This window comes from Lycium barbarum, chromosome 7 (assembly GCF_019175385.1).
Source record: "Lycium barbarum isolate Lr01 chromosome 7, ASM1917538v2, whole genome shotgun sequence".
Taxonomy (NCBI): domain Eukaryota; kingdom Viridiplantae; phylum Streptophyta; class Magnoliopsida; order Solanales; family Solanaceae; genus Lycium; species Lycium barbarum.
In genome coordinates this window covers 129,015,489-129,087,577 of record NC_083343.1, presented here as the reverse complement: position 1 = coordinate 129,087,577, position 72,089 = coordinate 129,015,489, and the positions used below count along the sequence as shown (strand labels likewise).

Here is a 72,089-nt window from a genome sequence, read left to right as displayed (position 1 = left end):
TGGATGGAAATGCCCAAATCAGATGAAATTAACCATTTAACTTAAAAAAAACTATGCCCCATAATTTTAACCCGACCCGATAATTAAACAAAGGATATATTTTAAACTATTTTCGATATTATATTTGGCCATTTACCGAAAATTGTATGTCCTCGATGGAGCTTAGTAGTTTTCAGGAGCGCAAGACAATACATTGTCCTCGCTTTTCTTTCAATTGACCCATCAAGACAACCAGACTGAGACATATTGTTTAACAAGTTAGTTTAGGTCCTTTGCATCATATCACTAGGTCTCACTGTTTTACCATGTGGTTTTTCAAATTACGAGAATAGCAGAGGCGGATTTTGGGATTATAACATTATTGGTTAAGTTTCGGATTCTATCACACCCCATTAAATTTCCTGAGTTCAAACTATATTATTTGTATCTATTTAATGAATTTTTAACACATATACAAGGTCCAAACTTAAGATTACTAAGTTTGGATGAACTCATAAGTTATACACTAGGTCTGCCCATGGAGGATAGAAATGATGAAATTGTATAGTTTCCATAATATGCATAACATTTATCCGCATCAAATAGAATAACGACGTAATTACAATACTAGGAAGTAAAGCATCATTTGTTAAATAACTAATTTGGTTAGTCCACAACAAGGTTATCGAACCAAATGTAGACTGTAGTTGGTTAGACATAATGAAGATTTCTTCTTTGTTCTTCCCAATTCACCATCAAGTCTATTCATCATGGAATCATTAAAATGTGGTTCAATATCTAAGACAACTATTTGCTGATTCTCTTACTTCCTAGTCTAAAATGGAACTGAAGCTAATACACGCCATGACACCATCCAACTTTGAGGATCGGTGTCTTCCTACCGGGAAGTTGAGAAAAAAGAACTTCAAAAACTAGTCCTCACAATTCATTATGCTTGTCATGCCACTTCAAAAATCCTTCGTCAAGAGCCTGTCACATCTATGGGTGCCGGCAACATTCAATTGCTTCTGGAACTGTTAGCTTAGGCAAAATTTGTGGGTCGGGTCGGGTTAAATTATGGGGCATGATTTTTTAAGTTAAATGGTTAATTTCATTTGATTTGGGCATTTCCATCCATGTAGGGGTATATTTAACAACTTTGACTAGCAGATGGGTGTATTTAGGTACTTTGGCTAACGGAGGATATATTTAACCAATAAAGTAAAGTAGAGGGGTATATTTGACCGTTTTCCCTTAATATAATTCCTTGTTTACCCAAAAAAAAAAAAAAGGACAAATGCAAATTGCTGGCAAATATAATAATTGTTAGCTTCATAGTTCCTGCCTTCGTGGAAGTCACTATTATGACTCTAAGAACATGTTTTTTTAGTCACTTATCATGATTGCTTAATGATCCTTGATCGCTTTTTATAATCATAAAACTTTCATACGGATTCCAAAATCAGCGTATATATAAAAGAAATAGTACTTACTAAATAATAGTCAAACATCCTGAAGAAACCACCTAAATGGCTGAAAGGATCTTTTCATATAATAAACAATAGTATAATTATTTCTGACCTCCTAACACATGTTCAATATTAAAATGTTGTTTCTATCGAGTACTAAAAAGGAACTAGCTATCTAAATACTATATATACTTGCCTAGAGAAGTGCATTAATTCACACAATACCTCAAGGGCTTTCTGATTGTCTGGCCATTCCTTCTCTTCTTCATAAATATTCTTAGTGTACAATATTAAAGTTATTATATAATGGGTATCTCATCAGCTCGTATTGTTGGATTAGTTCTCTTAATTGTTCTAGTAAGTGGCATCATGGTTTCTGCTGACGTGTTAGGGCGGCGCATGCTCAGTGCAGGCGGCTCAGGTGGCGGCAGTAGCGGTTTATTTGGCGGAGGAATGGGTATGGGTGGAAGTCTTGGTGATGCAAGTGGTGGTACTGGAATTGGTGGAGGATTACTTGGTGGTGAAGGTCTTGGCTCTGGTGGTGGTGGACACTAAATTAATTAAATTAACTTAATTACAATTACAAGGTTGTTAAGTTGTTTAATAAGTGAAGATTTTATTTGGTAATTGATGGTGTGTGAAATTGTTTTTAGTGTGGTAATACTTTTGGATTGGCTCTAAGTCTTTCGCATGTCGTATCATTTTTATATGTATTTGTTTGATTTCTTCTTTCCAAATTTTTGTGTTGCAATTGTATCCGGAACTTAATGATGATGATAATAGAATGTGAGTTACTTTAAATTAGTTATAAATTAAAGATGGAAATGAGGCTAAACTGGAGTTTGAAGTTCCCAACAAACACTTAGTTGATAAGTTATCAATTTTAGCAGATGTAATTGGTTACTTTTGTTAATTTGTTAAACGTTGAAATGTATAATGAGAAGGCCAGTCCAGCACGGGTTTAAGCAAGCCTCGGAGTGATTTGCACAAATAAAACTTGTAGTTGCGACCATTAAGTTTTGAACCCTTAAAGAAAAGTTTTGAAAAAATAGATTTGTTGCCGGCATTTCATAGCAAAATCCTGACGAATCGCTAGGATTTCAAATTGGCTAAACTTGTCTTGTCACGATAATCGTTAGGATTTCAGGCTAAATCCTGACAAAGTGTCAGAATTTAGCCACAAATTCTAGCGAAATTTCAAATTAATAGCAAAACTTGCCTTGTTAATAATCCTGATGGGTCACTAGAATTTGTGATCAAATCCTGACAATTGTCAGAACTCAGAATTATGACATAAGCTGAAAAATCATAGAGTTGCCTATAAAATCTTAACGGGTCATCATAACATGTTGAAAACACACTTTTACTTCAAAACTGGCAAAATCAACTCCAATTTACAACCTTCTAAATATCAAAATAATTTTCAAATGGTTAGATTAACTTAAAGCTTTAAACTCAATACACTTACTTTGTCTTTTCCAAAAAAGAAAATTCAAAATCAACAAAATTTAACAATAGTGTTCTTCAATTTTTCTCCAACCAAATTAAGTTAGATCATTAAAGATAGACAATATAAGCTCAATAAAACACTACCTACTTAATTCGAACTATTAATAAATAATGGGTCGTCACATAAACAAATGAAGAAAATAAGATAGAAAGGACAAGGAGCGAGAAAGCGGAAGAAAGAATGAAATTAATACTACTATTTTGCACCTTTATTTAATTGGTTAAAAATTAAACAATAAACACTAATCTTTAAGGCGCAAACCAATCCAAAACTCCGTCTTGCCAATTTTTTTAAATTTTTTAACTGAGCGGGGGTTCGAACCCGAAACCCATGAATTTTTAAGCGAAGGGCAGAAATTAAAGACCAACAATTTGCGAGGAAAAATTAAAGACCGGTGCCTTTGAAGGGCATTCCGCACAAAAAAAGTGCTAAACGATGAGTCATAGCCCAACTAACCCAACTCTTACCAAGTTTTAATTTCTTGTTTGTTTTCATATAATTTGTTTAATTACCAAATAGAATTAACAAAGCTGTTTTTTTTTTATCTTTTTATTATGGCAATCTATAACCTATCAAACTTTTTTGTTCCCAGGTATGTGTGTTATTTCCCTAAATCCCAAGTATGTGTTTTATTTCCCTAAATCAAGATCTATGCTTATGGTAACAAAACACTTATCACTTCACCACAATCTTTAACCTTTGATGGTCTATCATTATCAGAATATTTTGTAAACCCGCCGCTAACTATGGTGGCTTTTATATTGTTCCTAAGTATGTGTGTTTAACCTTAAAATGGAGAACAATTAAATTTATGTGTGATGCCAAAGATATGTGGCTTAATTCAATTCGAGATTAGATTACACGATAAACGAATAAGTAAATAAAATATGCAGATCTGACCAAATGTGAAATGATGACTGGCCTCGGGTATCGGGAACCGAGGTCGAACCCTTCTGACCGAGTGTTTACACAATGAATAAAAAAAGGCAACCTTAGAAAAGATAAATGAACTCAAACGATACTATTGCTTTTTTAGTATAGGAATGCTCTTTTTTTCTCTGTCGCAGAACCCCCTCAATGAATGAGGGCCTCCTTTTTATATAATAGAGGAGTCCTAACCCTAGTACAATTCTAAGTAAGGAAAAGAAATCTGTTGACAGCTGTTGCCGAGATTGGTGCCGAAATATCCAGCTGAGGGCGAATATTCCGATCTTCTCCTCATGGTGGTAACCGCCTCTTCTACCTACTTTAATGCCTCGTTACAGATCGAGCTTGAAGCCTTATCCCCGATAAGCCGATCATATCCTGGCCGAGCCTCACCTTGACATCGGGAAATCGAGTATGTCCATATCTTCGGTTTTACCCGTATACAGATAGTCCCCCCATTTCCCGAGGTGAAATTTTGACTGCGGGAAATGGATAAAAATAAAGCTGAGCAGCTACATACATCTACCTAGGACAAGACTTTCTAGTCAACACTTCACTTTGCCCGATGCTAGGTCATTATTACTTAGGCCTCCTTGTATCAGAGTCCTTGATACGCTACAGGACACCTTGATTTCCTTTCGATATATATATATATATATATATATATATAGCCCGTGTATTCTTCCTTTCTCATGCATCTGTGCTTCTTCAAATCTAGACTTTGCTTCTCCTCAAAAAACCTTACTGTGATTTTCGTATTGAGCACATAGCCCTCCTCGGACTTTGAACCTTCTTCCATCAGGGTGTGATCATCCATTGTTAGGGTAAACCTGTCACGAATATGGCTTACGTTCCATTATTGACCCAAGGTGAAGATCAATCTTCGTTCTTGTCACCAACGGGGGCCACCGGTTCTGATAAGGAGCTAGAATCTCTCGCTGCTGATATCCTCCCATCGGGTTTTAACTATACGAACGACTGCAAAATTTCTTACCATTTTGATTCGGTGGAGAATTTCGAATCCTGTATCGATGATGGCACCATTATCGTAGTCAGGGAAGATTGTAACTTAGGCGCAGATGTTGACGTTTGCCCTGTTGGGAATGGTGTGAAAATAAATCATCATATTGTCGGCTACTCGTTGTCATACACTTACCCTTTCGCCATTGGGTTTACTCTCCCTGTTCCTCGATTGATCGAGGACTTTTGTCGTCGGTATCAGATATGTGTCGGACAGATCGCCCCACAGATTTGGAGACTTGTGTACTGTATTGAGAAGTTGGCTAATATAGCCGAGGTGGCCTTCACCCTTGACCATTTACTTCATATATACGTACCTCGGGTGATCCGAGGGGGAATTGTTCATCTGTTTCCTCGAGGAAATCGAAGCCTGATTGACCTCGAAGATGATTATGACCGAGGGTGGCTTCATCAGTTCGTGATGATACGCACAACTCAATTTCATCGTCCATTGTCTACCGATTTTCCTGAGGTGTGGAACCTTCACCAAATCCAGTTGAACCTGAGCTCGATACAGGTATCTTTGAATGGGTGGTTGCCCTTCTCCGAACTTCTCGTAGCATAGGCCGTTCTTGAAGGAGACTGGCACCTGAAGGGTGGAAAGGCAAAAGCCATGGTAATTTTTTAATCCGATCACTTCGACCCTTATTTCTCTATATTATGTCTCAACCCAATGTATCTGATTTTCAGGACTTCCGATGAGAAGAGCTTCTAAGGGAAAGAGCGTAGCCGAGGATGTCGTTCGGGCAAGAAGAACATCTGCCCCGCCGAGGGTACCTGGACGCAGAGAGACTGGAAGCTTCCCAGTTAGACATTCGGGGCTTGGCTCTCGGGTTCGCACCCGTCATATCATGGAGACCCGTCTGGAAATGCCTTTTGGCGAAAACCTGCCGACAATAGTACTTGATGAAGAAGACTTACTGGCGCCAAATATCCACAGTTCGTCTGTTTTCGGCACAGGTCATGGGGATACCTAGTCGGTATCACGTACCGTCGTAGCATTCCAAAGAATAGACCGGAGTTCTCAACCTTCGGCTTACTACGTAGGTTAAGGGTGTTGCTGTTTTACTTTTCTTTTTCAGTTTACGGCCGCAGAGAAGGACCTTTTCTGTTTTTTCTGATAGACCAATGTATCCGAAATAGTCGGGATTTTGTGAAGTGGAACAACTTTAATAGAAATTTGCGGATTCTTATCGGACTTTATTGAACACTCCATTTGAGTTGTTTGAACCTGTACTCTTGTATATGTCTTTGCGATATTTGCTCAGTTGTCATTTGTTCTATAGCTCACCAAAATTCGAAATGCTTCGCTACCGGTCGCCATGTTTGAACATTTTACTTTTTGTACTCAACTGTAACTGGTTCGGGACTGCATCCTTTGTAATCGATATGGCAGCTTTACTTGATCATAGCAGTATCGGTGTGAAAGCCCGGCCTAGGTCTCATCGGGAGGCCAGTTTCCTCATGTATGCCCCGATGATCGAGAGGGGCGATCCAGTTCCTTCTCGTGCATGCTTCCCATGGGTAGATAAGATCAAGGTCACATTCGTCACATCATTCTGACATTGGCACGTGTCGAGACCCGGTTGGTTCCGAAGACGGTTACGGAATGCGAACCGTCTCGGGCCCACACTATAAAAACAAGCTTCTCCTTTCACTTTTCACCTTTCTGATTTTTACCGAAGGAATATTACCTTCGTGTGCTTTGGATACGCTAACCTTCATATCTTCAAATCTTCATATCTCCATATCTCCTTATCAGTTCTTTAGCCAATCTTCAAACCTTCATACAAGCCTTTATACCTTCATATTTCCGTAATGGCGAGCAAATCCTCCAAAGCTAAAATTGGCGAGACCTCCTCGGTTCCAAAATCGGAGCCTGTACTAACGGATTTCATTCCATAAGATTATACGACTATCCAGGATTTCAAGGTCGAGAAGCCTTCTTAATAAAGGAATCGAGGTGTCGATATATCGGACTATTTGTGCCCGATACCCCCTATTATATCCCGTATTTTTTTTTACGTCGGATTATTTGTAAGCTGAGGTGGGGCCCACACATCGAGATTTTTTTTGGACATCTGAAAAGTCATATGAATCACATATGTGAAGTTAAACACAACTCAAGAAGGACCCTTGGGCCAAATCAAAGTGGAAGTCCTCCAAACGAATATTTTTAAGAAAACGTTTTCGGGTGATCTGACTTTTAGGGGCAAAAACGGTATTATAGGTTTGGAATTTGGAAAAATACCAAGAAATAGAAGTTGTAGATAATTGAATTAGCTTTCCAACCATAGGTCGTGGGTTCTCAGGTGACGTCGGTACAAGGAGATATGGACGTTTTAAGTTCGAAAGGTCAGTGGGCTAGGCCTAACTCGGGATCAACCGAGTTGGCCCAAAAAAATAAAAAAACGAATTTAGGCCCAAAAGTGAGGGTGGCCGGCCATACCTGGCCCAACCCATGTCACTTAATTAATTTTTCATGTGATAAATAAGACTAGAAGGGATCATTAGTCTTAGAAACTTCAAGAAAATTTGAGAAAGAGAAAAACAACAAAAAGAAGAACAAAAGCTTAAAGGCCATACGGCCATAGCTTGCAAATTTTTGCCCTTTGAAATCTTTCTCCAAAAATTATTTTCTTGTGGTATTCCTACTAATTAAAGGGTCCTTTACAACTTGGTGTAATTCTTTTGGAAGAAAGAGCACTCGTTTCTTCAAGTTGACAACTTGGTCAAGTGAAAAAGATTGTAGAAAAAGGTAAGAATTAATCCCTTTTTATTATGTTATGAATGTTGGTTTATGTTGTAGTATGTAGAAATGAGTAGAATTTATGGAAATATGGAAGTTTACAAAGAGGGTGTGCATATATGTAAGTGGACATATATGTATATTGTTGTATAAATAGTATGAGTTGAATTTTATGTTGTATTCTAGTTGTGGTTATGGTGAAATTTATATTGGAAATGGAAGAAAATGGTTCAAGTTGGCATGGAAAATTATTGGAAATAGTTATAGGAAATTATGTGATTTTAATGAAGTTTTTATGTAATTATAGAAGTGGAGTTTTAAATGTGAATTATTATGTTAGTTGGTGAATTTGGAAGGATAATAGTCCATATTGGCATGAAAGATTGGTTGTTAAGTGGTTATGAGAAGTTTTGTGATTTTATGGTAGATTTATGTAATTATGAAAATGAAATTATTAAGGTGCAAATTATGATTATGGTTGATGAAATTGGAAGATGGAAATATGTTATGAATATGTAGATTGAAGATTTGAAGTTTTGGATGGATTATGGTTTTGGTGGAAAGTTTGTATATTTTGTATATCTTATGAATATTTGGTAGAAATGATATGAAATGCTTCCGAATTATATTGTAATGATCTTGATTAGTAATGAATGTAAAAACATTGAGATTGGTTTGGAAATGTGAAGTTGGAATGAAAGCTATTGCATTATGTTGGAAAGAAGACTAGTTGTGTTATATTGTGTTTTGTAGTCATGGTTGTTGTCATTGTGTTGATAGTTTGGCCGGGTTGAATTCCCGGATTGTTGTTGATAAAAAATTGGTTAAGTTGAATTTTGGGGATGGTGTATTTATAGGGGAGATGCTGCCCAAATTTTTGTAGACAAGTATTGGTTAAGATTGAAATCTTAAAGCCTTACAATTAACATTTGGTAATTGTGACCAAATTGTAGATTTTGGCGAACTTGAAACTTGATTTTGGAGACGTGTATGAATCGGAAAAGGTATGTAAGGATTCACCCTTCCTTCTATGGCATGTCTTAAACGTAATAAGTTGGATACGAGCCTCGGGGACAACTCTATTCTCCGAAATCCGCACCCAAAGTTTCCCCTTTTTCATTCAGTAGAATTGAATTAAATATTGTATGAAATGTTGAAAAATTGCCTAAACATCTAGAACTTGCACAAATAGGACCCGACTACCTTAAACTCACAAGTGACGTCATGAAATGTAACGTATGTAAATCGTGTACGCCACCTCATTTGACCCGAGGTGGGCCCGTTATTCCCGGATTTTCTTAATTGTTTCGTTTATCGAACGATAAGTATTGTAACTATTCTAATGAGAATATTTTTGTGATGATTATGACGAACATGATTTCATAGTTGAAAATCTCGAATTATGGACTCGATATGAACATGAGAAAATAGAGTTAGTTCCTAATCCTCAATCTTATTTCTTTGAACATGATTCTACTTTCTAAAGACTTCAAGAATACAAGTTGACACCTTATGAGGTTTGTGATCTTATTATATGTCTTCTCTTAATACTACTCTTTATTTATAGTCTCGCCTTATATTACTAGTTCCTCCAAGGCGAGACAAAGTGACCATGGTTATTCCATAAGATAATCGGGGACTACCGACCTTATGTCACTCCGATACGGACATGATTTCCTTTGGGCTCTAATGCATGCTGCTTATATGTTATAAGTATATGCACATGTATATGGGGAAGATTGGGAAAGAGAAGGCGCTATAGACGCATAGCCACCTGATCAGTTGGAGTATGGTACATGATATCGTCCCGGACGCGGGATATATGGTTAAATGGATCGGAGCCGACGCCTCGGCAATATGATATGTTCTATGTTATATATATATGAAAAGAAATGTTTTCCAAGAAAGCAAAGTATTATATGTATATGGATCGGGCTGCACGTGCCGCAGCAATACGTTATAGTATATGCACATATGGATCGGGCTGCACGTTCCGCAGCGCTAAGCATGCATGGTATCCGCCAACGTGCACTTATATGTACAGGTTATGTTTCTACTTCATGACATGCGCTATATCTCTTTTATGTTATTATTCATGCCTTACATACTCGGTACATTACTCGTACTGACGTCCCTTCTTGTGGACGCTGCGTTTCATGCCGCGCAGGTCAACAGGTAGACAGATTTGACTCTTAGAAGCTCCATCAGCAGTACTGTGGCAGCGCTCCAGTTGTTCCGGAGCCTCAGTTTCTTGGTACTACTTTTGTGTACATATTCGGGCACGGTAGAACCGGCCCTTCTTGTATATGTAGATGTACTTTGTTTAGAGGCTCGTAGACAGATATGTACAGTCAGATGTTTTGTACTTTTGTGGTCCTCGTCGTTGTATAATGTGCTAGCAAAGTTTATAAGTCCATGTCTACAATTATGCCATTAATGTTAGCGTTAAGCAACAGAAAAAAAAAGATACGGTATAGTCTATACGGCCCACCTAGTAGTAAAAGTACGATACGAGATAAGGGGTGCTCGGTACAAGTATCGGGTACTCGTCACGGCCCCTAGTCGGGTCGTGACACCCCCGAGTAAACACGAACAGGTCAAGGAAGACTGTGGGTGGAAGGGTATGGAGGTCATTATTCCTGAGCAGAATGAAGCTGTAACAACCTACGTGGAAGGGTATTTAAGCGTTTATATCTATCCTTTCACATTTAGCACACTCGATCCCGTGGTAGTGGATTTTTGCAAACGGTATGATATTTTCCTCGGCTAAATTTATCCGTCATTTCGGAGGATCGTTGTGTTTCTCCGTTACTTCACTACAAACGTAAATATTCCCTTCATAGTGCACCATCTACTCCGGCTGTACAGTTCCCGTGTCTTCCGAGGGGGTATGATTAAACTCTCCAAACGAGCCAACAAGGCACCCTTCTTCGGTCTTGATGAAGATAGAAATCGCAGCTGGCAGGGTAGATTTGTCCGAATCAGAACGAAGGATCTGATTCCTGCTGAAAAAAGTTGCCATTTCCTGAGAAATGGAACCCAGCGGTGGCAGCGGTGCAGCATTAAACTCTGCGGCGGCAGCGGTGCAGCATCAACACGCCCTCAAATTCCAACTCCCGTCCACCATTAAACTGCTCTTTTGATCGAATTGCTCTATGTTTTTCGTTAATAATTGTTGAATCTCTTCTCTCATTGATAACGACGCTATTCTACCGCCCCTCCGGCATGAATCCAACGCATACTCCACCTCCGATGAGAGTTGTGGAGCTTCATGCTCACCAAGTGTTTGATAAAACGTTTCAGTATATTTCAGTGTATTGTTTCAGTATATTTCGTTGTATTTCTAATTTATGAAACAGTTTCTGATATATTTCATTGTATTCCATTGTATATACGCATACTACAATTTTATATTTCTTAAACAATCAACCATATTTCATTGTATTCCAGTGTATATTTTTCTGTATTTGGAAGTATTTCTAAAAGTTTGGAATGGAGTAATTTGGAGAGAGAAACGTGGGTTATTATGGAAATTCAACAGTTATGCGTGATACATGGTTGATTTAATTTGGGGATAAGGCATCATTACCCCCCTCACCTAGTAGCGTTTTTGCTACGACACACCTTACATAATTTTTGGTCCTATCACCCCCCTAAACTATTTAAAACCGTAATATTTTACCCCCTAAATGTTGATGTCCACTCTCATATGGGAGAGTGACATACACTCTCCTTTCCACATGTGCATTTATTTATTTTCTTTTTTAAAAAAAAAAAAATCAGCTTACGTGTCAATTTTCAAGAATAAAAAAATAAAAAACTGATTTTTCTTTTAAAAAAATTATTTTTAAAACCCATTTTTTTTTAAAAAATTGAAAATTTGATTTTTTTTAAAACCCATATGTTTTTTAAAAAAAAAAAAAAACTGAAAACATGATTTTTTTTTTAAATATGGAAAAATGGACTTGTTAAAAATATGGAAAAATTGTTTTTCTTGTCAAAATTTGAAAAAAAAAACTGATTTTTTATAAAATTTTGAAAAAATTAATTATTTTTTTAAAATGTGAAAAACTAGATTTATATTTTTAAGAAAATATAGATTTTTAAGAAAAAAATTAAGTTTTCCCGTTTTTTATGTTTCTCACTCTCTCAAAGAGAGTGAAACACACTCTTCTTGCCACGTCAACCTTAAGGGGGTAAAATATTATTGTTTTAAATAGTTTATGGGGGTGATAGCACCAAAAATTAGGTAAGGTGTGTCATAGCAAAAACGCTACTAGGTGAGGGGGGTAATGATGCCTTATCCCATTTAATTTGACTTACCATTTAAAATGAAAGAAAAGAATTTATTTCATAAATACAGCCTATTTTTACTCTGCCAGATTTTGTATTTCAGTGTATTTCAAAAATGCGAACTCTGCCGGATTTTGTATTTTCGTGTATTTCCCTGTATTTCAAAAACGCGAAATAGAACCGAATACAACAAAAACTAGCTACGATACATAGAAAAAGTAGGTATAAATTGTTAGAAGCTATTAAAAGGTAGCTGTTTATGTAAGTTTCACATTTTAAATAGGTTGAATTTCTTTAAGCGCAACCCAATGGGCAATTTGCACGATTGTCTTTATTCAAGGGTGGTGACCATAGTAAAAGTCATAGCAAATCCAGTAGCTGCTTGTACTAAAAAACAAGTGAGTGTAATTCCCCCTAAACAATAAAATATATTGACGTGGGGAGGAACGTATTTACTAGTTATATCATCCGCAATTGCTTGAAATCAATTCTGGCTTCAAAAGGGACATTTTTTTTTATGAATAAATGGAAATTTTACCTTGTCAATTTTTGGCAATGTCGGTTGTGAACTTCTTTTCGTGGAGAAGAAGCAATGACAGTATCTGGGGAATAAGCATCGGCTAACTCTGTGCCAACAGCCGCGGCAATACAGAGGATGCAAGCGTTATCCGGAATGATAGGGCGTTCGTTCTTTAATTTTTACCCTACACCTAAAATACCCCGAGGTTGTACGTTCGAACCCCTGCTTAGTAAAAAAAAAATTGCAAGGCAAAGTTTCATAGCAATGCTAGATCTATTTGGGAAGAAGTTAGGCCTAACTTTTGTAAAATTACAAGAGTAAAATAAAAAAAAATTGACTTGCAAACCTCTGTTTGCCTTAAGGCAGAGGTTTCCGAAAAAGTTAGGCCTAACTTTTGTAGAATTACAAGAGTAAAATAAAAAAAATTGACTTGCAAACCTTTGTTTGCCTTAAGGCAGAGGTTTCCTGAAGCCTTTCCGTCCGAAATTGTTTTGTTTACTGAGCAGGGATTTAAACCCAGAACCTTGGGGTATTTTCGCCACCTTTTTAAGCAAAGGCCAAAATTAAAGACTAACAGTTTGAGGGGAAAAACTTAAAGACCAATGCCTTTGAAGGACAATCCGTGCAAAAAAATGCAACGCAACCCAAATACTTGATTCGTTACATAATTGCACGGTTTGGCCTTCAAATGGGCTAGTCTTTAATTTTTGTCCTTCAAATAAGCCGATCTTTAATTTTACCCCTTAAAATCGAACTTATATCTAGCGGGATATAAGTTATTTAAAGACGCAAGGCATAATGTATGTGATATTATGATGCGAAAATATAAATTTGTGCCTCCCGCAAAAGCTATTTGTCTTGAAGAATAAAAATTAAAGACCAACACAAAATAGGGCTAAAAGTGCAAATGACCCGATTGGTGAAAGGGCAATTCACATAATTGCCCTTCTTTTAGGGTGGTCTTTAAATTTTACCCCTCATATTTGTGTTCTTTAAAATTTTGCCCCTCAGATTTGTGGTCTTTAAGTTTTGTCCTTCGCTTGGAAAGGTGAAGTTCTGGGTTCGAACCCCCGCTCAGGCATAAAATAAAAAAATAATTTCGCAAGGCAGGGCTGGGGGACTGTATGCCAGATCCGGCATACAGTCCTTAAGGGAAAACTTAGATTATGCTGGTGGGGGCAGACTTTGCCTTGAGGCATACATTTTATTTTATTTTACTTTTCAAGGCAAACTTTTAGTTATGCCTTAAGGAAAAGTTCCGTCTTATGGGGCATATTTTTAGTTATGTCTTAACTAAAAGTGTACCCAATAAGACATAACTAAAAGTATGCCCCATAAGGCGGAACTTTCCTTAAGGCATAACTAAAAGTTTGCCTTATAAGGCAAAGTCTACTCTTTAAGGAAAAGTTCTGTCTTATAGGGCATACTTTTGGTTATGCCTTAACTAAGTAGGCGTTTGGCCATAAGAATTATTCACTTTATTCCGGAATTTTTTCACTTTTCAGCATTTGGCCATAAAAATTCCAAATACAACTTGAAGTTGTATTCCGGAATACCAAAAACTCCAAAAACTTGGTTTTAAAAAAAATTCACTTTTTTCACTTTTTTACAATTACATTTCACCAAAAACTACAATTTCAAAAACTATGGCCAACACAGCTCCAACTCCAACTCCAACTCCAAAATTCCAAAAAAAGTGATTTTTTTTTGTTTCTATGGACAAACGGGGCCTAAAAGTCTACCCCATAAGGCATAACTAAACTATGCCTTAAGGAAAAGTTTGCCTTATGGGGCAGACTTTTAGTTATGCCACCTCCGGCATAATCTTAGTTTTTCCTGAAGGATTGTATGCCGGATCCGACATACACACCCTTCAGCCCTGCTTTGCGAATTAGTTATGCCTCCTCCAGCATAATCTTAGTTTTTACTTAAGGATTGTATGCCGGATCCGGCATACACATCCTCCAGCCCTGCCTTGCGAAATTATTTTTTTATTTTATGCCTGAGTGGGGGTTCGAACCCAGAACCTCAGGTATTCGCCCACCTTTCCAAGCGAAGGGCAAAGCTTAAAGACCACAAATACGAAGGGAAAAATTTTAAGACTACAAATATCAGGGGCAAAATTTAAAGACCACCCCAAAAGAAGGGCAATCCGTGCAAAACAATGTTGGTGAAACTGGTCTTACAAACTAAGCCCATTTTGACGAGTCTATTCATTTGATTGTGCGGATTGCCCTTCAAAAGCAATGGTCTTTAAGTTTGCCCCTTAAATTGGTGGTCATTAAGTTTTGCCCTTCGCTAGAAGCCCCTCGGTTCCGGGTTCGAACCCTCCTCAGTCAAAAAAATTAAAAAAAAAAATGCAAAATGCACTCCATTATTTCGGAGCTCGAATCCAATGGCACGCGGGATACACTCCATTATTTTTGGAAGGAGGGTGTCTGATCTTTACGGAACAACCATGTAAACACAAAATGCAAATAAACTTCTGGCAAATATACTCATTAAGAACCATTAAGAACTATAGACTGTAGTTCATGGATAGCCACTATGAGTTCAAAACATTTTCTATTTACAGTCGTGCATTGCTTAAATATCCTAATGATTATCACATATCCTTTCTAATCATTAACTAATAGATTAATGAATCATAATCTATAGGGGCGGAGCTACAGGGATGCAGGGGGTTCGGCTGAACCCAATAACTTTTACGTGGACCCTATATTTGTACTAGAAAATCCAACACATATATATAAATATTTAAATACGCACCCTCATAAAAACGAAGGCGGGTGGTTCAGTGGTTATTGGCTTATTGCGCGGCTAGCAAAGCCTTTTGATATCTTGAGATCTGGGTTTGAAACCCACCAACTTCATCTGTTTTTTTTTTTTTTTGTTAAATTCCTTTCTTGCTAATGCTATCTCTTCTTTTTTTTTTAAAAAAAAAAGCTCACTCATGCTGTCATGCATTAGTGTTTCCCTAGGCTAAACCAACTGGTAAGCTTTTTTTCTTATTCCTATACGTAGTTTTTTTTATTATTTAAAAAAAAACACAAAATTGATAATTGAAAATCAAAAAGCACGTTGACTGTAAAACAAAAAACATCCTATTGTTGGACTGTTGGTTTTTTCATAGACCTCAAAGTGTTAAACCCAAAAACTGACTTTCCAAGAAGTTAGGGTTCTAAACTTTTGTGATCATCATCGCCACTGCCCATCACCTGCCGCCCACCACCCGCTGCTTGCCGGTCGCCGGAGCTTGGTGTACGAACCTCCGCCCCTTGTATCAGTCGCACGTACTCTTTGTCTCTTCCTTCTTTTTTTTATTTGTTTGCCTATGATGTGAAAAATTATTCAAAAATTATTTTTTAATCTTTAATTCTAGGGTTGTCCCACCATATTGACCTTTTATATTTATCTGATTGTTGTTTTGCTTCCCAAAATTTCAAGGCCAAAATCCCCAACAAGCCGACAAATATGTGGTCCCTTTCTTATTTTTAATGATTTATATAGTGCAATTTTCTTCTTTAAATATGATACCATACAAACTTAGGATATTTTTTTGAAAATAAATTACTCTTGTTAGCTATCTTTGATCGTTTTCAAAAGATAACAACTCGTCGAGTGTAATGATAATGCTTATAAACATATAGTGTTTTAGTATGTTGCTTTTTTAAATACCCGTATTTGTTCGTCAGTTTGACGGTCGTTGGACATTAGCTTGAGATCGTTGTTTTGTCTTAAAATGTCGAACCGTCAAACTTCAAATCCTGTCTCCGCCTCTGATAATCTAATAAAGAAAAAAAATAACGGGATATTTGCCTAAGATTATGGATGTAATCTTATCATCCACAATGATACAAATATATTTCATACCTCCTAACACATGCTCAGTATTAAAATGCTGTTATTAGTCGACTACTGAACAAAAAAAAATGAACAAATTAACACTATATATACTTGCTTAGAGAAGTACATTATCATATCTTAAGGGGTCTTGACTATTTGATCTTTTTTTTCCCCTTCTCTTCTTCATAAATATTCTTAACATTTTATTTAAAGTTGTAATATAACGGGAATCTCAGCTCGCATTGTTGGAATACTTCTCTTAATTGTTCTAGTTAGTGGCATCATGGTTTCTGCTGATGTGTTAGGGCGGCGCATGCTCGGTGCAGGTGGCTCAGGTGGCGGCGGTGGCGGTTTATGGGTGGAAGTGTTGGCAGAGGCGGAGCCAGGATTCGAAGCTTGTGGGTTCGGGGTTCTAATTCTTTAAAGTTACTGGGTTCTTAATTAATAATTTGTACATATTTGACAAAAATTTTAATACAAATATATGGTTCGGACAAAAGCTACTGAGTTCGGCTGAACCCCCACCCGAAGGGCTGGCTCCGCCCCTGAGTGTTGGTGATGCAAGTGGTGGTACTGGAATTGGTGGTGGTTTGCTTGGTGGGGAAGGTATGGGTGCTGCTGGGGGGGGGGGGGGGGGGACACTAAATAAATTAATTTACCTTATCCTTGCAAAAGAAATTAAACTTATGCTTCTGTTATTATTTTTATTTTATTCTTTGGAGATTGTAGTGTTTGGTGTGTTTCTTTTTGGATTCGCTCTTTCTTTCGTGGATTTTGATTCATCCAAGAAGAGTTTTCTTGCTTTATTCAAGTCTTTCACATATTGTAGCATTTATATGTATTTGTGTGGTTTATTTTTGTCCAAATTTTCGGAGGTACAATTGTGTTCGGAGATTAATGACAATAGTGGAGTGTGAATTACTTTTATATTTGTTTTGATTTCAAGGTTATTTCCATACGTGTTTAGTATGTCTTTCATCTCCATAATTAAAGCCAATGGTACTACATGCATGAAAGGATCCATCAAAATTTGGAAGGGCTACTTCATAGCACGTTATTTTAGTACTCTTGTAAACAACATTAAAAATTAGTTATAATGACCAGAGTTAAGCTTTATGCACTGAGGGATCTAGTAGCTCAGTTGGTTGACTACATGAACTCTCATCTTGTTGGTGAGGGTTCGAATCCCCACATTATAATTCCCCTCCTCTATCCCCTATGTAATAAAAACAATTTTAAAAAAAAGCTTTATGCACTGTGTAGAAAATATTTATAAAATCAAATCATTTAATAAAAAATTGCAAATAACTTTATTTAATAGAATTGATCATCAACCTAGAAAGATTGACAACTCATATTTTAAACAGCGGAAAAGGTCCGGATCTTCCCTTCTACTAGTTAAAAGGTGGTCTCACATATGCCCTTAACGTTATTTTTTGGGTTACTCATGCCCTTGATTTAACGGAAACCCAACAAAAATATTGGAGGGCAGATTTGTGTTTCGCATAGTATAGGGGCATATTTGATCCACCGAAATTCCTAAATATTATGGCAAAAAACAAAACTATGGCACAAAATATCATTGTATTCCAAAACATAAAAACATTTGCAATTGCAATCCATGCATGCACCATTACGTTACATCTAAATTATACAACTAAAAGATTAAATGCAACTACAACCATCTTTTAAAGATTGGTTTCACAAACAAGAGCACCATTTTGCCTTTTCAAAAGATTTGTTTTACTAATGATGATATCATTTTTATTTTTCAATTTGTTGATGACCTGGATATTTTTCGTCTTCCCAGTCCTAGTATCCACACAACAGTGCATGTAACAACTGCCACACAAAATATAAGCATAAAAAAATTCATTACAGATTTGCCATAAAAAAAAAATCACATGGAAAAAGAACTTACATTAGATTTATGACATCTGAAAAAACGTTTCCCGCAGTGCTGAAACTTTGATAAAAATAATAGAGAGAACATTACATTTTAAGCATTTATACGGTCTTATGTAAAATTCAATGTGGTTTGTCCCTTTCGCGAATTCCATGCATAACAGAAATTTCATGAATCTGTAATGACTTGTGATTTTTTGAGATCTCTAATAACTTGCATTAGACTTGTGATTTTTTTTTTTTTGTGACAGATCTGTAAAGAATCTTTTTTTTTTAAATATTTTGTGCGGCAGTTGTTGTATGCATTATCATTTAGATGTTGGGACTGGAAAGACGAAAAATATCCAGAAAAACTATCCAGATCATCAACAAAATGGAAAAATAAAAATGTTATTATCATTAATAAAACAAATATTTAAAAAAGGGAAAATGGAGCTCTTGTTTGTGAAAACAATCTTTAAAAGATGGTTGTAATTGCATTTGATCTTTTAGTTGTATAATTTAGATATAATGTAATGGTAGATGCATGAATTGTAATTGCAAATGTTTTTTTATGTTTTGGAATGCAATGATAGTTTGTGTCATATTTTTGTTGGGTTTCCGTTAATCAAGGGCATGAGTAACCCAAAAAATAACATTAAGGGCATAAGTGAGACCATCTTTTTACGACGGACATATCCGTGCAATTTCGTATAGTAGAAGGACAAGACCTTTTCCGTTTAAACATGATGTGTGATATAGGGGTAGGCATGGTACAGTATTTGAAACTTCGGTACGGTAATTTTGGTTTCTAAAAATACTATACCATTACTGTACCAAATTAATTCAGTATGGTTCGGTATTTTAAAGTCCGGTTTCGGTATTTTACGGTACGGTAAATCGGTACCATAGTTTGTCCGACTTCGACTTACATATACTCTATACTCCTATCGTGGACAATTATGACTTCCGCTACTTAAGAAACGCCTCAATTATTATATACTAAACACCTTACACATGTAAAAATATTCAAAAGAAAGTAAAAGCAATCACCTTCGTAAATCAATTACACAAAAAGACATTTAAATCAAGATAGACTAGTCAAAATTCTAATATTTAAACAATTAGTTTTCTAGTAATCCTAGTTTATATATATGTTAGTATTATAATACTAAGATATATGAGTTGTATATGTAATTATATACTTCAGTATGGTATTCGGTATTTTCTTTATGAATACCGAATACCGTACCGAATACCAAACTTTTTAAAAAAATGCATACCAAATACCATAATACCGAAACTGCGATATAAAAAATTTCGATTTCGGTATGGTAATCGATATCTACCATACCATGCCCACCCCTAATGTGACAGAGATATTTACGCAGCGATACCCATCGGGGTCTATTCTACCGAATTTGGCCGAACTTCATTATCTTTACCGATTTTAGCCCAAATTGCCCTAATCTTTCTTCGCTCCACAGTCACCTCTCTCTTCAGCCTCTTTTCTCGTTCCTTCATTGTGAAAATTGAGCGTTCTTATTTTGTTACATACGCATATTATATGCTCTCAAATGGAACTGTAAGGTTCTAGGTTTATTGGTACTGTACGTCATCTGAATGATTTGACCCTTTTATGTGGACTTGTAGCCTAAGATATCAAGTCTCAACAACTTAAATTAGAATTGCTTATTGTCAAGCTTTGGGGTGTCTTTTAGATGGTTACTCATCAAAGATTTCCTAGCTTGTTTGTGAATTTTAGTGTCAATTAGTAATATTGGATACGAAGGTATGCTTTTTTTCCTTTTTTTAATCCAAAGTGAAGTGCATTCGGTAGCTTATCTTAATGTTGAACACCAATTGCAATCACGCAGAGGCAGCGAAATACCGTGAACACTAGATTAACCTAAATAAAAGGGCCAATACTTGGTTAAACCAGGCTGCATCAGAAACAAAACAAACTTCGTAGGAAAGAAACCAAATTCCATTTTTTCTGTGAGGATAATGACTCCTTAATTAAAAAAGACAAATTGGAGAGCATCAGAAATTCAATTGTTTACACCTAAAGAACAAAGAAAATAAGTGTGTTTACACCTCAAAATTTTGTGTAGACGGTTTTATTGAAGCGACCGATGGTGTATCTGTTGTGATTCTGCCTGATCCCATGTTTCCTTGAGTAGTGATTCTCGTTGTGCTATTGTGAGAATGAAACAATGGATGGTGGTGTACAGATGAAGATATGGTGGTTTTTTTAGAGGAATTTTTGCAGATGAAGATATAGTGGTTTTTTAGAGAAATTTTTGAGTCCTCAAGGGAATACATTGTTTATACATTGTTATATAAAATATATACATTGTTTATACATTATATATAGTGTATAAAAATGTATATATAATGTATAATAATGTACAAAAGAAGTTGAACAACTTATACATAGCTATACAGAACAAATACATTATCTATACACTAATGATATAGTGGGCTACAATGACTGTAAACTGGATGTGTGAGCTGTGTATCTATGAGTTACTTCCCAGTATATATATCTTGATGCCTTAAAATTTGACCTTCCGATTTGCATTCTATGAGCAATTCACCCATAGATCAACTTTTCAAAAAACTTAATGTGGCAAAAGACAGTTTTTATGAGTACCATTTAATTACTTTAATGTGTTAACAAATAGTTTTGTGATTTTTCTGTTATAGCTAGTGGATCAAGTTTATTGCACATGAGATTAACCCTCCTTATTTTTTTCCACTTTCCATCCGATGTCGGGTATTTGATTAAATTTAAGGCCCCACTAATATAGAGTCTTGTGTATTCAATTCGGGACCTCTAATTAATGATGATACTTACAACCCACTATAATCCTCCTCACTTTAGACACACACAGAAAAAAAAATGAAGGAAAAGGATAAACGAAAAGAAAGAAAAAAAAAATCAATGTGGTAGGGAGAAATGAGATGGGCAAAAACAAAAAACAGATAAGTATTACTCCACTAAGATATACTATAAGAGTAATAATTATATTACAGTAATGGCTATGCATATGTGAATCAAAGAATTTTTGCTACCTGTACCTTTCTATATTATTGATAGAGAGGAATAGGGAGAGTACAAACTGTTGGCAGGAAATTGTTTGGTTGATCCATTAATGAATTCAGAAGACCCAATAAATGAGAGCTAGGTCGTCGAATGACAAAAGCAACCCATTAATTAAGAATGAATGGCCTACACGGGTAAAGGTTATCAAGTGGATGGACTAGTGGTCTAACATCTTAGATGAATGTTACAAATATCGTGATAATGTATAGTATTACATTAGCTACTAACACCTGTTAAATCATTATGGCAAGGAAAAGTTTAATTCAAAAGGAGAAAGAAGAGGCAAAAATTGGAACAGAAAAATATATTCAATTCGTTGATCCTTATATTGTACTACATTGTTTTGATGAATATAATTCTTATATAGATTATATCGATTCTCGTATCACAACGCCACATACTAGCTGTATCTAAAGGATAAGCTACAATATTACAAATAAAAATTTGAGCTTGGATAAAGTTATTATTATATAAAATCTAAAAAGGTAGGGTAAAATTTAAAATAAAATTATTCAACAATAATGGCAAGATGAGAAAATAATAAGGTAACAAATACGATCACGCCAAATAGGTCGTTCCATATATAAAATTTCCATATATAAAATTACACTTTTTATCGCTATATAACCACAAATTTAACAATATGATACAACAATATTTAAGTAACAATCAATAGAAACATTCTATTTAAAGTAAAAATATATACGATATAATAAAACAGATAACAATCATCTAAACAAGTTGTCGGGTCAATAAAGTGAGTGAAAGTTATAGAAGATGTTTAAATCTTAATCGAGACAAAAATTATGAGTGATTTCTTTTTATCGAATACTAATGCACATGGCCAATGAATAACAGTTAAGTAGTAAAATAATTGAGGTATGTGCAAACTAACTCCAACATATAAAAATGATCGCTAATTAATCTACGCGGGGAATCAACTAAACACCATTAATGCGGATAGATCACGAATTAAATGAGACACCTTTAAAGTCAAATTTCACAGAACCAAAGCAGTAATGACAATGTACTGTCTTTGTGACTTTTGTTATAAGTCTGTGTCCCTGTATTGGAGGAGGCAGTTGGAAGAATTAAATCCATTGCCCAATGATAAAGTAACATGCATTTAATTAAAAAGAAGATGACAGTTGAGTTTTAACTGGACCAACTATGTGATTTAGGGGTAAGGATTAGTAATTTTTGCTACTATATAAGTGGCTCATATAATATTCATTCTTGCATGTCTAGGGTTTCAAAGTTGAAGTAATATAATTATGGGATTATCAGCTCGTTCTCTTGGGTATTTTCTTTTACTTGTGTTGTTTGTTGATTGTGTAGTGTTTGCTGATGTTAATGGAGTTGGAGATGAGAAATTCCTTTTTGGACATGGACATCCAAAGTTCAAGAAGCATTTTGGACACGGTGGTGGTATAGGTGGTGGCTTCGGAGGTGGAGGCGGTCTTGGTGGTGGTGGTGGATTAGGAGGAGGTGGTGGTGCCGGTGGGGGTCTAGGTGGAGGAGGTGGTCTTGGTGGAGGTGCTGGTGGTGGCGGTGGATTAGGAGGAGGTGGTGGTATAGGTAAAGGAGGTGGACTTGGTGGTGGTATAGGTAAAGGTGGTGGACTTGGTGGTGGTGCCGGTGGTGGAGGTGGATTAGGAGGTGGTGGTGGACTAGGTCATGGTGGAGGTTTGGGAGGTGGTGCAGGTGGTGGATTAGGTCATGGTGGAGGTCTAGGAGGTGGTGGTGGAGCCGGAGGAGGACTAGGTAGAGGTGGTGGAGCTGGCGGTGGAGCTGGTGGTGGTGCTGGAGGAGGTCTTGGTGGAGGTGGTGGACTTGGAGGTGGTGGTGGAGCCGGTGGTGGAGGAGGAATAGGTGGAGGTGCAGGTGGTGGTGCTGGAGGTGGTTTTGGTGGAGGTGCAGGTGGAGGTGCAGGTGGAGGTGCCGGAGGTGGTGCAGGTGGAGGTGGAGGCTTTGGTGGCGGTGGAGGTGTAGGAGGTGGAGCCGGAGGAGGCTTTGGTGGTGGTGCAGGTAAAGGCGGAGGCGTTGGCGGAGGTGTAGGAGGTGGAGGTGGCGGGGGCTTTGGTGGTGGAGGAGGCATTGGTGGCGGTCATTAATTGATCAATACATAGTGATCTTCCATTATCTTGCACGAACTAAGGAAGTGATCAATGTGTTGTTATATATGTACTTTAGTAGTTCTATTTTTGTGAGACTTCGTAAAAATGGAGTACGTAAGAGTATAGCATTTATATCCATTACATTTAAGTGAATTTGTTCCTTAAAGCTTCTTTACATCTTGCATGTAAAGCTTGGGGGACTATTGTATTATCCAACCATATTATGAATAAAATATGTATTTTCCCAAGTGTGTTGAATTAAATGCTTTTGCGACCTGCTTATAATCTTTCCTCTAATTGTCATCTTTTTTATTCTGTTATTTTTATCATTCATTTCATATTCATATTTATCGAGTTGGATAACGCTGTTATGATTGCTTGACGTTGAACCTCTTAATTGTCACATTTTCACATCAGTTGGAATACATTTAGAGTTGTGTAGTGAAAAAGAGTCAATAATTATATTTTCCAATGGAGCATTGACATTTGAAGACATTTGCTTCATCGACAAATATTGTATGATGCGATTGCGCCCTTTATTCGAATAATTTAACAAAGCTGATTCAATTTTATGTTGAATGCACCGTATTAATTTTGTGAATTCTCAATGCTGAAATGGTGAAGCCTGAATGATAAATATGATCCACGATAATGTTCAGAATTCGAAGTCATTCAATACTAAATTATTATGCATGAGAGTTTGCATATTTCATGCTACTCTATTAGATTATTTGTAATCTGAATTTTCTTGCCTTGCTGTCAACACCAGTCACAATGTGGTTGATCACTTGGAAAATTAATATGATCATCTAGTAGCAGAGACAATAAAGAAATAGATTTTGCGTCTAGATCAACTCCAACTCATTAGGCGAGAATTATTCAGTATCATCTAATTAATAAGACCAAGCACACCATCACTCATGATGTGGGAACTCAACACCCTCCCACATGTGCTGAACATTTGGAGTGTGACCAATATAAGATAGAGGCGTGATATCAGATAATCATGAATTAGATAAGTCTGATTTTGATATACCATGATAAAGAATGAACTTGGAGTTTAATTCATCCCCAAAACCAATTTATAAGCTGAGAATTATCAAGTTCAATGAACCAAATAATCTATTACTCACCGGTGTAGGAACTCAAGAAACCCCCACCCCCACCACCCAAACCCCCCCTTCCCCTTCATAAGCAGGATTGAACATATGAAACATGGACAACACCTGACATAGGGTAATCATAAATAGGGAAGAATACGGTTCTGGTATCACAAATTTGAGACTGACTTAACTCCAAAAATTAATAAGGATCGAAAATGAGAATTATCCAAGAATATATAAAGATACTAAAAATCACCCACTCTAATACGACAACTTAACAATTACAAGGAATATGATGAAAAGCATATTCAGCAGTTTTAAAATAAGATAAATTTAGCCTCAATGTCCTGGCAAGAAATATTGCGAGTGGAAATTATTTTGTAAAATGCATCATGTTACCGATAAGGGTAGTGACGAGATTGATATAATTCTTCTATTCTTAATCTAAGTTCTCAAGCTCGAACTCTGAGTATGAAAATATCATGTTAGAGAGCGTTTCTCCTATAAATGGGAATACACAACGCCAACTAAAATTAATTGGGATCCCAATGTAAATACCGAACACCGGATACCAACACAAGATAGAAGCCAGAATAAAAAGAAGATGCATCATATTAATTCATTCAAATTTCATGTTAAACATCAATGCCGGTTGTAATGTGAAACTCCCAAGTCATGACTTTGACTCCTCAAAGCTAAATGCTAGCATAAGATTACCAATTAAATGAAGTCAATTTTTTCCAAAGCTAATACTCTAATTTGAGTCCCAACATCTCCCCCCCCCCCCCCCCCCCCCCCCCAACCCAACGACCTAAAGAAAATAGAGGGGTGTGAGGTCAAGATGGAAAGAGGAAGATGAATGCTAATATGAATTATATTTAGGAAACTTAAATAAATATACCCTTTGGCCAACTAGTTTATCAACTTGGCAAAGTTTACACTATCTATATACTTCAAATGTATATGTTATGTATATGTATGTATATTATATGTAAAGCATGTGTGTATTTAGTATAGTATACACTACCTATATATTGTGTACATATTTTGTAAACTAAATGGCCGAATGATATTCCTCCATATTTGATTTGATGCTGTGTTTTCCAGGCCAGATTTTGGCAGCATCTATTTGTCTTGTAAATAACTAGGTAAAATGCTCTGAGAAGTGAATTGAAGTTTGATAACGATAGCTCATCCACTATGGGAGCTCAAACCGACTGTAGCAAATAGTTGAAGAAAAACGCTTAATATAGTCATCTTTTTTTAGCTAGATAATATTGTTCGTTTTGAGCTTAGATTTGCACGTCTTTAAAATACGTCAGTTGAATTTAAGGCTTCTTTCATTATATATCAAGCATCAGTTGTATACAAGATTACTAGTGACAACTATTGGCTTAAACTTTCTTTGCAATAAAATTATTATACAAGATACGCATCAAATATCTATGTGAAATCTTTTTAATTTGTTAGATGTTATTAAAATTGTTACTCATGTTTCAAATAGAATGACATAATTTTATTCTTAATGAAAGTTCTTACAATCACACAAATATTATGACATATTTAAAGCTATAAATTTCAAAAGTTTTACAACCATACAAAAGCCATTACATGTTTAGATTATAAACTCTTTCAAAAGAATTTCTTTTTAAATTTCATACTAAATCAAATTATGGAGCATAAATTAAAACAGATGGTGTTATATTTCTCATTTTATTCTTAATGGAAGTTCTTACAATCACACAAATATTATGATATATTTAAAGTTATAAATTTCAAAAGTTTTACAACCATACAAAAGCTATTACATGTTACACACTAAATCAAATTATGTCACATAAATGAAAACAAATGGAGTAATAATTTTGCAGTTTGAACTCATAATGAATTGCTTTGGCACTTCTACAATTATCGAATAGTATCAATTCAAACTTTTTGTCCGTCTGATAACAATTTTTTTTTCCCGTTATTTGGCCCACCTCTTTGACAAGACAAATGCAAAAATCCATGAATTATTATTTTCAAGAATAAAAACAGGAACTAAAAGTTAAGACACATCAGTTTTTGCAAAGAGATCTGACACCACAGCTCTATATAGATGGCTCAACTTTTTCATATCTGAATCATTGCCTTTGGTTGCTTCATGAATTTTTCATATCACATGACATAAAATTCCATTTAAATATCCATATTTTTATTTTAAATAATAAAATTAAATGTAAAAAACATAGACTTGAATTCATAACACAGTACTTTTTGTCCTTAGTTATTGGTAAATTCTGATTTTTGATCATTGTAATATATTACTCATTATATTTTAACCTTCGATTAATTGAGGTTTGTTTTTTTATCCTTTTATGTAGAAAATATGTTATATTTAGGCTAGTTTGAGAATATGGAGCAATATTAATGTAAGCTTAACTTATCATATTGTAATTAAATGATGAAGTGGTTGATAATTCTGAAGAATTATCATCATTCACAAGTAAAGGAACCAAAATGGCACATTACAAGTAATTGATGTAGTCAAATATCGTAAAGATCAAAATTAGAATTTATCAAAAATTGAGTCATCAAAGGTGTTATTATCCCAAATAAAAAGAAAAAAAAATGATTTTGTGTGTGCGTGTAAAAGCTAAGAAAGGGGGAAAAACACTAAGAAAGGAGATGGACCTAGCAACTAATCTGAAGCTTAGATAAAGATTTCATCAACATTTTGTTCATGAGTCATTAACAATTAATATATTATCATTGATAGAGGACTATTAATCAAGACAAACGGCAACAAGATTGTGTCACTGAATCTTGCAATTTCGTGTACAATAAACTAAACCATGGATATGCATCTTGTATTAAGCATTGGCAGATGAACCATATAATAAAAATTCAAAATTCATGTATATATCCATAATTAAACAACTAAAACAAAGAAGAAAACAGAGCGTATATTATATTCTTCATATACATTATAAGCAGAAAAAACAGAAATGTTCAACAACAGTAGCAAGTAAACAAAACCTTTTTCTATAGCATGCTTATAAACAAGAGATGAAAATCCGGTAGAGAGCGTTTCCTCTATATATTAGTGAGCCCTATGTGGCCCAAATCTAGATTAATCAGGCCGGATGCAAATAAAAAGGTAAACAAGTGGGAAAACTAACTCTAGTGGCTTCAATATGACACTTTGAATGGATTCATCTGTTGGACTCTGGATTTGGACCACTAGGAACACTATGAGCAGCCACCTGAAATTGCTCGGTCGCATTACGGGTGGTTGTAGTGGCAGTGGCGGCAGTGGTGGTGGTAGTGGCACTAGTTGATTGTTTGGGATGAACTTGCATGGTGGAATTTTTGCTTGTTGGAGAGTAAACTTGGAGGGCTCTTAAATTTAATCCTAAAGAATGAGTATTCATGAGTAGTAGTAGGAAGAGAAAAAGAAGATGAACTTGTGATTGTGTGTTTGTTTTTGCCATGTAAAAAGTTGAAAATAACGAAAGAAAAATTAAACCACCCCCCAATAATGCTAGGGAGATCAATATCCATGAACCAAGTGGAACTTCCAAGTTGGGAAGTATAAGGGAGCTAGGAAAAAATTAAGAAGAAGTTTAGGTTTATAGAACAAGGAAAAATATTACTAGTACTATAGTAATGCTTTGCAAAGCTTTCTCATATATAGTATGGGAAATGAGAGAAGCATGAACTTAATCCTTTTTAAATTTTTTACTCGAGTTCTCACCTAGTGTCCGATATCTATATTGGAGTCCCATTTAATTTGAATTCGAGTCATGTAAGGCTCATTAAAAGAGAAGTCACTCCCTATTATGATTTTTTCATTCCCAAGGCTTTAACTCTAGATATCTAGTTAAAGTTGAATGAATCCTAAACTATTTATCCCACCACAACATTTGATGGTATTCCTTTTTAAGTTTTTATGTCGCCCCTCGTGTATTTTAAATTTGCAAAGTCCGTCCTTTTTGTGATTGAACTAATACACATTAAGGTTATACTCATATATGCCCATGGCTAATGTCATAGACCAATTCCCCATGTCATAACTCATAACCAATTAAAAAGAAAGAAAAAAAAAAACAAATCGAACGTGTGTATGTTAGGAAAGGATAATACTTACAAAATTTTGAAAGTTGAAATAATACAAAGTTAAATTAAATAACTAAATGCGCACCCTTCTATTGCATTGCATGTATTTAGGTTTTTGAAATGATTTTTCTTTTTCTTATTTCATGCTCCCTCTGCCCCAATTTAAGTGTTTTACTTTTCCTTTTTTGTTTGTCTAAAAAAAGAGTCACTTTCTATATTAAGTAAGTTTTGACAAATTTTAGACCACAAAATTTAAAAAAGTACACATATCTTTGATTTAATATCACAAGACTAAAAAATTTCCCTTTATTTATAAACTCTTTTCCCAGTCAAAACTAAAACACTTAAAATTGGGACGGAGGAAGTAATATTAGGGGTCGTTTGGTACGCGGACTAAGTTATCCCGGTATTACAGTCCTGGGATTATATTTATCCCACCTGAGAGGTGGGATAAAATAATACCAACCTTAATGGGATGAGATGGGTTATCCTAGACTAACTTTGGGATAAACTTTATATCTTGTTTGGTTGAAGGTATAAATTTATACCTTCAACCAAACAAGATATAAAGTTTATCCCGGGATATTTGACCTTATCCCGCGTACAAAACAAGACAATAGTTTTACCTGAGGCAGCCAAACATCAAAGGGGTGGTGGCGCAGTTGGCTAGCGCGTAGGTCTCATAGCTTCTGAGTAATCCTGAGGTCGAGAGTTCGAGCCTCTCTCACCCCAACACCATTTTTCTTCCTTTTTTTTTTTTTTTCTAAGAATTAGATTGGGTGTTGCCCGTTTGGATTGGCTTACAGCTTAAAGTTGTTTGCAGCTTATAAGTTGAAAAAAATAAGTTGGGGTAGTCCAACTTATTTTTTTTGGCTTATAAGCTGTTTTCAGCTTATAAGCTGCTTTAGATAAACTAAGTCAAATAGGTCCAATTATTTTTTTGAGCTTATTTTAAGCATAAAATGACTTTAAGCTGGCCAGCCAAACACTCAAAAAAGCTGAAAACAGCTTATAAGCCAACTTATAAGCCAATCCAAACGGGCTCTAATTCTCGTTTTTGGTCGAAATTTTCAAATATTTAGCGCCAAAACTCGAAAACAAACAGACCCCAAATCGTACTTACCAACAAAAAATACTAGTCCTATGTGGAGAAGATGAAAAAGCAACCTGAAATAACGCAATTTGGACAGCGTTCAATTGCTTCAACTTTCCTCTTTCGTTCTCCAAATCAGTAAGAAGCTTAAAGAATTTCATACTTTTCTTGTTAAAGCCCTCAAATTTTAACTTATGGTCTCATTTGTGAACTGGGGTTTGGTTGAATAAACTTCACTTTTCTTGTTAAAGTTCTCTCTTTATATATATATAAAAAATAAAAAAAAACTTAGGGGGTGTCGTTTTTGATCTGGGGTTTGGTATTTAGGTGGCTTAAATTTGTAGTTTATGAGTAAACTTCATTTTCTTGTTGAAGTTCTCACTCGTTAGCTTAATTGGTCTCATTTTGGACCTGGGGTTTCATTTTTAGGTGAAAAAATGTCATTTTTGTTGTTGAAGTTCTCACTTGTTAACTTAATTGGTCTCATTTTGGACCTGGGGTTTTGTTTTTAGGTGAAAAAAGGTCATTTTTGTTGTTAAAGTTCTCACTTTTTAACTTACTTGGTCTCATTTGTGATGTGGGGTTTCATTATTAGGTGGCTTAAATTTAACATCTATGAACAAAATTCACTTTTCTTGTTGAAGTTCTCACTTTTTAGCTTAATTGGTCTCATTTGTGATCTGGGGTTACTTTTTTAGGTGACTTATATTTAACATCTATGAATGAGCTTCATTTTCTTGTTGAAGTTCTCACTTGTTAGCTTAATTGGTCTCATTTTGGACCTGGGGTTTTGTTTTTAGGTGAAAAAAAATGTAATTTTTGCTGTTAAAGTTCTCATTTTTTAGCTTACTGGGGTTTCACTAAAGGTGGCTTAAATTTATCTTCCATGAATAAGCTTCACTTTTCTTGTTAAAGTTCTCACTTTTTAACTTAATTGAGTCTCATTGGGGTTCTGGGGTGTCACTTTTGGTGATTAATTTTGAGGTTTAAAAATAAACATCATTTTCTTGTTAATGTCTCCATTTATTAGCTTTCTGGGTGTAATTCTGGATCTGTTGTTCATTTTTTTGTGATTTGTTATTATTTAAGGTCTACTGGTTGCGAGAAGAAAGTGGAAAGCAAAGCTCGTAATCAAAAGGGTTCAACCATATCTCTATCTGACTTCCTCAGCAAAAAATTGCACCAAAGTCCTGTTTTGCCTGGAGTAGTTCCAGTAAGAAAGCTTAGTTATTTTTGTTTCTATTTCCAGTAAGAAAACTAGTAGTCGTCGTTTGGCTCATTCGTTTATTGCCCTTTAATTTCTGCTTATATTTGTTGGGTCTTGTACTTCGATTATCTTATTTATCTATGGTAGCTACTGCTCCTTTCTTTCCAGACTGTTTTACCAAGACTTTCTCGCTTTTGTTATTTCTCATTTTCATATTGCTTTGATATACTTGTCCTTATCTGAGCTTTTTGTCTTGTTCTCTCTTGAGCCGAGGGTCTTTCGGAAACAGCCTCCCTACCTTTCAAGGTGGGGTTAAGGTCTGTGTACACTCTACCCTCCCCAAACCCCACATTGTGGGATTACACTGGATATGTTGTTGTTGTTGTTGTTTTCATGGAAATGCTAGAAACTAAAAAAGGGGAATTTAAGGTTTAGAAATACATTTTTTTTGTAACTATTAACCATATTTGAAGAACAGAAATATGTGTTTCCTGTTTGTTGCCGTTACTTCAAGATTTCACATTGTAACTGTAGTTTAGAACTTATAGGCAACATATAAGCAGGTGCATTCACAAATTCTGGCTCGGAAGTGTATATATATGTCTAGAGAAATTTAATGAAAGTTTATAGAGGATTTATGTAGTGGCCCCAATTACACAATCTCTTCGTTCTATGAATCCTTGTTGATTCTGACCTTCGTTCACGGAAGTGCACTCAATGCCTTCAAATGATGACCTTCCGTAACACATGAAGATTTGTAAGAAAATAATTGGAACAGGTGATGAATGCTAGTGGTTTCGACTAATGCCAAACATTAGAGAGGATCTACTTAAACTCTATTTGTTTTAACTTCTGTCATTTATATGGTCTGTGCTCTATATAACTTCTATTAGGAGAGTTCTATTTTTTGCATTAGTATTTGGAACATGCAACTGTTTTCCTGAGCAGCCTGTAGAAATCATTATAGGTATTTTCTAAATCAGTGTGTGCAATTTCTCTACTTGTACAATTACTTACCTTGTTCGATTTAAGTTTCACCGGGATATAAACTTTTGTAGGGAAACAAGAAAACCTCGGTGCCAAGAAGTAGTAAAGACGCAAGTAAGTCGGTTAATAGACAAATCAATGGTGTCAAAGATGGACAAACAGGAATTCCATGTGCTCTTGATGCTATATTTGAACAATACAAGAACTCCATGAAAGTGAACCAAGATGTTTCTGCTCCTAATGATTCTGATGAGGTTTCCGCTTCCATCACAGATGATGTCAGAACATCAAGAAAAAGAGGCCTTATTGAAGGTTAGTCATTCCTTCAGAAAGAGTCATTTCAGCTGCTCATATGTACGTTATGCTCGTTATATCTTCTTGATTGCTGAGCAACTAAGCTTGTTCTGTAACTAACAAACATGAGCCATGAAAACAAGAAAATAATCAGTATCAGATGGCTTCTTGTGTCACTTGAGCTTGTTTCCCAAGCTATAAATCTGCTGATTCTAAATCGCAATGCGATCATCTGATAGTTGGTACGTATTGCTTCTCTATTTAAAAAGCTGATATTACATACTTATAGTATTTAATAAGATTTATTAGGTTAGGATGTCTACATCACACCCCTTGGGGTGTGGCCCTTCCCCAGACCCTGCTAACCGGGGATGCTTTGTGCTCCGGGCTAGCCTTTTCCAATAGCTTGTTGTACTTAGAGAAATGTTGAGCTCTAGAAGGGGTTATTTATTCCTCTTGAGTTATGTTGACAGCTTTGCTTGATATCAAGAGTTTGAGCTTAATCTAGGCTACATGGACCAAAGCCTATGGCTTTTCTTCTTCATTTTCCTGAAAGATGATATTTTGAATTAGATCATTGTCCATTTCTCCCTTAAAGACAGCGTTAAGTCAGTACTTCCCAGAAACAGATGAAATAAACTAGATTCTAAAAGTTTGAGGATCCTTGCCAGGGGCCGAGCTAGAAGGTTATGTAATGGTTTGGCAGAATCGAGTAGCTTTAGTCCAAACCTTGTATTTGTATTAAGAAATCCATTAAATATATACATAAATTAAATTTTAAAGCCTAGCTACTAGCACCTGATATCCTATCCTAGAATTTAGAACTCAGAAAGTTCAAATTTTGCCTTTGCCTCTGTTCTTTGTTGTTGTTACTCATTGATAATGCACAATTCTTTATCTGGTGATAGTGCTTGGTATATTGGCTTTCTTGAGAAATAGCTACCATCTAATTTAGTTCCTGTGCTTGTTCTAACTATTTTCTGGCTAGTCCAAATGCATTTGCTTTGAGGTTTATTATGAAAAATATTAGCAAATATCCCAATATATTCTTGAATTTCATGGAATATATAGGATGTGGTATATAATGCAGGCCATTATCTCACATTCTCAGGAAGTAATTGATGAGTTCTTGTTGTTTAGCCCTGACAGTTTTTATGGTTTACTAGGTAGCAGCGGAAACCAATCAGCTCGAAAGGTTTTGGCAGTTCTTGGAGAAGGTTCAGCAGAAAAGCCTAGAAGAAAAGTGAGAATGCTTGATAACATTGAGAAACCTAGTAACCTCTTCAATCATTGTAAGTCCTCTTAAAAATATTTAATGCTCGGACTCTTCGAAAATGCTGCTGCACCCGTATTGGATCCTCCAGAAATTCACTACTTTTAGAGAATTCGACATGCACCTATCGACATTTTTGATGAGTCCGAGTAACATAGTATGTTAATGCATTTACAAATGCAAGTTGTCATAAAAAGAAAAATATCGTCTTTTTCTGCTTTCAGATGCAAATGGAGGTGGCTGGTGGGATTGCAACATGGAAGGTGTTGATAATGAAGAAGTGGGGTGTAATGAAGCATGGGAAGGAATGGGTTCTTTCACAACTCTAGGGAGAATGGAATGGAACTGAACTGAAAACAGAGAGATGTGAGGAGAGAAAAGACTATTTTTGTGATAATAACTTAAATACAATGGGAGTTTTGATGTAGGAGTTGTTAGCTTTTATGTAATAAGATAAGTTTATCTTAAAGTATTTTAGTACATACTTTTAGGAGTTGTTCATGTGGAATATTTAGTGATCTATAGGTGTTAAAGCTGAGGAGGCATTCTTATATGAATGGGCCACCAAATCTGTTAACCAGCTGGGAAAAAGGGATTGCAAATGGGGCAATTTGCATGGTTGTTCTTATTCGGGGATGCTCTTTAATTTTTGTACCTCAAATTGCTGTTCTTTAATTTTTCTCTTTCGCCCAACACTCAAAGGTTCTTGATTTAAACCCTGGCTCAGTTAAAAAAATAAATAAATCGTAAGGCAGTGTTTCTTAGCAAAATTAGGCCTACTCGAATAAAAGTTAAGCCTTAAAGTAAACTTTTGCTCAAAATAGGCCTATCAGTTAGATCTTATGGTAGAGATTTATCTTAAGGCAAACTTTTTTTCAAAATTAGGATTAAGGCAAACCTTTGTCTTGAGGCCTAATTTTTATTCAAATCGGCTTAATTTTGGACATATATTAAGTTTTAAGGTAGAGGTTTCGCGAAAGTCTTGGCTTGTGAATTTTTTTTTTTATTAAGCCAGGGTTTGAACTCAAAACATCGGAATATTTTCGGCCATTTTTTTAAGTGAAGGACAAAAATTAAAGACTAGCGCCTTTGAAGGACAATCCATGCAAAAAAAAAAAATGGAATTTTTACTTGCGATAGCTACTCGTAAGACTTAATTATGGATAATAACTACCTTTTTTAATATTTAAGTTTAGTAGCTATATTATTCAAAATTTACATTTCATAGCTATCCCACCTTTTTTAATTAAATGTGTTGCCTCATAATCCCTAAGTTTTTGTCGTTTTAGCTTCATGCTCACCAAGTGTATTTTCAGTGTATACAACCGTTTTCACACCTATTTTCAGTGTATACAACCATTTTTTACTCAATATCGATTTTGTATTTCATTGTTTTTCACAGTATTTCGAAAACGCAAATGTGACCAGACTCAACAACAATTTTGTATTTCGTTGGTATTTTTGTTGTATTTCGAAAGCACGAAAATGACCATACTCAACAACGATTTTGTATTTCATTGTATTTCGCTTTATTTCGAAAACGCGAAAATGACCAGAAATACAACAAAAACAGTTACGAATTGTAATTTTGCAACTTGTAGCTATAAATTTTTAGAACCTATTAAAAGGTAGCTATTTATATAAGTTTTACAAAAAAAATATTGTGAATGCTGTTTATTTTTATCGGAATACCTCAATTCAAACATATTAAGCCCAATCCAGCTCTGTTATTCTTAGGTTAGCAATTTGCACGATTGTCGTTCTTTAGGGGTGGTCTTTAGTTTTTCCCCCTCAAATTGCTGATCTTTAATTTTTGTCCTTTTTCTAAAATATCTTGAAGCTCTGGATTTAAACCTTGACTTAATCATAAAAATAAAAAATTCGCTAGACAAGACTTCTCGATAAGTCTGCTTTAGGCGGCAGACATTACCTTAGGGCATAACTTAAAGTCTGCCGAATAAGGCAGACTTTGCCTTATCAAGCAGACTTTTAGTTATGCCTTAAGGAAAAGTCAGCCTTATGCGGCAGACTTTGCCTTAAGGCATAACTAAAAGTCTGCCGAATATGGCAAACTTTGCCTTATAAAGCAGACTTTTAGTTATGCATTAAGGCAACGTCTGCCGCATAAGACAGACTTTAGTTATGCTTAAGACAAACTCTGCCGCATAAGGCAGACTTTTTGCAAAGCCTTGTCTTGCGATTTTTTTTTTTAATTATTTTGAACTGAGCGGGGATTTGAACCCAGAAACTCGAGGTATTTTCGGCCACCTTTTTAAGCGAAGGACAAGAATTAAGGACCAGTGTCTTTGAAGGACAACACGCGCTAAAAATTGAAGGTAATTTAAACACATTATTTATTTTTTCAATCGAAACGAAGTACCTATATAAACTATAAAGGCTACTCCCTCTAGCCCATTTTATTATCATGGTCAGGGGTGTACAAAGGAAACCGACAAATCGCACCAAACTGCTAATCCGAACCAAAGCGAAAAAAAAATCGATTAGTGGTTTGATTTGGCTTGGTTTGGTTTTAAAAAGAAAAACTCGACATCTCTTGGTTTGGCTTGGTTTTAACTAAATAAAAAGTCAAACCAAATTAAACCAACCCGACATTATATGTATAAAATTTCAAAATTATTTTATACATAAAAATATTTATTTATAATGTAATTTATAAATATTTCTTAGACTTTTTCATAGTTCTTTGTCTTTTAACATATTATTATTTCAAACTTGAAATTAGAATTTGAATGATCCAATAGGTTTTATAGCCCATAGATATTAGTAGCTCAAATAAAACCCAATAAAAGTCAAAGTAATACTAATGCTAATAAAAGAAATTCAATTCACTAGAAATGACAATAATGTTGGATATCTATTCTTTAGTTTTATATTGTTTATACAATGAAAATAAATAACTTAATTTTATTTTTTATTTAATATTCAGTCATGTAATTAATATTTATTACTCATACTTATTTTAGCATGACTTAGTACTTTTAAATTATGATCATTTTCTATATGCCTTATAAGTTAGCCGTATTTATTATAGCATGACTTGATACTTTTAGATTATGATCATTTTATTTTATGCAATTTCATTACATTTTTCGTTCAATATTTTAGTACAACATCATCTCTTATCTCACATTTTGTGTTATTTTCTTAAAAATAACTTAATTAGGTAGTCGTATATTATTAGGACTAAAGAAATATTGAAGTACAAGTAATATATTTTGTATGAAGACTTCACAAAAAAAAAAAAACCCGAAAAATCCGAGCAACCCCAAAAAATCGAGAAAACCCAACTTTTGTTGGTTTGGTTTGTTTTAAAGATTTAAAAACCCGATACAATTAGATTGGTTTGGTATTTGAAAAAACTGAACCAACCCGATCCATGTACACCCTAATCATGGTTATTAACAACACTCGATTTAAAAAATTTGTCATTAAATCAAGATAAAATAACTATTTTTCACTTTTATTCTATATAGTAAATATGGAAGAGAATAAAGTTGTGCAAGGAAGAATAACATTAAATGAGATCGAAGAATAAATTCAGATAATTTAGTCAAATTATTTGTTTAGTTAATATTTTTTTATGGAGCATGCAAAATACAAACATGACTATTAAAATGGACCAAATGAGTGTTAATTTATCGAATAGATAAGGTCTTGAATTTTGATGGTCAAAAGAATCAAACTGTGATTTATAGTTGAAATTTCTTATACTTGGTCAATTCCTTGCTTTAAAGGGATAATAATACACCTTTGATTCTAATGCTAGCAAGCCCATCCCTATTTTGAGAAGTTGTGTCCTTCATGTGTATTGCTTGTATATGATGGAGCCAGTAATTTTAATAAGAAGGATTATAAAAAAAAGGAATTTGAATACCTACATCTCTTATATTACTAGATGGCTTATACCCGTGCTGCGCACGGGCCCAACACTTCGTATTATAATGTATCTATGTATATGTAGTTGTGTTTAGAGAGTGATAATATATATATATCCTATGTTCAAAATACGATTAATATAACATTGTAGTTTGTGCTCCGTATCTAAAACTTTATTTTATTCGTGTTTGCTACGAAAATTTATTAATACTTTTTAAAACAGAAGACTTGTTTAAAAGAAAACTATTTTCCTCTGTTTGAGATAAAATAATAGCAATATTTAAGCATCAGTTGATACTTTCAATTTTAATTCGATTAATTTAAAAGTGTAAAATACTTATTATTTTTTATCAAATTTTGATTTGGATAATTCTAATTCAAATTATTAAATTAATTTTACATGTTTGAAACGAAACAAAGTAGAAATTAGCTTTCTATTTAAAAGAAGAAATGCTATTTTTTAATTTTTGGTAAATATTCTCGGTTTAACTCATTTTACTTGTCATGTTGTCTTTTGCATGGTTTTTTAAGGAAACATGAATTAGAATTAGAATTTGACTAATTTACCTTATTCATTATTTGATCTCCATTTGATATTAATCTCTTTTCACATTTATTAGAGTAAGGAAAAAATGAAAAAGTAATTAAATTCTATCTTATTTTAATATATAAGTATTTTAAGTATGTTGCTGTACAATAATTTCATTTGCTCCCACTAATGGGTTGATACACATGTGGCAATGAGTCCATCATTATTGATTTAATTGTTTGATTTTCTAAGTACTTTTTTTTTAACATTGTTTGTTTTTTTAATATGCGATTCATTTTTTTTAATTAATATTGCTTGATTTTGTTAATATGGGGTCCACTTTTTTTTCCCGTGAGTTTTTTTTTTTTTTGGAGGATTTATAGTGTTTCCACACTTCCCCTCCAGTGTGACTCGAACCCAGGACCTACCGGTCGTGGGTGGAGGTGCTTATGTGGTGGGTTCCACTTTTTTTTTTTTTAATACTGTTGGTGTTTAATATGAGGCCATGAAAAACTTCTATTTTTTAATTTTTAGTAAATATTTTTTGTTTAACTCATTTTACTTGTCATGTTGTTTTTTACATGGTTTTTTAAGGAAACGTCAATTAGAATTAGAATTTCACTAATTTAGCTTATTAATTATTTTATCTCCATTTAATATTATTTTTTCTTTTATGACATTAATCTCTTTTCACATTTATTAGAGTAAGGAAAAAATGAAAAAGTATTTAAATTCTATCTTATTTTAATATATAAGTATTTTAAGTATGTTGCTGTACAATAATTTCATTTGCTCCCACTAATGGGTTGATACGCATGTGGTAATGAGTCCATCATTATTGATTTAATTGTTTGATTTTCTAAGCATTTATTTTTTAAAATTGTTTGTTTTATTAATATGAGATTCACTTTTTTTTTTAATATTGCTTGATTCTGTTAATATGGCGTCCACTTTTTTTTTCCCGTGAGTTTGGATGTGGTGGTCCCACTTTTTTATTTTAATACTGGTTGGTGTTTAATATGGGGCCCACAAATTTTTTTAACATTGTTTGTTTTTTTAATATGGGATTCACTTTTTTTTAATATTGATTGATTTTGTTAATATGGGGTTCACGTTTTTTTTCCCTTGAGTTTGGATGTAGTGGGTTTCACTTTTTTTTTTTGTATTTAATATGGGTCCACATTTGTTTTTAAATATTAAATGTTGTTTAATATATATGGGGCTCACAATTTTATTTGCTTGATTCTGTTAATATGGGGTCCACTTTTTTTTCGAGTGAGTTTGGATGTGGTGGGTTCCACTTTTGTTTTTTTTTTTTTAATACTGGTTGGTGTTTAATAAGGGCCCACAATTTTTTTTAACATTATTTGTTTTTTTAATATGAGATTCACTTTTTTTTTAATATTGTTTGATTTTGTTAATATGTGGTCCACTTTTTTTTCCCGTGAGTTTGGATGTGGTGCGTTCCGCTTTTTTTTTTAATACTGGTTGGTGTTTAATATGGGGCCCATAATTTTTTTTTTAAATATTAGTTGTTGTTTAATATATATGGGGTCCACAATTTTATTTTTTACAATTTTGTTTTTGGATGGTGGTGGGTTCCACTTTTTTTTTTTTTTTTTTTTTTAATACTGGTTGGTATTTAATATGGGCGCACAATTTTTTTTTAACATTGTTTGTTTTTTTAATATGGGATTCAATTTTTTTTTTTATAATTGCTTGATTTTGTTAATATGGGGTCCACTTTTTTTTCCGTGAGTTTGGATGTGGTGGGTTCCACTTTTTTTTTTAATACTGGTTGATGTTTAATATGGGGCCCATAATTTTTTTTAGGAAAATTTACTGGACATAACTACCTCTAAGACTTATTTATTAATAATAACTACCTTTTATTTTATTTATTTTTAATAGCTTAAATTAATTTCAAATTTACCAGTTGTAACTGCTCTACAAGCGTCTCTGTATTTCCCTAAACTTACGGCTCATGTTCCCCAATAACTCCCAATCTCTTCTCTTTTCAAATTAATTTCTCTCCCATCTTCAACCGTATTATACGCCCATTATCTATCATCATTATTATCACGATTCCATCTTCCTTAATCGTTACCCACACAGTGTAGGTAACGAATTTTGATAATTTATTAGAATTTTTTTACTTTCTTTGTTGTATTTCTCTATATTTATTCTTATATTTGATCGTTTTCTTTGTTTCTTTTTCATTCCTTTTTTTTTTCTTCTGTTTTCAGCCATTGTTAGAGTGTTTAAGACAAGATCTAATTCTCCATTTTAATGGCGGAAAGAGATACTCCAAGTAGGAATACTCGAGGTAGTCCTCATGCTTATGATGGTCCTAGTTTCTCTTTGGGATTTTCACAACAACAACTTCCAATTGTAGGAGAATCTGCTAAAATTGCTGCTGAGAGAAGAAGTAAGAAGATTCATGACCCATCAAGGATGCGTCAACTTCCTCCAACTGAAGTTCCAAAACGGAGCAAGCCAAAAGATGATGTACCAGTAAAAAAAGGTTCTAAAGTTGCTCAACAAAATAAGAGAAAAGTAACCAAGCCTTCTTCAGACGTTAAGGGTAAAAATGTTATTAAAGATGTAGATCTGGAAGAGGATGAACAGGTATTGATGAAATTTTTCGATTTTGTTGTTTTGTATTTCACTATATTTCTGTATATTTCGACATAATTGGATATGCAATTCAGTATATTTCTATGTATTTAATAAAATCTATATGTGCATCAACTGTAGTTTATATCATATACAACATAACTGTGGAAGTTGTTTTTCGTGGTTAACTGTATTTCATTATATTTCTATGTTTTTTCACAAGTACATATGTTTACTATTCTGTACTTATTGATTTTAAAAGCTGTGTTAGTTGTGTTATGCAATTTTTTTTTTTGTGTGTGTATATTTTTCTTGGATATGCAATTCAGTATATTTCTTGTGTGTGTCTATGTTTTATACAATTGTTTCAGCCTTAACTTAGTGTTGCATTTTTATTTTAGGAAACTAAATTCTATGTTAGGAGTCATCCTGAAGAGGCTCCATCGATGCAACGGTACACTAATATCGAGGTGTTCAAAGATATCAAGAGTAAGCTAACTGTTCCACAGTTAGAGATCTTTTCCAAGACAATATTTGGGAAATTCCTTGGAATGCAGCACCTGGAGGTTCAAGCACAGATTTTTAGGTGCTTCATGGTAAGAGAGCTCAAGGAGAGCACTTCTGATTGCTTTACAATTGATATAAATGGTACCGTATTGAGATTTACCATGAGAGAATTTTCCCTTATGAGCGGGCTAAATTGTGTAGCCGATGAAGGTGAATTTACATACGATGAGGAAGAATCGAATAGGATTATGGATGTATATTTTGGTGGAACTAGGAGTAAAGTAAAAAGATTGGAGTTCATTGATTGCTTTAAGAATAAGTGTTGGGGAGATAATGATGAGGATGCTGTTAAGTTTGCAATTTTGTTTTTATAAATACATACATCTTTTGCGGTGAGCCTAGCAAAACGAGTATACCAAGGGTTCATTTTGAAATGGTTAAGGATGGAAGGTATGTAGATTATTCATGGGGAAAAGAAGCTTTTAACGAGTTGATTAGAAAAATCAGCAAGAAGTATTCTGCCACAACACAGTATTATAGGATTCATGGGATGCCATTGGCTATGCAAGTTTGGCTTTATGAGTGTTGTTCAAGAGTTCCATCGTATCTCGCTATTAAATCCGGAAATTTCATTCCAAGAATGTTGAATTGGAGGTCCATCGACAGTCAGCCAAAATATAATATTTTGATGGAAGGCATTTTTAGAGACGGTAAACAGTCAGTAATAGTCGAACACTCTAACTTATTTTTATGTTTTTTCATAGCATTTTATTTTGCAATTATGCCTTACTGATTTTAGTTTGTACTCCACTGTTCTACTGTCATATTATTGCTTTTCTGCTGTTTTTTTTTCCTGATTTTTTGTATTTCACTATATTTCGGTGTATTTCCTGATTTTTTGTATTTCACTATTTTTTTGTATTTCATTATATTTCACTATATTTCGGTGTATTTCATAGCATTTTATTTCTTTCTTCTTCAGAGCTGTACATTTGCAAATACAATCCCCACTAGCAGTGAGTTGGAGAGCCTCCAATTGCCCGATGTTGTTGTCTGTCGAGATACAGTAGACAAAAATGTCTTAGTTGATGCCAGTGAAGGTACCCAAGTCACAGATATGCCAGTGGATGACTTTGATGATTTCAGTACTACTCCCCCCACCTTTCTAAGGGCAAACAACAACAACGGACGAATCAGACAGATTCTCCACCTTCAAAGAGACGCAGACAACTTCCTACAATAGCTTCCACATCTAAGAAACAACAAATCCACACCGAACCATAGACAACCGTGAAGAAGAGTCACAAGGATCAAAAGGTTGCTCAAAAGCCTATTTTACAGAAGTCTGCTTCACCAAAGTTGAATGAACAAATGAATAGACCCCAAAACATCACAGTCCTACGTGATGTCCCTACTATATCCATGAAAGAGGAAATGCAATTGCTAAGGAAAGATTTTCAAGTTTTCAAGGAATCAGTAAGTGATTTTAGTTACGAAACAAAAAAAAAAATTGGTGTATTTACTTTACTGTTTCTAAACAAATTGAAATACTATTTTTGTTTAAATATTAGGTCGTTGGTGAGTTCACAAGTGAGTTGTCAAAGCTTCGAACTTTCATGGATGACAACTTCAAGAAGCTATTTGAAGCAATCAAGGTGAACAATTCTGCGGACAAGGTAAATGTGTGAAATAGCAATTGAACTAACATTTTTAGACTCTTATTGCAAAATACAATTTATATTAATTCATTTTTTTATGTGAAGGCTACCGATAGTGAGGCGCCGGAGCATCAAACTGATGCTGGGCTACAGTTAACGCCTGAAGAAAACTTACGTCATGTTTCTACCATTCAAACATCTCCTCCCAAACATGATGATGAGTCAATTAAGGTAAAATGAGTTTGTGACGTGAAATCCATCTTTTAAAGTTATGTTGTTGTGCATTGTATGCACAAAAAAGTATATGGTTGCCATGTTCCAGTCTTAAATTTTAAAGTTATGTTTTCCTCGGTATTTTCTATTTTACAAACTTTCGTATTTTATAGCGTTTCGTTTGTATTTCACTGATACAATTGTCTATTTTACAAACTTTTTTTTTTTTTTTTGTATTTCTATGTATTTCCACCCCCACAGAATCAATCTAATCCTGGCCCTATTTCTGTGTATTTAGTAATTCTCCAACCTTATATTTTTATGTTATGATTTTGTTTTAAATTTTGTTTTTTTCTTATTCAAAAGGGTGTTGGACCAAAGTTACATGAGGAAGTTCCGGAAATTGTAGTGACCGCCGAAAATTTAAGAGCAGATACACGTAAAGCTTCATCTGAAGAGATTAATCGGGCGGACGAAGGATCTTTCAACTCAACAGAGGTAAATTTTACATTCAATCTTATAGATCTTTTCAATATACTGCTATATTTAATATTTATTAAATCTCTTTGTGTTTTAGGGAATGGTCGCAGAGATGCTCATTGAGTTGCCTCTAGAAACTCGTGTACCAGAAGCAGGTGCGGGAATACAATCCGGGGACATCACTGATCATTCAATTTTAGAGACTCCACACAGGTTCGATGAGAACATTTCTAAGTCACAATGGTTGATCCCTGACGAAATGTTACCAAGCCAAATAGGTTCGTCAGGATTATCTGTGTTTCATCAAACGGGTCACAAAGGATTTGTTATGCCAGTAATGTCTGCTGATAAAGGAATACAACAGCCAGTGATTAATGCGGAAGTTGTAATTGCTCAACCAGATGTTATTCCAACTAGGATAGTCAAACCTAGTAAATACTTCAGTTCACCTTACATGACCAATTACGGCTCTGCAGAAGCTTCTGTTAAAGACCCCACACCTTCCATATTTGAAAAGAAGCATCCATTTGATGAAGATCCAATTAATGGCCCGCAAAATACTTCGCTTATTCAACAATACTGGAATTGGCTTGAACAGGATCTACTTCTAAGGCATGATAAAAAGTAAGTTTGAACGTATTTACCTTTTTAGTTTATATATTCATTCTTTCAGCAAAGTAAACTGTTCAAAATGAAAATAACTGATTGTTGTTATTTAGAAAGGGTAAGGAAAGCCGTTACAAAAAGAATAAGCAAGCTTTGGATCCAGATGACATCAATTTTGGCTTCAATTTTGGTGTGTTACATGTTGATGACAAAAACTGGTTCTATCTCTTATCGATGAATGGCCAGTCTTGGAATGATGAGGTGCTATATTTCCCATTTCCTCTTTTCCCATATTTCTCTATATTTCTCTATATTTCCCATATTTCTCGATATTCATTCTGTGTATTTCTCTATATTTCCTGCATCTTGACTGCATATTTTTCTGCAAAAGCTTATTTCATTTTTTTTACCAGTATCCATTAGACTAATTTCATTTTTTTTTACAGCATATTGATGTCATTTTTTACTACTTGCGGAAGAAAGGCAAGTACGACATGGATGACAGATTCAAATTCACAACTGTTGACTGTATGTTCTTCTCCAAAATTGATGAAATTCATCGTGCATATGCTAATCCGAAGGGGACCAGTAGTGTTGCCAGTTCGGAGAACGAAATATGCGAGTACATTAACGGGCATAGGATGCTGGCTAATGTGCCATGGCATACAGTTGATTGTGTGTTCTTATCCCTGTCAACATCAAAGAGGAAAATCGCTGGATCTTGATTATAGTGCCATTCAGTGACAGGTATTCCTACTTTTTTTAAAAAAAAATTCATTAAATCTGCATATCTCCCTGTATGTTCCTCGTATTTCTATCCTACAAGGTCCGTATGAAATTTAATTTACCAACCTGTTAACCGAGCTGATGTAATATTCTTTTACGTGCAAGCGTCTGTACATCTACAACTCATACCGAGCTGCTGGTCATGATGCTGTTGTTACAAGAGAAATACACAAGATAGCTACCCTATTGCCACATCATCTACATTTGTCTGGATTTTATGAGAAAAAAAAAGGCATTGATTGGATTAACCACCCATCATACAAGGGCAAACAACAGACTGATGACTTTCATGTCATGTATGTGAACGACTTGCCACAACAAGCCTCTGGCAGCATGTATGTCTTTCAACATCAGATTTTTTTTTATTTTTGTTTTCAAAATTCTCAACCAATAATCATTTTTATTTTTTATTTTTTCAGGGATTGTGGTGTGTATGTTGCCGCATTTGCTGAATACTTTTGTTCTGGACGAGGCGTTCCATCTGAAATTGATGCAGAAACACTACGTAATAGATACGGGGCATTACTATGGGAATACAGATGACAAAAGGCTGATTTGAATGCCTTCAGTGACAATGAACTGCCGCCAAGACCAGTTAGGCCTGTCATAGATTACAACGCGGTCGACACAGTAGTTGTTAATTAGTCCACTAGGTTTTAATGTTGAATCGATTTTCACAGTACTGTTTTGCTGACCATTTTTCTACATTTTGTTGTGTTGTTTTGTAAAGAATTGACAAATGGCAGTGTTTTTTCATCAATGACTTAACTAATTTCTTTTCACTACTATTTTTTGTTTAAGTCTCCCATATTTTTATTTATCGTTTAATGAAAACAGCCTCTGGTGTATTTTCAATATATTCCAATGTTATATACCCACTCTTCAATTCGACAAATTATTCCAAGTGAACTGGAATACTCTTACATTTTGAACACTGGAATACAGAGAAATACACAGAAATATAGTGAAATGTAAAAAAAAATATAGTGCAAAAATGCAAAACGAAATACACCGAAATACAGTGAAATACAAAAAACTGTATTCCAGCACCTGCTTCTGGTTATTCCATTCGTAATGCAACTTAATATTTCTTAAACATTTCACTTATTTTTCATTTTAATGTCCGTTAACACTGAATTGTATGCATTATTATTATGAAAATGAAGGACAACAATTACAGAATACAACAATGAACAAGCCTCTGGCAGCATGTATGTCTTTCAACATCAGAGTTCCATTTTTTTTTTTCAAAATTCTCAACCAATAATCATTTTTATTTTTTATTTTTTCAGGGATTGTGGTGTGTATGTTGCCGCATTTTGCTGAATGCTTTTGTTCTGGACGAGGCGTTCCATCTGAAATTGATGCAGAAACACTACGTAATAGATACGGGGCATTACTATGGGAATACGGATGGCAAAGGCCGATTTGAATGCCTTCAGTGACAATGACCTGCCGCCAAGACCAGTTAGGCCTGCCATAGATTACAACGCGGTCGACACAGTAGTTGTTAATTAGTCCACTAGGTTGTAATGTTGAATTGTTTTTCACAGTACTGTTTTGCTGACCATTTTTCTACATTTTGTTGTGTTGTTTTGTAAAGAATTGACAAATGACAATGTTTTTTCATCAATGACTAATGAAAACAGCCTCTGGTGCATTTTCAATATATTCTAATGTTATATACCCACTCTTCAATTCGACAAATTATTCCAGGTGAACTGGAATACTCTTACATTTTGAACACTGAAATACAGAGAAATACACAGAAATATAGTGAAATGTAAAAAAATATAGTGAAAATGAAAAAGGAAATACACCGAAATATAGTGAAATACAAAAAATCAGGGTTGTATTCCAGCACCTGCTTCTGGTTATTCCAGTCCTAATGCAACTTAATATTTCTTAAACATTTCACTTATTTTTCATTTTAATGTCCGTTAACACCGAATTGTATGCAATATTATTTATGAAAATGAAGGACAAAAATTACAGAATACAACGATGAACCAAAAATTTCTTTATTTAATATTTTTGGGGATAAGGTATTTAAAAAAAATAAAAAACAATTGCAATCTAAACATCTACTTCTTACGTGGCTCATTGGAACAAGAACGTCTATTGTGACCAAGACGTCCACAAGTACTACAAGCATTCCTACGTTTACCAATCATCGTCTCCATTAATGGTTTATCTCGCTTTTTCTTTGGCCTTCCCGGGGGTCTCTTGTATCTTGGTGGAAAAACAACTTCATCGTTTATGTGTTTGGGAATATTCCACTGTCTTAATCACTGTCTTTGGTTTGAATAGGTCTGAACAATATTCATCAGGCATAAGATATTTACTCTTCAATACAACCCATGCATGTGGACATGGTATCTCGTCCATTTGGAACATCCGACAACTGCATGTTTTCTTTTTAAGATCAATTATGAATCGCCTTGCCTCATCATTTACGGTATACACATATTCAGTTGATGGTTCAACCTAATCAAGACGAAATGTGTCAGACCAGAATACATTGAATATTAACAACGATAAGTAATATGAAATACATGGAAATATACAATCTAAACAGAATTACTTAATATGAAATACATGGAAATATACAATCCAAACAGAATTACTTAAGTACCTTCTAAAATATGCTGAAATATATTGAAATATATGTAGGTAGACTTCAACAAAATAAACAGTAACATACCGTCATACGTACAGATTTACATTCGTTTATTGATAATAATTGCTGGAATGCTTTCCCAAGTGTTGTGAATGTGTATGTACCGTTCCTCCTATTAGTGCAATTCCATCTCCCAAACATCTTCCTCACTTCTTCAAGAAAATTGAAAACAGGCAACTCTCTTGCTGCTACCAATTTTCCATTAATACATTCGGCTATATTTGACGTCATTGTCCATCCTCTGTTAACGGGTGAATACAGTCGAGCCCACTTTTCCCTTCCAGCATCCTTCAAGTACTCTTTTACCCGAAAATCAACCTTCTCAATCTTCTCCATCAACTTATCAAACTCAGCCTGTGTGTATGCTTTTGCAAGTGCATAGAATACAGGACTCAATACTTCACCATTCGACTTGTATTTCGTGGTCACATTTTTCCATAAATGCCATATGCACGCCAAATGTGGCACAGTTGGATACACTTTACTCACCGCCTTAATGATGCTCTCATGTCTGTCTGATACAACACACATGTTATCCCTATTCCCATAAGCTTGTTTGAACTGCTCAAAGAACCAGGTCCAAGACTTATCGTTCTCTGAATCTATCACACCATATGCCAATGGTAGAATATTACCTGCACATACATGTTTTTGTGTATTATTACAGTGAAATATAACATAAAGCATATTGGAAATACATTAGAAATATAATGAAATACAACGAAATATACCAAAAACAGAAAAAAATGTATTTAAACATTTTGGCATCTACCTGCACCATCCAACGTGCTGGCTGATACAAAAGTACTGTTATATGTAGTTTTAAGGTGGGAACCATCTACTACAACTATTGGTCTACAACACTCGAAGCCTTTTATGAACGCTTTAAGTGCTATAAACAAATACAAGAACTCGTTTTGTTGTGATTTGTGCATTCTCACATGTGATCCAGGGTATGTTTTATCCAATATGTAGACATATCCCGGTAACTTCTTGTATGATTCTGTTGGTTCCCCTCTTAATTCATTCATTGCCTTTTCTCTAGCCCTCCAGGCTGTCATATAAGAAACATCAACGCCATACTCATTTTTTACGTCGTCTACTATATCACCAGGTGTATATTTCCTCTTGTGATTTGCTATTTTTGGCTTAACAACTGACGCACCAATCAACCAACTTGTTGCTTGCCTTTGGGAATACACTTTGTCCTTCAATGGACACGTATGTTCGTCATGAAAAGATCTCACTCTGAACATTTCAGAGTTCGCAATACTTGAAGCTCTGAATTTCCAACAACAATCAGTTGAACAGCATACCAGAGTGTAACTACATAAACCAATACAAGAAAAGGTCAGATTGAAGTTTCAAACACATACAACATCATAAATACATTGTCTATATATAATGAAATGGTTAGATAATGGAATTAAATAATTCATACAGTTCGTATTTCACTATATTTAATTAAATCCAACTGAAATGTAATGGCAATACAACAGTTTACGTCACTGTATTTCAATGCATTTCTTAGTATATTTCAATATATTTCATATATATTTCATAGTATATTTCAATGTATTTCATATTTTTAGGTGACTAACATACCTTACGGCATTCGACCTCTCTGTCCTGAAATTGAATCTTTTGCGAATTGCATAATTCGCCATAACATTCTTCAGAGTGTCCTTATCTTTGTAGATTTGATCAACAAAAACATCCTTATGTTCCTTGTTTGAAATTATCAAGTCATCGTTGTTTTGAAATAAAACAACAGCCTTAGCACAATCCGACGCATCCAAATCATTTGAATCAACTACGTCCATAGCATACATATAATCATTAAATTCAAGTTGAAATGTATCGTCTCCAACTGCAGATTCGCCGGACACAAAATTCTCAAGATCATTATCAGTTATGCTAACGCACAACGGATATGCTTCAAATCCCCTGTTTTCTCTCTTAAGCTCAACATACACCCTTACTCCCATATTGTTGCGTATTTCAATTGGCATGTTGTCTCCTTCAACAACATATTTTATTGATATCGTTTTCCTGCTAATATCAACACCTAACTGAATTGCTATAGTTTCAACCAAATCACCGTATGAACAATAATCTTTGAAGACAACTGCGTCTAGTTTGTAATCAACAAAGAAATTCTGTTCATTCCAAAAACCGGAGTGTCTGATCACTGTTGTTATGCTTGACATGTTTCGTTTTGATAATTCAACAAAACTAGAAGAACATTGACTGCATTGGAAAAAAAAAATTCATCGTTCCAATCACAGAAAATTGAATTAAAAAAAATCACACAAATCATTGAAAATTTGAAACATACCTTTTGTAGAATCTGAAATACAAATCTGATCTTCACTAAAATTCCATATATACACTCGTTGGTATCTTATTGAGTGTATTTCGACTTGATTTTGAAGAATTCGAATGTAGAAAACAGAGCTCAAAGAGATACTTCTGTAGTTGGATCTTTTTAGATCTTCAGTATTTTTTTGAATTCAAAAAGTTTTGATTGTGATAAAAGTGGAGAGAGATACGTAATCTGTTATGGAAGAACATTCATTACGCGTGATTAATGGGTAGATTTAAACTGAATCCCTGAACTTTTAAATTTTTTTTTTTTCCATAAATACTGCCTATTTTTACTCAGTAGTGTCGGACGTTTCGTGTATTTCAGTATATTTCAAAAAAATGAAATACACGCGTTTCAACTAAAAAACCAGCTACGCTTAGTAAATAACAATTTTATAGCTATTTCTTGTTACAAGCTACTAAAAGGTAGCTATTTATGTAAGTTATAAATATTAGTTATTGTTTAATATATATGTGGGCCACAATTTTTTTTTTTACAATTTTTTTATAGGTCTGTTTAATATGGGGCCCAAAAGTTTTTTTTAACATTGTTTGTTTTTTTAATATGAGATTCACTTTTTTTTTTAATATTGCTTGATTTTGTTAATATGGGGTTCACTTTTTTTCCCGTGAGTTTGAATGTGGTGGGTTCCACTTTTTTTTTTTTTAATACTGGTTGGTGTTTAATATGGGGCCCGTAATTTTTTTTAATATTAGTTGTTGTTTATTATATATGGAGCCCACAATTTTTTTTGCCTGATTCTGTTAATATGGGGTCCACTTTTTTTTTCTCGTGAGTTTGGATGTGGTGGGTTCCACTTTTTTTTTTTTTTTTAATACTGGTTGGTGTTTAATATGGGCCCCACAATTTTTTTTTAACATTATTTGTTTTTTTAATATGGGATTCATTTTTTTTTTTAATATTGCTTGATTTTGTTAATATGGGTTCCATTTTTTTTTAATACTGGTTGGTGTTTAATATGGGACCCACAATTTTTTTTTTAAATATTAGTTGTTATTTAATATATATGGGGTCCACAATTTTTTTTTTTTACAATTTTGTTTTTGGATGTGGTGAGTTTCAATTTTTTTTTTTTTTTTTTTTTTAATACTGGTTGATGTTTAATATGGGCCCACAATGTTTTTTAACATTGTTTTTTTTTAATATGGGATTCACTTTTTTTTAATATTGCTTGATTTTCTTAATATAGGGTCCACTTTTTTTTTCCCGTGAGTTTGTATGTGGTGGGTTCCATTTTTTTTTTATAATACTGGTTGGTGTTTAATATGGGGCCCATAATTTTTTTTAAATATTAGTTGTTGTTTAATATATATGGGATCCACAATTTTTTTTTTTTACAATTTTCTTTTTTAAATATTAGTTGTTGTTTAATATATATGAGGTCCACAATTTTATAATTTTTTTAGAGCCTGTTTAATATGGGGCCCAAAAGTTTTTTTTTTTATGGGGCCCATCAACGGACGACGAAGATAGCCCCAACTCGTGCTTCTGATAAGTAGTAAAGTGATTTAATAAAATAGTATTTTTTATATTATTTATGCAGTATCATTTTCAATAAAGGAGTTCAATTTCTTACCCCAAATTCATTGCTTATTACTACTTAGTAAATCACAGGATTTATGATCTATTTAATTGGTATTTCTAAGGATAGTTTAATGACAAAATAACACAATTTCAGTCATGTAATGACTTTATTTTTAAAGAGGAGAGATGGAACTCCGGGACTTCTCAGCCTCACTCATCCTAACTATCTAATGACTTTAGTTAAACAAATGAAAAAACAAATAATAATAAGAAGATTATATATTACTTCTGGAACACTGTTTGCCCTTGAAATATCTATCAAATTAAAAATGAAAAAAAGAAATCCGCGTTTAAGTCTCAATTATTTGACTCTCTGAATAATTGCTGTTGTTGGTCAAATGAAATAGGAAAGATAGAGCGATGTTTCCAATATGAACGACTTTTGTGAACTTTATCCAATTTTTATATTACCGTGGTAGAAACGTGCAGTGTTACTTTTTTAAAATATATTTACTACTCCATTACTCTTCTGCGTCTGTTTCACACTTGTACTTTTCAAATGTATTAACGATTAACGCTTTCTTATTTTTTATGAATAATTTCATACTTTGTTTCTTGAGCTAGAAAAATATTTAAACTTTATAAGTCGTAAATATGATATGAAAAGCTTTTTTCTTGGACTTGCTCAGGGTTCGTCCCTAGGCGGGGCGCTTATAAAACGTATTATGATTCACGTGTGAGACTTATGCTTCAATTGTCTGATCGTGCGTAATTAGTATGCGTAAAGTTCAACGCTCGAAGCCTACTCAACAATTTATACACAAATCATGTGTTCAATTCCGTAATTAAAGTTGTTGACCTTCAATTTTTTTTAAATAAATGAATGATGAAAGTTTTATTTCTCTATAAAAATATGAAGAATGAAAGTAACTTAAATAACATCCATAATATTGCACACATATCCGAACTATATGTTAATACCAATTACAACTCATATTTTCTACTTTTTGTACTTAAATCCCTACTTCTCTATAAAGTATCAATCAGGAAACACTGTTTCCTAGTTAAGATAAGTTCCAATTCTTTATTAGCATGAGTATATTATTAAATTAGTGAGCAGATTAATTGCTGACAACTCTTAAGTGCACTTCACATGCATGTGAGACACAAGGAGATTCGTATAAACTTATAATCCAAAATATTCATAACCAAACGACATGGAAAAAAGAAAAGAAATTAAAAGCTTAGGCAGAACATCCATAATATTGCACACATATCCGAACTATATGTTAATACCAATTACAACTCATATTTTCTACTTGTTGTACTTAAATCCCTACTTCTCTATAAAGTATCAATCAGGAAACACTGTTTCCTAGTTATGATAAGTTCCAATTCTTTATTAGCATGAGCATATTATTAAATTAGTGAGCAGATTAATACCTGACAACTCTTAAGTGCACTTCACATGCATGTGAGACACAAGGAGATTCGTATAAACTTATAATCCAAAATATTCATAACCAAACGACATGGAAAAAAGAAAAGAAATTAAAAGCTTAGGCACAATCCCGATCATGTGTTTTTAAAAATTTAGGTATGTTATTTTACTAAAAAATACATCAATTCAAACAAGTGAGCTATATGTACACGTTACTTTATGGTGATTAACTAGGCTAAACTTCACAAAAGAGCTTCTGATTTCAAGCAATAATTAGAAGTTGGAGGATTTTAATATTACTAAGTTGTTGCAAGGAATAATTGTTAACGGCGTAGTTATAGTTTGAGTTGTTAAAGAATATATTCTGTCACATCGTTGTGTAAGGATTTTTAAAGGTATTTAGGTGTTCATGTTATTTTAATATGGCATTACAGGTAAAGTTTGTTAAGTTTGTCTCTCTTTAATTATTTTTCTATTGCTCTGAACTTCTTTCTTTCAACAAAGCCTGTCAATTCATACTGGACTCATTTCTCTTAATTCAAACACAGGATATATATGCACACACTCTTAACACAAGATCGAGTGATGCTCTTATAATGGCAAAAAGATGATTAACCTTACTTAAGAACGAACTATGATAAGTACTAAACTACTTTTTAAAACAAGAAAAAAAAACTCAATTTTACTTAAGTAGAAGATCACAAAAAGGAAACAAAAATTGTATATTCGATAATGTACCCATACAAAGTTGAATGACCTCTTCATTGTATGAAAATATTTCGTGAAATTAAGTGACCTTTTTACTAATAAGAAATAGTTTTTTTTTAATTAAAGTTAACTAGGCTTTTGGCCTAGGGCTAATTTTATAAATTTTATCAAAAAATCCAGAAGTTTGTACAACTCTAGCCAAAAGGCTAATGAAAAATACAAAATTTAAACTAATGATCAAATTAAGACTTATAACTTGTCTTAATTTGATATTACAAATTGTTAAAAAATTACTAATAGAATGAAATTTGAAATAATTGCTCCATAAAGAACTTCTGTTTCTATATCTCACATGCTCTATATTTGACCCTCTATATGCACCAAGGCAGTACCTTTTCTAACTAATGACCAGTTCTCAGTAGGATGAGCATTCCGGGGTGCTAATACCACCAACTAAGAAACAACCACTAAATAGAAACTGTATGCCCATGTGTACTCAAGAGGTCTGTTGTGTTCCATGTGCTCAATCATTAGGAGCAGTAATTCCACTTCATGTCATTTGTCAAAAGTGCCTCCAACCAGTTGCAATTTATGCTGGTAAAACTTCTCAACATCCTGATTACACTGTGTTTCACTGCTTGTTGGTATTCCTTCGGTGTGGTTGTTCTGTGGTACCTGTTGAATTAAAATCCTCCATTTATGTTAGTTTGTGTACCTGCAACCATTAGTAAACAGTTAGTGTAAACCAAATCCTTCACATTCTCCTCCCAAAGGATTTGAGTGTGAGGACCTCCTTTTCTCCCACCTTCCCCCTATATTCAGTCTCCTTAACATGATCTAATTCTTAGATAGGGCAGTTGTAATTTGTCACTGTTCACAATTCTTTTACAGTGGCTCTCCATGTCATGAAAGGAATTGAATTGTATGTCCCCTGTGTCCAAAGCTAAATTAGCCAAGTGATCTGCTAATTTGTTTCCTTCCCTATAAATATGCTCTATCACCACCACTTTTTTCCTCACTTATTCTCCAAAGTTCTTCCACCATAGTAATGATTTGCCAAGGAATTTCCCATGTCCTTTGAATAGAGTTCTTCAGCAAAAGTGAATCTGTCTCTATCCTTATTTGATCCCATTGATTGTCTTTTAAATACCTGAGAGCCTGTAAAATGGCTAGGGCCTCTGCCTCGGTGTTGGTGCTTTGAAGATCCTCTATTTCTCTGGCATGTGCTTGTATCACATCTCCCCTTTCATCCCTTACACAAAAGGCCCATGAACTCCTACCCGGGTTTCCTCTTGAGGCTCCATCAGTATTGACTTTTATCCATCCAATATCTGGAGTTCTCCAAGTCACTGGTGTTACTCTTATCTTTGGAGAATATCTCTGTAATGCCTCAACAATCACACTCCAATTATATGGTGCATACCTAAAATTTCTCCTTCTCACCTTCATGAATTGAATCAAAGTATGCATCACTTGGTAAATGAGTTTTGTGATTGACACCTTCCCTTCATGTCTCATAGTGTTTCTCCTCTTCCAGAGTTCCCAAATAATAATAGCAGGGACAACTTGGTTGATGCATTTGACATGTAGTCTACTAGACATATCCCACCATTTGTTAATTATTTGGGTAACTTGCAAATTCTCAGTATTTATTCCCACTGGTCCACAAAAATACTTCCAGATGGCTTGACCTGTTGGTGAGTGTAAAAAGACATGGGAGGTATCTTCCACTTCTGGATGTTGACAACAATAGCATCTGGAAGGGAATTGGTGTCCCCATTTCTTCAACTTATCATCCAGTGGTATCTTGAACTTCCAAAATCTCCACATAAAAAAAGATATCTTTATTGGTAGTCCTTTGATCCACATCTGCTTATACAAATTACTGGGGTCTTTTCTTTGTCTGAGCAATTGAAATGCAGACCCAACTGTGAATTTCCCCCTCGAATCTAATTTCCAGAAAGCCTTATCTGCTTGGCCATTTTCATTTGGTGGATTAATGTGCTGCACAATATGGTCTGCTAGATCCTCAGGAAGGATTCTTCTTAGCAACTGTTCATCCCATTGCCCCACTTCTGTAGTTTCTTTTACAAGGATGATTGTGGGATCACACTCAAAATCTGGTGGAGTAATATGGTATAGGGCTCCCAGTCCTGTCCAATTATCAAACCAAAAATAAGAATTACCTTGTTGAAACTTCCACCATATCTCATGTTCCATCTCATCTCGGTATTTAATCATCTTCTTCCACACATAAGTACCTGATCCGCTAGGGGCTATCACAGCATGAAACTTCTTTAAGTACTTATTACTCATGAAAGTTCTCCATAAGGATTGTTTGGTTCTCATGTTCCACCACAGTTTAGCAAAGAGGGCTTTAGATATATCTTGTAGGCTTCTAAACCCCATGCCACCTTCTTCTTGTGGGTGACATAAGGTTGTCCAAGTTGCCCAGTGCTTACTTGAATTTCCCACAGAGTTGCTCCAAAAGAACTTAGCAAACAATCTATGAATCTGAGCAAGTATAGCACTAGGAGGGTCACAAGCGGATAGTAGGTGTATAGGTATGCTCTGTAAAACATGTTTAATCAGTGTTGTCCTTCCTCCAATAGATAACAGCTTACCAGTCCATGAGCTCAGTCTATTCTGAATCTATTATCTCCTTGTAGTGAATGTTCCTTCTTCTCCCATAGTAGATTGGTACACCCAAATATGTGAATGGAAAATCCTTTTTAGGAATCTGGGTGACAGAAAATACCAGCTCCTTAATGTTATGAGATGTCAAATGATGCATATAAACAACACTTTTCTGCTTGTTGATCTTCTGACCACTCGCCTTCTCATAATTACTCAAAGTCTTCATCACTAATCTCATAGACTGTTCATTAGCAGAGGTGAAAATGATAGTATCATCTGCATATGCCAAATGATTGACATATGGACTCCATTTTGGCATCCCATATTCCTTGTACTCATCCTTAGTATGCAGTGCATTGAGAGCCCTAGACAAATATTCTGCAGCAAAAATGAATAAAGTAGGGGACAGTGGATCTCCTTGCTTTACTCCTCTAGATGATTTGAAGAATCCATGAGGTTGCCCATTAATCAGAATGGAATACCAATTATTTGAGATAACTCTAAACACCAGATCAATAGTAAATTCACCGAACCCCATTATCCTCAGGACTTTAGTTAGAAATAACCATGATACTCTGTCATAAGCCTTTTCCATGTCAAGCTTAATGACAACATTTGCAGGTTTTTCTCTAATCCTAATATCATGTACAATTTCTTGAGCCAACAGAATGTTTTCTACAATACTCCTGCCTTTAACAAATCCTGATTGCTGAGGTGAAATGATCTCAGGCAGCAGATATATCAGCCTTTCATGAATGATTCTTGAAATAACTTTGCTAGTGATGTTACTCAAGCTGATTGGCCTCATATCAGAAAATGTATTAATTTCTTTCTTCTTTGGTATCAAAACCAAATTGGTACAAGTTACATACCTTGGGAGTTCATGCCCACAGAAGAATGATCTCACCATGGTCACCAAGTCATTTGCAATAATTTCCCAACAAGCTTGGAAAAATCTTCCTGTGAAACCATCAGGTCCCCCTGCACTGTCTCCATTTAAACCAAAAACTGCTCTTTTCACCTCTGCTTCATCTGGCATTTCATAGAGTTGTTGATTTTGTTCTTCTGTAACCATTTTAGGAATCTTATCAAGCATAGAGAAATCTGTAGGGATATTTTACTCTTTGAATTGGTCTGAGAAAAATCTGATTGCTTCCTGCGCAATCTGCTCTTCAGTGTCCAGCCATGTACCTGTATGATCTTGAATTCTCTGTAATTGTAGCTTTCTTCTCTTTCCATTGACATGAACATGAAAGAATTTTGTGTTCCTATCTCCATCCTGAAACCACTGCATCCCTGCTTTTTGTCTCCAAAATTTTTCTTCAATAGCATAAAACCTGATCAGATCAGCTTGTACCCTTTGTAGCCTTTCCCTGTTAAGCCCTGTAGGATTCTGTTCAAATTCTTGCTCATGCACCTGCACCACTTCCTCCAGAGTTGCAATTTTCTTGAAGATATCACCATAAGTGTCCCTACTCCACTTAGAGAGAGCTCTTCCCACCCTTTTTAACTTATTATGAAAGTTAAAGAAGGGGTCTGAGCCATAAGATTCCACCCAATTTTCTTTGATTACATCTAGAAAAGATTCATGCTCCACCCAAAAATTAAGAAACCTGAAAGATTTCCTAATTGGTCTACTATCTGCTCTCATGTTTACCAGCAAAGGGGAGTGGTCAGAACCTTGTTTAATGAGATGCTCTACCTCCAAATTAGGAAAACAATTCTGCAGAGCCTGATTTCCCAAACATCTGTCCAGTCTTTTAAATATACAAGCCTCATCCGATCTCCCATTCCACCATGTGAACATACTTCCAGTAAAACCAAGATCCATCAGTTGGCAAATGTCTATACATTGTCTAAAATCCTCTGTTTCTGCAAACTGTACAGGAAGACCCCCAAATTTCTCAATGTCATCTGTAATGACATTAAAATCCCCACCCACAAGCCATGGGATGGTGATGTGTGAAGACATGTCATATAAATCCTCCCATAGAGCTATTCTCCCACTTCTATCAGTACTCGCATAAACAACTGTAAGCACCAACTCTTGCCCATCACCCAAATGAGTGAATCTACAGGATAACAGTTGTTCTGTATCTCTCATTATTTTTACTTGAATTTCTGCATCCACAAAAATTCAAATCTTCCCATTCACATTATGCCATGATGTCCTCACATTTAACCACAATTTGTACATGTCAATATGTCTAACATGCTGGAAAGGCTCTAGTAAGGCAACATAATTAAAATGTTTCTGTCTATGCAATAGTACTACCTTCTCAAAGGCCTGTTGAGTGTTTACAGACCTTATATTCCATATTAATGAGCTATTCATTGAGAAACGCCTTTAGAACATGCCATCCTTGTTTGTACTCCTCCCACTGTCTTGGGAGGGACACTTTTATCTCTTGCCTTGTGACCCTTTTTAGTTTTTGTCAAGTGTTTAGGGGAAATATCTCCTTTATTGTTGCCCTCCATTAAATCAGAACTAATATTTTCACCTGCTTCCTCCTCTCTAATATCTATTTTATTCTGATTCACTTCTTCTTGTGTTGTGTTTTCATGATCTTTGGCTACCAGTTGATACTTATGATTTCCTGAAATTGCCTGCATTTCTATGGCTGTATCTTTGTTGTTTTGATCTCTCTGATCCCTTGCTTGTGTTTCCCTTTCATTATTTTGTGTCCTGACTTCATTATTTTGTTCCTTATTTGCAGATGATGCTATATCTCCTTCACCCATATTGTTTGTATCAGGAGGCTCTTCCGGTAAGTCCTTCATTTGATCCACTTGTTGTCTAGCTGATTCCACTTGCTGATATGAGCTTGAATTAACATTGTCATGTACTTCTATGGGTTGAAGTACGTCTTGGCCTTCAGTAATCTGTTTGTTATCATCTTCGTTTTTGTTATCATTTTCCACGATATCTGTAATTGTTCTTTCTGAATCTTGTATGGCTATCTCCTCTGACTGATTATCCCCTACCCCTTTCTCCTTCTTATTATCTTGATCTTGTCTGCTATCTATCTTTCCCTGCTCCTTCATAGCTTTGTTATTTTCTGTTTGTTTCCCAAAGGCAGCATCCACCCATGGCCTAGCTGTCTCTTTAACAGGATTACTACTATGTGTGCTTCCTTCTTGTGTTTCATTTTGTTTTTCTTGTTCCTCCTCCAAGTCCACCAAAGTGTTAAATTTGTTGCATGTAGCAGTGACTATTGTCTCTTTCTGTTTGCTATGATTTGCACTTCCCTTCTCACCATTGAAGTTTCTGTTGTCTTTGATGGGATTCCAATTTCCCGAATTTCCTAACACTCTTCCACCTGCCAACACTCTAGCAGAATAATTGTACAAATTATTGTATCCTCTATAATTGTATTTTCCATAATTCGTTTTCCCTTCATATCCTTGTTGGTTTCCATCCTCTTGCTTTTGTTTGCCTTTGTCATTAGTCTGCTTTTTATTATGTTGTTCCTCTGCTTGTAATCTCTTGGCCTTTTTTGCTTCAATTTCTTTATCCTCTTGGAGATCTTTATTGCTTTCCTTACTATTGTGCACTTCATCAGAGCTTTTATGAGGTTTTGTCTTGCCATTCTCCTTTGGCATTTCCTCCCTTTCATTTTCATACTGAACAAGCTCTGGATTTATAATTCTACAATCATATTCATCATGTCCCTGTAATTTACATTCCTTGCAATACTTAGGAAGGTAATCATAATGAATCTGAACATTAACAGTCGTTATTGCTCCTGTTTTTTCATTTTCAATATCCATCCTCACTGTTTTGGGTAAATCCGCTAACAGATCTACTAAAACCTTGACCCTAGCACAACTAGGTCTAGTCTTGTTGATCGTAGCCATATCCAATTGTATAGGAATACCCACTGCAGATGCAATTGAAAAAAAAGTTTCCTTCACAAAGTATGTAGGCAATAACTTTGGGAAGGAAATCCATGCCATTGTCTTTGATGTTTCTTCATCAACCTTGAAATTCGAATCATAGATCAGTGTTCTCATTTGGTACGAGTATCCCTCTCTATCTTGAATGTAGTATACAGGCTTTGATGTGAAATTCACAAAGTCTTCAAAAAGACTTAATCTGATAAGCACATGGCGGTTTCTTAGAAAACCTGTTCTACATTCACCTTTTATTCCACATTGTGTAGGGATTATGAGACGAAGTTGTTCAATATCTGGTAGGCCATATGAGAACTTTCCTACCACAGCATACTGAAGATTTTCAATGATATTCATCTGACCAACTTCTACTTCAGTGTATTTAATGTATGGCACCCCATGTAGGAAAGTTACTGGTTTCATTGGAATTTGGGGCAGTGATTGGATCTGACTATGTAATGTATCATTCAAGGTTTTTGGTTTGAGCAGATCTGAATATTGTAATGGATTAGGATTGGTTTTTGGAATAGTCGTAGTTAGTGAGGGTTGGCCAGCCTCCATTGTGGACTGGCCACCGACCATCACTTATTCCACAATTGAAGACGCAAAAGTGATGCAAAGTACCAATCTTTAAGGGTAAAATTGATTCAGATCTTGAGTAAATCTAAAAATAAAAATTGATTGCACAAGAGAAGTAACTAAAGAATTGCACCACTAAACAGAGAAAGAGTCAGATCTGATAAATTTGCAAATAATCTAAAAGAAAGAAGGCAGGTGTACCTTCAGATCTTCAGTCTGCTTTTTCGGACAGTTTGAATTTTTAGTAATCTATTTTGCTTTGAATTTTCAACTTCAAGAACAGACTTCTTTTCCAAGACCTTAAGGATCTGAATTCGCCCCTACAAGGAAGTGCAGTTTGTCGCCGTCGACCGGAAACCTCGACTCGTCAGAAACTTTGACCTCGTTTGTATTTGTTTAACTCCGAACGATCAAACCCTGAGCTCGCTGGCTCTGCTTGTCGGCAAAAATGGAGGTGATGCTTCAAAGATTTGTTTCAACTAAGAAAAAGAATGAAGATCTGGTGGAAATATGGGTTCGGATGGTGGAGCTAAGGTGGAACGGCTGTTTTCAGTTCTGTTTTGGGTGTTGGAGATGGGTTTATGGTGTCGGGAAAACGCCTTAATCCGTCTCTATGAAAGATGAATAGTTTAGTGGCTTCGGTACAATTTTTTACTCCATGTCTGCTTTAATTGAAGATGTGTCTACTATCTTGGATACTGGAATTAAAGGTTAAGTTGTAGAAGTTTTCTTTAGGAACAAATTTTTCAGAATATTTTTCTTATGCACGCAGCTTACAGAGGACATGACCTTAAATAAAAAGTTGTGAAGAACACAGATTAGGGTAGAAGGTTAGTAGGTAGTAGAACGTTATGTCACTTATCCTTCTATATTAGGAGTCATAGTATTTCTCCTATAGTTTCTTATCCTCGATTTTTGTTATTATTTATTGTCTCTTGTTCTTTTTTTAGCATATTGTTTTGTTGTAGTTACTATTTCCTTTTTGTTGGGATCGAAATAACAGGGCGTCATGCGAAAGCTAATAATTGCAAACTTTAAACGACGATAAATCAGAAGACAATGAAAATATACTAAAAAGGCATAATATTTTAATCGGATTTGGTCAATTGACCTACATATCGAAAACTCATATAAAGAAAGACATAAAACTATGGAGAGAATAATCTCCGCATAAACAAGACTCTCTAAACGACTACATTGTGGATGCTATTATGTTATGTCATATGAGAAGGATTCTTCAATTTATATAGGTCCAAAACCTTTCCCTCCAAGAAAAGGACTAGCCAAATATGGAAGAGAATTATATTTTCCTTTCAGGGAAAAGTAAAACTCAAATATGGTAAGAAAATCATAGAGAAAACCCTAACACTTTTTCCTATTTAACCTGCTTTGTTATTGCTTCATTCTGAGTCGATGATCTATCAGAAACAACCTCTCTACCTCCCAAAGTGGGGGTAAAGTCTGCGTACCTATCCTTCCCAAACCCCACTTTAAAGATTACACTGAGTATATTGTTGTTGTTGTTGTAATATTTTGCTTATGCATGCCTCTTAATCTAATTATCTATGGAGAAAAAGGTCAATGAGAATTGACGAAGACAAATAAGGACAGCCCAAAGTTGAAAAACAAATTCTTACCACTCCTTATAAGTGGGAGTTACTACTCCCTCCGTCCCAATTTGTGTGGCATATTTCGTTTTTTGAGAGTCAATTTGACTAAATTTTGAAACTAAATTCGATTAGATTAACTCAATATTTTAAGATTAAAATTTATATATTTGAAAACTACATGAAAAGTACTATAGGTTGCAACTTTTTCCATATCAATTTGATTAAAAAATACATATTAAAATATTTATCAAAATTCATGCAGTTTGAATTTCGGGATGCAAAAAGTGCCACATAAATTGGGACAAGGGGAGTAGTTAGCATCAACTTGCTTATCCATAGATAATATGTTTCAAACTTTTTGTTCTTTCAAGATCACTATAAGAAAGTATAGAAATCGCAACAAAAAAATTTATATTTGGCAACAACTTAGTTTTATTGTTGGCAAATGATTTTTTTGTTGTCAAAGAATTTAATTTTGTTGTCATAGTACTGATTATTGTTGCAAAAAGTACTATTGGCAACAAAAAAAAAGTTGTTGCACGTTGTTGCAATATCAGCCGTTGGGAAAAGTTCATGCAACAATTTTTTTTTTTTTGTTGCCAATAGTACTTTTTGCAACAATAATCAATCTATGGCAACCAAAAAAAAAATTGTTGCCAAATATATTTTTTCTGTAGTGGATGTTGTACTTGATAGCTTTATGCTAGTACTATTCCCTTATTAGATACTCCATCCGTCCCAAAAAGATCGTCTTAGTTTGACTTGGCAAGAAGCTTAAGAAATAAAGGAACATTTTGAAAATGTGTGGTCCAAAACAAACCTTAGATATTTGTGTGGCTGTAAATCATCTCCTAAAGTTAAATTGTTTCTAAATATAAAAAGGTATCAATCTTTTTGGGGCAAACTAATAAAGAGTGTAGGACAATCTTTTTGGGACAGAGAAAGTACAAGAGGTGTAGGCCCACTTCAGTTTTCGTACTACAACATTTTCGAAATAGAATTTACTCCATGTTTTTCAATTTAAGTGCCTTAATTTAACTGAACACGAATTACTCTCTCTGTCTCATGTTAGTTGTATACATTACTATAAATATCCGTTCCAAAATATTTGTTCACGCACAAAATCAAGATAGAACCAATTAAGTTTTTCCTACTTTGCCCTTAACATTAATTTTTTTTAAGTAACCAATATTGATTATAGTGCAATTGATTGGAGAGAAATAAGGGTAATGTAGTAAGAAATAAGAAGGGCCAAAATTACCCCTGAACTTTGGAAAATAGTTTATTCATACCCTTCGTTATACTTTAGGGCTAATTATACCCTTACCGTTATACTATGGGGTCAATTATACCCTTATGTCTAATAGCTGCCACGTGACATCATACCAACCCTTCAAAATTATTTTCCCCTCAAATAATTTTTTAGCCACTAAAATAACCCAACCCGACCCGAATTTGTTTTCTTCCAGCCAAACTGATACGGATCCAACCCATTACCCCTTGGCTGGAGAAAAAAAAAATTGGGTCGGGTTGGGTTATTTTAGTGGGTAAAAAATTATTTGAGGGGAAAATAATTTTGAAGGGCTGGGATAATGCCACGTGGCAGCGGCTAGACATAAGGGTATAATTGATCCCATAGTATAACGGTAAGGGTATAATTGACCCTAAAGTATAACAAAGGGTATGAATAAACTATTTCCCAAAGTTCAGGGGTAATTTTGGCCCTTTTCCGTTTTATTTATGAGTTCTTAAAGGGCGTGTAACAGAAAAAGTGGACAAGTAATATGGGACGGAGAGAGTATAAGAACTATAACGAGACTTTTCAATCTTGTGGTACTAAATTAAAGATGTGTATAATGTCTAAAATGTCCTTTGAATTTTGTGAATTTAAATTGCCACGTAGGATGTTTGAGTTGTTAACTTACCAAATATAGAAAGAGACAAGCTTTTTGGGACATAACAAAAAGAAAAGTAAGGGAATTTTTTTATCAGTTATTAAGGTAAAGCAATTTACCCTTCTTATTAGTTCTAGCCATTCCCAAATCATAATGGAAGAACTATGAAAAGATTAGTCTAAGTGGTCGCAATGCGTGTCACGAGATATACTGCTCTCGAATTTGTTACGGTAAGGCTAATGTACCAGCCAACTAGTGAGGTGGTGAAACAAATGTGCCCTATCTTGAGTTGTTTATCTTTATTATACTACCATCAATTAATTTGAAAGATAACTATAGGTAAGCCTCTTTAAAAAGTAAGAGTTGAAATTTTATAAATAAGATATGTTACCTGCTAGAATAGGTAAAGATGACCTGATGGTATCAAAAAAATTTGCAATGGCGGAAATAACTGAACTTCAACCATATGTACATTAACTTCAAACAAAAATATGCGAACTTCTACCAAAAATAATTAAACTTCGGTTCGTATGTGCTTGAACTTTAATCATATGAAATTTTAAACACTACATATCTAAAATTTGTTATGAAATGGGTAGACTTATAAATTTCAACGCACTACGAGTATGATTTAAATGGTACTGGTCCAAGAGTGAGTAGTTGATATATACACTTCGCCCTACTCGACATAGTGCCCCAAAAAAGGGTAGAGTATTGACTTTTTTCCGCATGAGATATGTCACGGGCCGACTCCTCCTAAGTGGCAGCGGCACAAATAGCCCATGCGGCGCCCGTAGTCCCACCTGACTACAAGCCAACCTTTCCTTATCCCAGGTTCTCTTGGCATGACCCCATGCCTATGATGAAGCTTGCCTTAGAGGCTTAGCGTTCCTTGTGCCGCCCGTTTAATGTCAAGGCTTCAGCCTTGTCTTGCTATCATACTCTTGTGGCGCATTTCATATGTTGGGTCTCGTCTATGCTCACCCCTTGGGTTGGCTACGGACATGCATGTCCCTCGCCTGGTACTGAGCGTCGCTCTTGCGCGCACAGTCCTATCCTCAAGCTTGACACTTGCCTTGTGTCGTGCCGGAGTAGGGCAACTTCCAATCCTTGGCCTTTGTCAGGTGCGGTCCTCTTTCATGTGCCTATGGTTGTCCCATGGCATTGGCAAACATAGCCCCCGCAACTTAACATAGCCCCCGCAACTTACTTCCATCCCTCGTAGTGCAGCGTCACCCCACGACTGCACGTCTAGGCCAACAGACCCTTGCTGATACAACTCGAATTGCATCAAGACCTTTTACAAGGAGCCAAGCGAGGGAACTTCAAGCTATGCAAGCATTGTTCATGAGGAGGGACATACTTGAATACACTCTAACACCTTCCCGGGGATTGCAAGTGTTCATGATAGCATGGGAGGATGGTTTGGAGAAGAGGTTGGAAGATGGTCATACTTGCAATGTGACTATTACCTGAAGATTTGCAAATTCAAGTTTTGTTCCCAAAAGAAGACACCCAAACAAGGCCCTTACTTCATTAAGGGTAAAAGTGTAATAGTGTAGTTGTCTTCTTTTGAACCTTAGTATAAATAGTAGTCTATTTCATTTAGAAGACTTAGTCTATGCTGAATATTGATATCTTGAAATTGTGAACTCTTTTGAGTGTTGAGAGCTTGCTAAGCTAGAGATTGTGAATCTTGTGAGAGGATTGGTTATTAGGGTATCAAATCCCTATTGGTCATCCTAAGAGGTTGGTGCTTGTTTATGTTAATTGATTGAGGTCTTTAGGTTTGATATACCTTTAGGTTTCTTTTAATTCCATTTTCTTGTGTCAATCTATCTATCCTTTACTTTCCTTGTTAATTTATTGCTTTCGCGTATCCGTTATTGTATCAATTGGCATCAGAGCTTAGTTTAGGTTTGTTCTACCAAATCTAATCTTGGGTTTTGATTCAACAAAAAAAAAAATCCGAAATTCAAAAAAAAAAAAAAAATTGATTTTTTCTTGTTGATTTTGTTGAATCTAGTGTTAGATTAGAGTTTCTTAGTGTTTCTAGAGTTCAAATCTTCCATTTCGAGCTACTTGGAGTTAGGGTTTGTGTTCCACCATTGTTGAGCTTCAAAGCTTCAAGAACAAGGTTGGTGGGTTTGAAGAAGGAGAAGCATTGAAGGTTCAAGTTGATTGGGGTTTGTTCTCTAGTGGATAAGGACTCTAAATCCGAAATTTGGAGGTATTTAACCAAGGATTTAAGGATCTACCATTTTTTTTTTTGTATTTAAAGCTTTAAAGAACTCAAGAACTTGAAAAGTGGGTCTTGTGATTCGGTTGAAATTGAAGGTTGAAACTTATTGGGTTTTGTTCTCTACATCAAAGAGAACTTAAATCCGAAATTTGAACTAATTTGGAGTTGGTTTGAGGGTAGTTGAATTTTTGAATTGTTCTTGTGTTCTTGAAGACCTTCAAATCTTCATAAGGAAGAAGACTCTCCAAAGGGCCATTTGATCCAAAAGTTGTCAAATAAAGTTGTGAAAAAAAATGTTTGTGGGCCCAACAAAAAAAATCAGAAATACTTAGTCTAAATTTTTTATTTTTCAAAAAAAAAATATAAAAAAAAAATATTGTTCATCCGCTTTTGGTCCGCATAGCGGAAGAAAAGCCTGATTATCTGAGAGCATCCACCTTTCATCCGCGAAGCGGAAGGAAAGCGTGAATCACTGAAGAGTTTTCGAAAAAAATTTCCACGTGTCAAAATGGTTTGATTCTTTCCTAACTTCTTTTCTTTGATTCTTACAACTAATTAACAACTAGTAATCGACCTTATTAGTTGATAATTAGTTCTTGTGTCCGCATTTCTTTCGTGCCAATTCTTTCATGCTTTTCTTCGTTGTTAATTTCTTGGTTCAAGTCCGTTAGATTGAATTGAGTCGTCCGTCGTTCTTCTTAGTCTAACAAGAATCTATTCCGACCAAGAGTAGAATTTGAACCCTTGTGACTAGTCGACATTAACAAGCACACAATCTTTGGCGGAAGCAATTTGTGAGGCAATCAAATGTGCGTATACTTGAGCGATTGTGAGTTGATTTTACTAATCTAACGTGTTTGCTTGTTTTGTTGAGTGTCTTAATAGGTACTATGGCTACGGAGGATGAAACTAGAGTTCCCACCGGGGAACTCACACTAGTTGATGTAATGAGAGCCTTACAAGCCTTGAATGATAAGGTGGATAGTATGGGTGGTCGGATGGAAAACATGGGTGGTCGAATGGAAAACTTGGGAGGTAGGGTGGAAGAAATTGAAGGAGGTAGTAGGGAGGTCTCATATTCGCCCCAAGTGCAATACCAAGGTGGCACAAGTGGTGCTACTCGAAGCACTTCACCTACAATGTCACCCGACACCTTCCATCATCTATATAACCCCACTCCCCGAAACACTCTTCAAAACACGACTCTCACCCCACCAAACAACATTCCTATAGGCCAACGGAACAACCCACTCCCACAAGATCAAAATCCAAATGATCCACCCCTAAATGCACCAATGCCACCCCAAAACCGTCCAAACATTCAACAACCAAATGAAGAAGAGATAGAGGAAGCTATTCTTGAGCACGAACATTATGGCGACCAAGGTTGGAGGCCACGAGGGCAAGCACAAGGAGGTCATCGAGGGAGGGGTGGAAGACATGGTCATAACCCTCACATGGGTGGGCAAAGAGGGTACCAAGCTCGTGAAGGGTACCAAGGTCGTGACCATCAAGGTTATGATGACAATGGAGATGTCAATAGGAATCACGGTTATGGAGGAGGGCGAGACACGAGTCTCAATTCCATTAAGGTTACTCTCCCAACCTTCAAAGGAAGTAGTGATCCCGATACATTCCTTGATTGGGTGATGCATTGTGATAGAATCTTCTTGACGAATAACATGTCCGAGGTGAAAAAGGTGTCTTACGCCATTGCTCAATTCGAAGGTTATGCCTCCACATGGTGGGAAACTCAAGTGAAAGCAAGAAGAATTATTGGACTCCCGCCCACACCTACTTGGGATGAATTGAAGGAGGCCATGCGGCGTAAGTATGTCACCGAACGCTACAAACAAGAACAACTCAAGAAGGTGTACACCTTAAGGCAAAACAAAAAGAGTGTGGAAGAATACTATGATGAGTTCCAAATTGTCAAGATGAGGATCAACTTTGACGAGGATGAATTAAATGCTATGACTCGGTTCCGAGCCGGGTTAAATGGTGACATTGTCTCCCAAATGAGACTCCACAACTATGGGAGCATTGAAGAGACCCTTCAAGCGGCTATTGAAATAGAGGAGGGTCTCAAGGAAGACAAAATCAATAGGTCAAGGGGCTATGTGAGTTCATGGAACAATAACAAAGAACGAGGGGCTTTCTCCTCCAATTGGCAAAAGAATAAGGGCCCCGTGCAAGAAGTAAAGAAGCCATTTGTGAAAAATTCCCAAGTTGAGAAGCAAGTTGACCAACAACCTCCAAAGTTTGCGCCAAAAGAAGGAGGTACGAAAACTCCTATTCAATGCTTTAAATGTCATGGCTTCGGTCATAGAGCAAGTGAGTGCCCTAATCGTAGAGCGTTTATTTTGAAAGACGCTTATAGTGAGGATGAGGAAGAATGTGAGGAAGCGGATGATGAGGGCAATCATGAGAATGAGCTTCATGATAGTGAAGGGGATGGAGTTGAAGGTGATAATGAGCCTATTGTACCTCTCTATGTGGTGCGTAGGACCATGATAAACAAAGCAATGGATGACCCAAGTCAACGGGAAAATCTCTTCCATTCCAAGTGCATCATTAACCAAAATACTAGCATCATGATCATTGATAGTGGGAGTTGTGCCAATGTTGCTAGTACCACACTTGTTGATTTCTTGAAACTTCCCACCACCCTTTATAAAAACCCTTACAAACTTCAATGGCTCAATGAATGTGGTGAGTTGAAGGTGACTAGGCAAGCTATCATCAAATTTGCGGTTGGGAAGTATCACGATGAGGTGTTGTGTGATGTGGTCCCCATGCAAGCGTGTCATCTTCTACTTGGCCAACCATGGCAATATGATGGGTCCGTCAACCATAATGGGAGAACTAACCAATACACCCTTGTCCACAATGGTGTCAAACATGTCTTGAATTCCATGACCCCTTCCCAAGTGTGTGAGATCTATAACAAAATGAGGGAGTTGAAAGAGAAGGGTCATAGTGCATTGCAAAAAACGAATGTGGGGGATGAGGGAGTAGTTCTCAAGAGGTGAGTGCAAAGAAAGGATAGCTTAGAGGAAAAACCAAGGTGTCACTTTTGGCGAATTGTGGGGAAATTAGGGAGGAATTGGGGGAGCGTCAACCGGTGATTCTCCTCATGCATAGGGACTATGCATTGCATACTAATGAACTAACCCCTTTTTTTCCTAGCTCTATGTCTTCTCTTTTGCAGGAATTTGATGATGTGTTTCCAACGGAACTCCCAAAGGGGTTACCACCCTTGAGGGGAATTGAACACCAAATTGACTTTGTTCCGGGGTCTCAATTGCCAAACAAACCGGCTTATAGAGCCAACCCGGATGACACTAAGGAGCTTCAGAGGCAAGTGGATGAGCTCCTTGAAAAGGGAGTTGTGAGAGAAAGCATGAGTCCTTGTGCCGTGCCCGTGATCTTGGTGCCAAAGAAAGATGGATCATGGCGCATGTGTGTTGATTGTCGGGCCATCAACAAGATAACGGTAAAGTATCGCCATCCCATACCCCGTCTTGATGACATGCTTGATGAGTTGAATGGTTCATGCATATTCTCTAAGGTAGATCTTAGGAGTGGGTATCATCAAATCCGGATGAAACCCGGAGATGAGTGGAAAACCGCATTCAAGACCAAGTTTGGTCTATATGAATGGTTGGTGATGCCTTTTGGTCTCACTAACACTCCTAGTACTTTCATGCGATTGATGAATCATGTGATGAAACCTTTTATTGGCAAATTCGTGGTTGTTTATTTTGATGATATTTTGGTGTATAGCAAAACCATGGATGAGCATGTTAGTCATTTGAAATGTGTGTTTGAAGTGCTCAGACAAGAACAACTTTATGCCAATGTTGATAAATGTTCCTTTTGTGTGGATGAAGTTGTTTTCTTGGGATTTGTCGTGAGGTCAAGGGGGGTTGAGGTTGATGAATCCAAAATAGAAGCCATAAGAAATTGGCCCACTCCAAAATCCATTGGAGATGTAAGAAGCTTTCATGGCTTGGCTAGTTTCTATAGGCGTTTTGTTAAAGGATTTAGTACCATAGCCACTCCTTTGACCGAGGTAATCCGAAAGGACAAACCTTTTTCTTGGGGTGTGGAGCAAGCTAATGCCTTTGAAACTTTGAAACAAATGCTTAGCTCCGCACCATTGTTGCAATTACCCGACTTTGACAAAATATTTGAGATTGAATGTGATGCAAGCAAAGTGGGTATTGGAGCCGTTTTAATGCAAGACCAAAAGCCCATAGCCTATTTTAGTGAAAAACTCAAGAGAGCGACTTTGAATTACACTACCTATGATCTTGAGTTGTATGCCTTGATTCGTGCTTTGGGAAATTGGCAACACTACTTGTGGCCTAAAGAGTTTGTAATTCGGACCGACCATGAGTCCTTAAAGCATCTTAATGCCCAAGGTAAGTTGAACAAAAGGCATGCCAAATGGGTTGAATTCCTTGAAACCTTCCCTTATGTAATCCAATACAAAAAGGGAAAGGAGAATGTAGTGGCGGATGCCCTATCAAGGAAACATGTTTTGATTAATGCCTTGTCTTCCAAATTGATGGGTTTTGAAAGCTTGAAGACATTGTATCCCGAGGACCCCGTCTTTGCCAAAATCTTTCTAGATTGCGAAGAATGGGAAAGGGAGAGGTGGATTAGGGATAGGTCTTCTACCCCCTATTCCAAGTTTGATGGTTTCTTGTTCAAGAACAAGCGACTTATGTGTGCCCATGAGCTCTTGGAGGGAGTTATTTGTGAGAGAGGCACATAATGGGGGATTGATGGGACATTTTGGGATTGATAAGACTTTGGGGATTCTTGAGGAGCAATTTTATTGGCCTCATATGCGGAGGGATGTGGCTAAGATTTGTGGCCAATGCATTGAATGTCGCGGCGCCAAGTCTATACTCCTTCCCCATGGTTTGTATACCCCTCTCCATACCCCTCAACAACCTTGGGTTGATATTTCGATGGATTTTGTGTTGGGTTTGCCTAGAACCAAAAGGGGTAAAGATAGCATCTTTGTTGTGGTTGATCGATTTTCTAAAATGGCTCATTTCATTGCTTGTCATAAGGTTGATGATGCTCCTCATGTTGCCTCTTTGTTTGTTGAACATGTGGTAAAGTTGCATGGTATTCCCAAAACCATTGTGAGCGATAGGGATCCAAAATTCCTTAGCCACTTTTGGAAAGAATTGTGGGGACGACTTGGTACTAAATTGTTGTTTTCTACCTCTTGTCACCCACAAACCGATGGCCAAACCGAAGTTGTCAATAGGACCTTGGGTTCTATGCTTAGGGCCATGGTTAAAGGAAAATTAACATCTTGGGAAGATCAATTGCCTTTGGTTGAATTTGCTTACAATAGAGTCATTCATAGCACTATTGGCATGTCACCTTTTGAAGTCGTTTATGGTTTTAACCCCCTAACCCCTTTAGATCTAACCCATTTATCTCAAGATGTTGTGTTGAGTTTAGATGGAAACAAACGAGCCGAGGCCATGAAGAAGTTGCATGAGAAGGTGAGGCTTCACCTTGAGAAAAAGAATCAAGAAACGGCCAAGAGAGCAAACAAGGGCCGCAAACGAGTTGTGCTTGAACCGGGTGATTGGGTTTGGGTACATTTCCGAAAGGAGAGGTTTCCCAACAAAAGAAAGACCAAGTTGATGCCTAGAGGAGATGGTCCATTTGAAGTACTTGAACGACTC

At 35.4% G+C, this 72,089-nt stretch overlaps 3 protein-coding genes and 1 non-coding gene across 4 annotated transcripts; all 4 read left to right on the top strand.

Annotated features, from left to right (window-relative positions):
* The first annotated feature begins 22,495 nt into the window (after nt 1-22,495).
* LOC132604372 (glycine-rich cell wall structural protein-like) lies at nt 22,496-23,671 on the top strand. Its single transcript, XM_060317853.1, has one exon. It carries the CDS (start codon nt 22,581-22,583, stop codon nt 23,418-23,420), a length of 840 nt encoding a protein of 279 aa, XP_060173836.1. The 5' UTR covers nt 22,496-22,580; the 3' UTR covers nt 23,421-23,671.
* Nucleotides 23,672-29,271: 5,600 nt separating this feature from the next.
* On the top strand, nt 29,272-29,356 carry TRNAM-CAU (transfer RNA methionine (anticodon CAU)). The gene is given in 2 exon segments: nt 29,272-29,309; nt 29,321-29,356. It is a non-coding gene; the product is annotated as a tRNA-Met (tRNA).
* A 308-nt stretch (nt 29,357-29,664) lies between these two features.
* LOC132604371 (uncharacterized) lies at nt 29,665-34,153 on the top strand. Its single transcript, XM_060317852.1, has 5 exons — nt 29,665-29,855; nt 30,807-30,930; nt 31,983-32,223; nt 33,372-33,497; nt 33,703-34,153. Exons 1-5 carry the CDS (start codon nt 29,779-29,781, stop codon nt 33,825-33,827), a joined length of 693 nt encoding a protein of 230 aa, XP_060173835.1. The 5' UTR covers nt 29,665-29,778; the 3' UTR covers nt 33,828-34,153.
* A 7,307-nt stretch (nt 34,154-41,460) lies between these two features.
* Nucleotides 41,461-46,202, top strand: LOC132601948 (uncharacterized). The gene is made up of 12 exons (XM_060314993.1): nt 41,461-41,748; nt 42,010-42,198; nt 42,312-42,503; nt 42,599-42,703; nt 42,791-42,916; nt 43,265-43,396; nt 43,476-44,002; nt 44,098-44,245; nt 44,431-44,652; nt 44,876-45,105; nt 45,190-45,275; nt 46,063-46,202. Exons 1-12 carry the CDS (start codon nt 41,461-41,463, stop codon nt 46,200-46,202), a joined length of 2,385 nt encoding a protein of 794 aa, XP_060170976.1.
* The last annotated feature ends 25,887 nt before the right edge of the window (nt 46,203-72,089 follow it).

Coding starts and splice junctions, on each gene's coding strand:
- LOC132604372 (XM_060317853.1), top strand. CDS start 22,581: ATGGGATTATCAGCTCGTTCTCTTGGGTATTTTCTTTTACTTGTGTTG.
- LOC132604371 (XM_060317852.1), top strand. CDS start 29,779: ATGAAAAAGCAACCTGAAATAACGCAATTTGGACAGCGTTCAATTGCT. Junction 29,856..30,806: donor CTCTTTCGTTCTCCAAATCA/GTAAGAAGCTTA, acceptor TTATTATTTAAG/GTCTACTGGTTGCGAGAAGA. Junction 30,931..31,982: donor TTTTGCCTGGAGTAGTTCCA/GTAAGAAAGCTT, acceptor AAACTTTTGTAG/GGAAACAAGAAAACCTCGGT.
- LOC132601948 (XM_060314993.1), top strand. CDS start 41,461: ATGGTTAAGGATGGAAGGTATGTAGATTATTCATGGGGAAAAGAAGCT. Junction 44,003..44,097: donor CTTCTAAGGCATGATAAAAA/GTAAGTTTGAAC, acceptor GTTGTTATTTAG/AAAGGGTAAGGAAAGCCGTT. Junction 45,106..45,189: donor CAACAAGCCTCTGGCAGCAT/GTATGTCTTTCA, acceptor TTATTTTTTCAG/GGATTGTGGTGTGTATGTTG.